This window comes from Primulina eburnea, chromosome 16 (assembly GCF_022965805.1).
Source record: "Primulina eburnea isolate SZY01 chromosome 16, ASM2296580v1, whole genome shotgun sequence".
NCBI classification, from domain to species: domain Eukaryota; kingdom Viridiplantae; phylum Streptophyta; class Magnoliopsida; order Lamiales; family Gesneriaceae; genus Primulina; species Primulina eburnea.
The window spans coordinates 12,582,345-12,654,433 of record NC_133116.1 but is presented as its reverse complement, the minus strand read 5'-3'; the positions used below and the strand labels follow the sequence as shown (position 1 = coordinate 12,654,433).

Genomic DNA, 72,089 nt, shown 5'->3' with positions numbered 1-72,089 from the left:
TCGGTATCGCCGGTTCGATAATTTTAATATAAAAAGGTACGTATATTCTATTATTTCTGCATCGATCTCGTCATATTATGTATTGTGTAATTTTTTATGCGTAAAAATGTATGTATGACATTCGTCGTTTGAGCAGGAAATGGTTTGATTCAGTTTTGAAATAATTTTTAGATCTAAAATCACGTTTATACTGTCTTTTCAAATATTGCGATTTTTTGGTCGTGATTCTGAGAAACCTTTCAACGCAAAAATTGTATAACTTTTTGATACCTTCAATTTGACAGTAAGTTCGAAGTATTTGGATAAAAACTGAGTGAGTTATGGTGTTTTTCGTGGGACTTGCTCAAACTGTGTTTTCAGAAAATTACGATATTGATGCCTTCTTGAAGTTTTAATGTTGCAGGCTTCGTTGGAGATCAACGAGTGATCGTTGTTGCGTATAGGTATATTGGTAAGGATGTTGGGAGTATTATTGAGGTTTCGTTTCATGTCGATAGGCACTTGAATTAATTAGAAGTCGTAGGAAACGATTTGTTTTCAATTGCCGTATTTTTGTGTCGTATGTGTCGTAGGGTGAACTTCGTTGCTTCGGGGCGTTTGTACGAGTTCGGTTCAATGTTATGGAATGCTAGGATGGGTCTCGGGGTGTCGGCTCATGGTCCGTACAATCGAGTCTTGGATGATAAGTTTGGCATGTACAGATTTTTCATGAGTTCGCGTCCAACGAGGGTACACGGACCCGGACATGGACCCTGGCACGGGATCCGTGTCTTCATTTCTTCTTGAGTGTCCTTTTTGCGAGCTGACACGGACCCCTAACACGGACCAGAGTACGGGGTCCGTGCCTTTGTTTTCTTCTCGGTGTCAAGTTTGCGTACACACACGGACCCCCACACGGACCAGGGCACGGGGTCCAGTGCCTCCCTCTTTTCTTCACGACACATTTCACCGCACTGGACACGAACCCAGAGCCGGACATGGGCACGGGGTCCGTGTGTTTGTTATTTTGGGAAAAATTTTATAGTATGCTTTGAGGCTTTGATTTCATGATTTAGTACAATGATTTACAAGGTCGAGTCATGGGAATTTTAGAACGTATGAAGGAATTGAATGAGCTCAGTAAGTAAGCATGATATTTACGTCTAAGTTATGCAAGTTAAGTATTTGAATTCATGTTAGTATGTGCAACAACGGCTCCAATCGAAGTCCAACGAATCCCTCAATGTCAAGTAAGTATGTTTGACGAGCAAGAAAATATTTTAAGTTTTAGAGGTATACTAAATGTCTTGTGACCAAATTATGTTTAGGATTGGAAAGCGTTAAATTATGAACGAGGACCAATCCGCCCGTTATATTATGAACGGGTTTAGATCGAAATTGGAAAGCATTAAATTATGAACGGAGACCAATCGGCCCGTTAAATTATGAACGGGTATCTTATTATGTGGCAGTGTATTTTTTCCTGTCAGCCCAGTACTGTGGTTTAGTCTGATCAGGCGATTTATGCTATGGGTCACTTGCTTTGAAACATGCCTCTACGCAAAATGATGAAGTTATGTATGATTCAAGTATGTTCAAGTATGCAAGCATGTTTAAGAAAAGTTTATGTTGATGGCACGTCTAAGTATGTATGTACGTATGTTTAGGTTTTGTTATGCAAGTTCAGGTTTTAAATATGTATGTTCTATTTTAAAGTTGTATGTGATTTTATTATGTAGTACTTGTTACTTCCAATTTATACGTGTTGATTCTTTAGACTCACTAGATTTGATCGATGCAGGTGAGGACGTTTATGAGGAGGTTGGATGTGGGGACCAAGGAACAGGCTTGGACTGAGCGGGAGGCTAAACCCGAGGACCGTCCATGTTTTGAAGTTTTTACGAAATGTTTAAAAGTACTCTAATTTATGTTACTGGTTTCGAGATTTTTAGCAAATACTTTTGGCAAACGTTACGATGAGATCTTTCGCTACAATGTTTGTTGAGATGAACAATTTATTTAATTTTTTCAAAATTTTGAAAGTTCACTTCTTATTCAAGAAAATTTTAATTTTTCCTCAAATTTTAAGTAGCAAAAGTACGGTTCGTTACAGTTGGTATCAGAGCGGTGTTCTTGTAAAGGGTTATGCCTACTGCCAGTCGCAAGAAGCTCACGAAGTCACACCTCAAGTCTGTAAGTTTTAAGGTTTCAAATTTATGATATGTAGCAAGCATGAAGTTCTGATTTCAGTATGTGGATATTTTTAAGTTCAATTACGTGCATCTTATGTTGTCTATATCATGTTCATGCATGTGGGGTTTACATGTTGGGTAAATTATTGGAACAGTATGCCTCATACATATGTGATCGGCCATGAAGCAAGGGATGAGGATAGAGAGGCTCGAGAGGAGAGGAGAGACGCTCCTCCTCCTCCACCGCCGGACATACAAGCTCAGATGCTTACTGGGATGACTCAGTTCTTCGCACAGTTTGCGTGAAACCAAGCCTCAGTAGTTGCAGGGGTGAGGCTTTGAGCTGAGGTGGTGTATGAAAGATTCAGGAGGATGAATCCTAAGGAGTTTTCGGGTACCACTGACCCGATGATAGCTGAGGGATGGATTAAGTCCATCGATGTAATCTTCGACTTTATGGAACTGACCGGTGCAAATAGGGTCAGGTGTGCCACGTTCCTTCTGTCAGGGGACGCCAGACTATGGTGAGAGAGTGCGTCAGTGGCAGTCAACTTGCAAGTGTTGCCTTGGAATGGTTTCAAGGAAGTTTTTTACTCTAAGTACTTCACTAAAGAAGAACGTTCCCGTCTAACCAGGGAGTTCATGTCGCTGCGGCAGGGAGACATCAGCGTGGCAGACTTTGTCAGGAAATTTGAGAGGGGTGGTCACTTTGTACCCCTGATAGCTATTGATGCCCAGAGTAAGCTGAGGCATTTCATGGATAGATTGCGGCCGATCTTGCGCCGTGATGTCCGAGTCGCTGGTCCTACTACTTATGTAGTCGCCGTATCTAGAGCATTGACGGCAGAGCAGGATCAGAGGGATATCGAGTTGGACAGGCAGGGCAAGAGGCCCTATCAGGCACCACCACAACACCAGCAGTAGCAGCCTCAGAGACCCCAGTTTAAGTAACCGTATCAGGGGCCGCCCGGGAAGAAGCCTTATCAGGGGCCGCCAAGAGGCAAGGGTCCGATTCAGTAGCAGGGGGCGCCTTAGAAGCCAGTTGTTTTCCCAGTGTGCCCAAAGTGCAACCACCAGCATCCAGAGAAGTGCTTATATGGGTCAGGCAAGAGTTTTAAATGCGGAGATACTGACCACATGCTGAAAGAGTGCCCACAGTGGAAACAGCCAACTCAGGGCAGAGTGTTGGCCATGCATGCACAAGAGGCGAACCCAGAAACGACTTTACTGACAAGTAAACTTTTCTACCTAAGCTCAATATTATTTTGCCTTGTATGTTGGAATTTTATTTGAGATTTTTGGTGTGCTAGTAATATTTTTGAGTGATTTAGGATATTAATTTCTACTATGCTTGAGGTTAATGTTAATAATTTGGTATATAAGTTTTTGTTGTGCTCACGTCTCTCAGGAAATATTTTCATTAAGAGAATAGCCACCCAGGCCTTGATAGATTCAGGAGTCACCCATTCATTTATCTTGGAAACGTTTGCTAGTCACTTGGGTATCAAGACCATTGGACTCGACGTGAATTATTCAGTGACAGTCCCATCAGGGGAAGAATTATCAGCGACTAGTGTGGTCAGAGACATTGATCTGGAATTGCACGACCACCTAGTGTATGCTGATTTGATCGTCTTGCCGATGCCAGAGTTTGACATTATTTTAGGAATAGACTGGCTGACGAAGAATAGGGTCTTGATTGACTTCCAGAAGAGATCAGTTCTAGTAAGACCTTTGGGTATGGAGCAGTTTCTTTTCGAGCCAACTAGATGGAGGAGTTTTCCTCGCATGATTTCTTGCATGCAGGTGCGGAGACTCATTTCCAAGGGGTGTCAGGCTTTCTTGGCCAGCATCATTTCAACACCTGACATACCCACTCCGTCACTATCAGAGGTGCCAGAAGTCAAAGACTTCCCAGACGTCTTTCCTGACGACGTCACAAGTCTTCCACCAGAGAGAGAGGTGGAGTTTGTAATCGATCTTATGCCAGGCACTGTGCCAATTTCTAAGGCACCGTACCGAGTAGCTCCAGCTGTGATGTTAGAACTCAAGCAACAGGTTCAGGAGCTTCTCGACAAAGAATTCATCCGCCCCAGTTTCTCACCGTGGGGCGCACCAGTGCTCTTTGTGAAAAAGAAGGATGGAAGCATGAGACTGTGTATCGATTACCGAGAATTGAACAAGGTAACGATCAAGAATAAATACCCACCTCCTAGAATCGAAGACTTGTTTGATTATTCGCAGGGAGCCACAGTGTTCTCTAAGATAGATCTTCGATCAGGGTATCACGAGCTGAAAGTGAAAGACGCAGACGTTCACAAAACAGCCTTTAGGACCAGGTATGGGCATTACGAGTTTTTGGTGATGCCATTCGGACTGATGAATGCTCCAGCAATTTTCATGGACTTGATGAACCGAGTATTTCACTCCTACTTAGACCAATTCGTCATAGTGTTCATCGAAGATATTCTTATTTACTCGAAAATTCATGAGGAGCACAGTCAGCCCTTGAAGATAGTTTTGCAGACCTTGCAGAGTCGCAAGTTATCTGCGAAGTTCAGTAAGTGCGAGTTTTGGTTGGAGAAGGTGGCGTTTTGGGTCACATAATATCTAGCAGTGGAATCGAGGTGGATCCAGCCAAGGTAGAAGCCGTTAAGGAATGGGTTGAGCCAAAGAATGCATCAGAAATCCGCAGTTTTCTGGGTTTAGCCGGTTACTACCGTAAGTTTATTCAGGGGTTTTCATCCACAGCAGTGCCAATCACTTCACTGACCAAGAAGAATGCTAAGTTTGTGTGGAGTGGCGAGTGCCAGAAGAGCTTCGATACTTTGAAGCAAGCTCTTGTTTCAGCACCAGTGTTAGCCAACAGGGCAAGGTGATTTTGTGCTGTACACCGATGCATCTAAGCTCGGATTAGGCGCAGTGTTGATGCAGCAGGGTCGGGTTATAGCTTATGCTTCCTGGCAGTTGAAGGTCCATGAGAAGAACTACCCAACTCATGATCTTGATCTAACCGCTGTTGTCTTTGCGTTGAAGCTTTGGAGATACTACTTGTATGGCGAGAAATGCCAGATATTTACCTATCACAAGAGTCTCAAGTATTTCTTCACGCAAAAGGAACTGAACATGAGACAGAGACATTGGTTAGAGTTGGTGAAGGACTACGACTACGAGATTAGCTACCGTCCGAGAAAGGCTAATGTTGTCGCATACGCCTTGAGTAGGAAAGTGGCAGTTGTAGCACAGTTATCAGTACAGAGACCTCTTCAGTTTGAGATTCAGAGGTTTGATTTAGAAGTTTATCGCAAGGGCAGAGCTCCAAGGCTTTCTAATCTGACAGTCCAATCTTCCTTGCTAGACCGTATTCGTGCGGGCCAGCATTCAGACGAGCAGTTGCAGAAATGGAGGCTGAAGGATGAAGCCAATGGCAGTGTACGCTACATAGTGTCAGATGGTTTGGTGAGATACAGAGGTAGGATGTGGGTGCCTAGTGTGGATTCGATCAGAGTGGATATTCGGACAGAGGCACATGCATCTCCGTATTCCATTCACCCTAGAGGGACCAAAATGTACAAAGACTTGCAGATTTTGTATTGGTGGCCAGGCATGAAGCGAGACATCCGAAGATTTGTGTCTGAATGCCTCACTTGTCAGCAGGTGAAAGCAGAGAATTAGAGGCTAGTAGGAATACTTAAGCCACTCCCCATCCCAGAGTGGAAATGGGAGAATATTGTCATGGACTTTGTAGTTGGGTTACCGAGGTCAATCAGAGGATTTAATTCTCTTTTGGTTATAGTGGATCGACTAACTAAGTCGGCACACTTCTTGCCAGTGAAGATGACTTTCTCCGTGATGCAGTATGCGGAGCTCTATATCAAGGAGATAGTTCGGTTGCATGGAATCCCAGTTTCTATTGTGTCCGACAGGGACCCAAGGTTTACATCGTCCTTTTGGAAGAGCTTACATGCAGCCATGAGGACGAAGTTGCTCTTCAGTACCGCTTTTCACCCGCAAAAATATGGCTAGTCGGAGCAAGTGATTCAAAATTTGGAGGATCTACTGCGAGCCTGTATGATCGATTTTCAAGGGACTTGGGAATCGAAGCTACCTCTAGTGGAGTTTACCTACAACAAAAGTTTCCAATCATCTATAGGTATGGCTCCCTATGAGGCGTTGTATGGAAGGAAGTTCATATCGCCGATTAATTGGGATGAAGTCGGTGAAAGAGCAAAACTTGGTCCAGAGATAGTTCAGTAGACCTCAGATGTGGTGGTCAAGATTCGAGACAGAATGAAGACCGCCCAGAGTCGTCAAAAGAGCTATGCCGATAAGAGGAGAAGAGATCTAGAGTTTGTCGTAAGTGATCACGTTTTTATAAAGATAGCGCCCATGAAGGGCGTTATGAGATTTGGGAAGAGATGCAAACTTAGTCCGAGGTTTATTGGACCGTTTGAGATCCTTTGACAGAGTTGGGACACTAACTTATCGTGTTGCCTTTCCGCCGAATCTAGTCGGTGTGCACAATGTGTTCCCCGTCTCGATGTTAAGGAAGTATCTAGCTAATCCTTAGCATGTTCTGAGATATGAGCCGTTGCAACTTGCTCCAGATCTGTCATATGAGGAAAGACCCGTCCAAATCCTAGAAATAAAGGAGCGGAGACTTCAGAACAAAGTGACCAAGTTGGTCAAAGTGCGATGGCTAAAACAATCCGTGGAAGAAGCCACTTGGGAGTCAGAAGCGGACATGAGGATTCGCTACCCGGAGTTGTTTGGTAAAATTTAATTTCGAAGACGAAATTTATATAAGTAGGGGAGGAACTGTAGAACCCAAAATCAGTACATGTATAACCAATAAAATTATTTAATTGTTAATTCATTTATTTAATTTAAAATGAGTATTATTTATGCATGACTCATTTAAATGCATTATTTTGAATTATTCATGTTTATGTGATGCACGCTAAAATGTCTGTCGAGTTTCATGTTTCAGGTGATTATTCGAGGCGAGATCGGGGGATAGAGACCGGTGACGGGTTTGGCAATTTTTAACTGCGGTATTTTATTTTAAGTTGAGCTTGAATAGTTTTAAATAATTTATTTAGTTTTAGTATTTTAAAGCCTAAATTACTTAATTAGAGAATTTTAGAATTTTAAAACTTTTAAAGTCTAGCATTTGTGCACTTTATTTTATTGAGGGATTTTAGTAAAGTTAGTGCTTGATTTAACATTATTGGTGGTTAAATTTTAATTAAGCAATTTTAACAAATTACTACCTAACTCACAAACTCACACACTTTTACACGCACTAATTATCGACACAACACACACACATATTTTCAATTCAGATTTTTTATTTTTGAGAGAGCAAAACCTAGGGCTCTTCCACTTGCAGCAGCCTCCCCTACCCCTCTGAAGTTCTAGCAAAATGTTTAGTTTATTGCAAGAAAAACGTGCGACGTTCGTCCCCGATCAAACTCGCATCTTTCTCCGCTTCGGTATCGCCGGTTCGGTAATTTTAATATAAAAGGCACGTATATTCTGTTATTTCTGCATCGATCTCGTCATATTATGTGTTTTGTAATTTTTTATGCGTAAAAATGTATGTATGACGTTCTTCGTTTGAGCAGGAAATGGTTTGGTTCAGTTTTGAAATAATTTTTAGATCAAAAATCACGTTTTAATGTATTTTCAAATACTGCGATTTTTCGGTCGTGATTCTGAGAAACCTTTCAACGCAAAAATTGTAGAACTTTTTGTTACCTTCGATTTGACAGTAAATTAGAGTATTTGGATAAATATTGAGTGAGTTATGATGTTTTTCGTGGGACTGCTCAAACTGCGTTTTCAGAAAATTACGATATTGTTGAGTTCTTGAAGTTTTAATGTTGCAGGCTCGTTGGGGATCGATGGGTGATCGTTGATGCGAATATGTATATTGGTAAGGATGTTAGGAGTATTATTGAGGTTTTGTTTCATGTCGATAGGCACTTGAATTAATTAGAAGCCGTAGGAAACGATTTGTTGTCAATTGCCGTATTTTGTGTCGTATGTGTCGTAGGGTGAACGTCGTTGCTTCGGGGTGTTTGTACGAGTTGGGTTCAATGTTATGGAATTCCAGGATGGGTCTCGGGGTGTCGGTTCATGGCCCGTACAATTGAGTCTAGGATGATAAGTTTGGCAGGTACAGATTTTTCGTGAGTTCGCGTCCAACGAGGGTACACGGACCCTGGCACGGGATCCGTGTCTTCATTTCTTCTTGAGTGTCCTTTTTGCGAGCTGACACGGACCCCCACACGGACCAGAGCACGGGGTCCATGCCTTTGTTTTTTTCTCGGTGTCAAGTTTACGTACACACACGGACCCCAACACGGACCAGGGCACGAGGTCCGTGCCTCCCCTTTTCTTCACGACACATTTCACTGCACGGACACGGACACGGACTCGGAGCCGGACTTGGGCACGGGTCCGTGTGTTTGTTATTTTGGGAAAAATTTTATAGTATGCTTTGAGGTCTAATGTCATGATTTAGTACAACGATTTACAAGGTCGAGTCATGGGAATTTTAGAACGTCCTAAGGAATTGAATGAGCTCGTAAGTAAGCATGATATTTACGTCTAAGTTATGCAAGTTAAGCATTTGAATTCATGTTAGTATGTGCAGCAACGGCCCCAATCGAAGTCCAACGAATCCCTCAACTCCAAGTAAGTGTGTTTGACGTGCAAGAAATCATTTTAAGTTTTTGAGGTATGCTAAATGTCTTGTGACCAAATTATGTTTAGGGTTGGAAGCGTTAAATTATGAACGGTAACCAATCCGCTAGTTAAATTATGAACGGGTTTAGATCGAGATTGGAAAGCGTTAAATTATGAACGGGGACCAATCAGCCCGTTAAATTATGAACGTGGATCTTATGTATGTGGCAGTGGATTTTTTCCTGTCAGCCCAGTACTGTGGTTTAGTCTGATCAGGCGATTTATGCTATGGGTCACTTGCTTTGAAACATGCCTCTAAGCAAAATGATGAAGTTATGTATGATTCAAGTATGTTCAAGTATGCAAGCATGTTTAAGAAAAGTTTATGTTGATGGCACGTCTAAGTATGTATGTACGTATGTTTAGGTTTTGTTATGCAAGTTCAGGTTTTAAATATGTATGTTCTATTTTAAAGTTGTATGTGATTTTATTATGTAGTACTTGTTACTTCCAATTTATACGTGTTGATTCTCTAGACTTGATCGCTGCAGGTGAGGACGTTTATGAGGAGGCTGGAGGTGGGGACCAAGGAGCAGGCTTGGACTGAGCGGGAGGCTAAACCCGAGGACCGTCCATGTTTTGAAGTTTTTACGAAATGTTTAAAAGTACTCTAATTTATGTTACTGGTTTCGAGATTTTTAGCAAATACTTTTGGCAAACGTTACGATGAGGTCTTTCGCTACAATGTTTGTTGAGATGAACAATTTATTTAATTTTTTCAAAATTTTGAAAGTTCACTTCTTATTCAAGAAAATTTTAATTTTTCCTCAAATTTTATGTAGCAAAAGTACGGTTCGTTACAGTTGGTATCAGAGCGGTGTTCTTGTAAAGGGTTATGCCTACTGCCAGTCGCAAGAAGCTCACGAAGTCCCACCTCAAGTCTGTAAGTTTTAAGGTTTCAAATTTATGATATGTAGCAAGCATGAAGTTCTGATTTCAGCATGTGGATATTTTTAAGTTCAAGTACGTGCATCTTATGTTTTCTATATCATGTTCATGCATGTGGGGTTTATGTAAGGCCCGAGAATTGGTTATCATAATCAGATATGTTTTGTTGATAATTAAGGTGATTATAGACGCATTGTATCGGACCGGAAGAGACGAGGAAGTAGATATAAATTGTGTGCGAGATGAGCTCTCGCACATATGCGCCACCAGCCCGGCGCATATGCGCGCAATTTCCAGAACCATTGGCGCACATGCGCGAGTAGATACGCGCACATGCGCGAGGGGTCCAGAAGACCTCGCGCATATGCGCGAGATGAGGCGCGCAAATGCGCAAGGTGTTGAAATAGACATTGCCGAGACAGTATGTCTCGCGCATATGCGCGAGTTGAGTACGCGCATATGCGCGAGAAGTCCAGCATGCACACTAAGTTGACACATGTCTTGGATGATATATAATGTGTAAATTCTTTATTTCCATCAGCAACAACCGATAGAGAAGTTCAGAAAAGCTTCAACTTTTCCCCATAGCTTAGAATTGTGATTGTCTAAGATTTAGCCATCCGATTTTTGATCCGGGGTGATATTCGTACTCCTCTTGCGATTAGCTATCAAAAGGAAGTAAGTATTATTAACTTTCAACATGTTTTGAAGTTGAGATGTTTGGGAAATCAAATATTGGTTGTTATTATGTGTTCTTATGAAGATTCCGAACGTATATTTGAAAACGTATCGAAGAAATGCTATCGTATGCAATTGTTATGAATTTCCAGCATATATATGTATGAGCTTATGCAGAATTTCAGAGTTTGAAATGTATATGATAGTGGTTATGAGTTATTGATATGTAGGATTGATATTTGAGTTGATTTGGTATTACAAGATCACGTCGTTATGCCGTCGAAATGTACCGAGAATGAATATTGCTACGTACATGTATTGGTTGAGTTGAATATTGATCTTGTATCTATTGAACATTGCGATTTAAGATTCATCTTGCCACGTTTCGACATCGAGACCTCGACATCGATAAAGGTTTAACAAAGAAAGGTATAATTCATGTTTGATTTGGGAAGACACAACTCAAATGAGATTCAATTTGAGTTTCCCAACAAAATCACATACTAGATTGTTGTTTATACTTTGAATGCTTATGCTTTGTTTATAGATTCATATTCAAGCCTTTAAGATAGGTGAGTCATTTGGTAGATTCTCCAAATAACTAGACGTTCGGTGGTGTCGACGCTTCGGATCAGAATCACTCCGATTGTAGATATTCGATACAGTCAGGACCAAAGTCTAGGAATAAGATGTAACGCCACCCCGAATGGGAGAGTAGGTGGGAGACCTGTTACATCTTATTCACACCGGGATCCCTAGATTTAGATACGAGTCGAGTTAAAGAGTAAGAGTCGAATTGTTTTATCTGTATTTACTAATGTGTCATAATTACTGAAACATGTGTTATGATTTATTATGAAATTATATGACATGCATGTACACATGTTTTATACTGGGATTTGTTCTCACCGGAGTTTCCTACTGTTGTTGTGTCTGTATGTGTGCATAAAAACAGGTGGGGCAGGATCGGGGTCAAGACAGAGATGAGGATCGAGTTAGCGTGGAGATTACGGGCCAAGAAGAAGGAATAGTGGTTTAATACTAGACATGTATTAGTTTTCTAAACACTAGTAGAATACTTGTAGTTGGACATGTAAATGTTATTGGGAGTTTTAATAATATGTCAAACTTTTGTGTTTATGTATAATTCATATATATTAGTTTATAATGTTTAAAAGAATTTTTTTTTTATGACCCACATTTTCTAGCAAAGATCCAATTAATCCCAGAAAGAATTGAGTTAGAGCTCGGGTCCCCACAACAGGTGGTATCAGAGCGATAGATCCTTTAGACTGGGATAGAATAGAATGAGCGGGGTAGATCGAGTTGTCTTCCTTGCTTTATGATGTGCTAGCATGATTTATTGCTTTCCCTATTACATGTTGTATTGTTATTTGAATTGATTTACAGCATATATTCGCAAAGACTGAATCAGAACCGATTCTGGATCATAGGTATATGATCAGAGGAGGGCTGAGACAGATTGTATAGATTGTGTATTAATATGTTCGATATTCAGATATGCCGCCTCGACGAGTACCACAACCAGCAGCAGGCCGGGCACCAGAACAAGGCAGTACATCCAATGATCCGATGGACGTGACTGCTACACCGATGGAGACTTTGCTTAAACGGTTTCAGTCTTTCCGACCACCGACACTGAAAGGCACAGAAAATGCAGTCGAGTGTGAAAGTTGGCTAGAGGATATCGAGATGCTATTTGAATCCCTTGAGTACACTGATGACCGACGGGTGAAATTAGTTGGGCACCAATTGCAAGATGTAGCAAAGAATTGGTGGATTACTATGAAGAGAGCATTGGAGAACCGTGGCACACAGATTACTTGGAAGGTGTTCAAGACTGAGTTCTATCAGCGATTCTTTCCAGTGTCATACCAAAAAGAAAAGGGTGCCGAGTTCGCCAATCTGAGGCAGGGACAACTGAACATCGAAGAGTATGTTGCCAAGTTTTCGTCATTGCTCATATTTGCTCCTCATGTTGCCGAGAATGAAGAGGCCGTTGCGGATCAGTTTATAAATGGCTTGAATCCAGAAATCTTTACTTTAGTGAATATCGGTAGGCCCAACAACTTTACTGATGCGTTGAACCGTGCCAAGGGAGCGGAAGCTAGATTACTGAGACAACGAAGCATTCCCTATGTCGCATCGACTCCTAGAATGCCACTACCTTCAGTTCAACCCCCTCACCGATTTGAGAGCGGTGGTAGCAGCAGTGGGAGGAAAGATCAGCTGAAAGCAAAGGGAAAACAGATTAAGAGATCAGGGAGCAGTTCGTCGAGCTCCAGTGGGTCACGATAGAGAGGTCCTGGCCAGAGTACAGAGTATACAAGTGTGTACTGCAGTTCTTGTGGAGGTAGACATGCCACCGAGCAGGGTCAGTGTGGGGACCCGGGCTCTAAATCGACTCAATCTGGGATTAAGTGGATCTGTGAGAAAATGTGGGTCAAATTTTCGCTTTTCAACATTAATTCTAATGTATATAAATAAGCATAAGATCTTTACTTATTTTACAAACATACAAACATGTCTTTTCTAATACATCAATCCAACTAGTGTTTAATACAAAATACCAAAATACAAGTAGTCCAAGTCTAATAAAATCCACTAGTCATCTTCTGCACCCGTAGTCACCACGCTATCTCGAACTCATCTCTGTCGTGACCCAGATCCTGCCCCACCTGTTATTATGCACACATACAGACATAACAACAGCCGGAAACTCCGGTGAGAACAAATCCCAGTATAAAACATGTATACATGCATATGCATAATAAAATCATAAAGCACAATCTCATGCATGTAACATAAATCATAGGTTCCATAGTCTATGAAACCAATCTATAAAAACATGCAATGCAAATCAACTCATGTCTTGACTCAACTCGACTCTACTCTAGGGATCCCGGGGTGAATAAGACGTCACTGTCTGTTACCTACCCTCACAATCGGGGTAACTGTACGTCTTACTCCTAGACTTCGGTCGTGTCTGTATCGAATATCTACGATCGGATTAAGTCTGCTCCTATGCGTCGATACACCGAACGTCTAGTTTGACAAATCTGTCAATGACTCTCCTATCTCAATGCTTGAATATAAATCTATAGACAAAGCATGATCATATCAAGAGATTTGAATATAAATCTATAAACAAATCCAAATCATATCAAAAGATACAATAACAAATCTAGTATGTGATTTTGTTGGGAAACTCCAATCAAATCTGATTCGAGTCGTATCTTCCCCTCAATTACATGAATTATACCTTTCTTGTCGAATAATCTGTCGTAGTCGAAGTCTCGATATCAAAATCGTCAATACAAATCTGAAATGGCAATCACCAATGTACATTATATCAATCTCTCAATCAATTCAATACATATAGGACTCAATATTCAATCTGAATAACATTCGACGGCATATCGGCGTGATTTCTCGATACTGGTCAATTCAAATCTCAACAAGAATTCATATCAACTCTCAATAAATAATAATCAATCCCATATACACATGATAGTACTCAAAATCTGCATATTCTTAAATCAAGATATGTTAAAATTCATAACAATTGCATACAGTACTATTTCTTCGATCCGATTTCGAATCTACAATCACTACAATCATATGAATCCATAATCTCTATCATATCAAGCTTTCCCCAACATCTACATATGTATAATTCGAACCATGCTGGAATTAAACAATAATTACACCCTTTTGTAACTAATAACAAGAGGATCAATAATCTAAGCTCGGATGGAAAATCGGTTGGCCAGATCGTGCAAAACCCACAATCTAAGCTAGAATGCAATTAGAAGGAACTCTAAAGCTTTTCTCGTTTTTCACTTCTGAAATGGAAGGGGAAAGATCCACCTCTATATATCTTGAATGGAAAGGGACACATGGTTTATTTTTCAAGTTACACGCATGACCGCGGGTGCGGTGATCTCTTCAGCGCGGGTGCGCTCATGCTTCGGCAGCACTTTCATTTTCTGAAATTCAACGACCACGGGTGCGGTCCCTCTTTGACCGCGGGTGCGGTCTTGCTTCGGATAAAATTTCCTACCCTACTGGACATCGACCGCGGGTGCGGTGGCTCTTGGACCGCGGGTGCGGTGTGGCTTCGGCCTCACCTTCAAAATTCAGAATTATGTTACCGCGGGTGCGGTCTCTTCCTAAGCGCGGGTGCGGTCTATCTTGTACTCAAAACTCTAATTTCTCGTGCATTTTCTACCCTCATTGTATGTCATGCGTTCTCATATCTCTGAGTATCATATTAATGAAGACTAATGAATCTCGAGCCTTACATTTCTCCCCCTCTAAGAAATGATTTCGTCCTCGAAATTCCAGGCAATCTATCAAATCATACATGAAAAGTAATATAATCAAGACTGAAGAATTACTTACATCATGTAAATAACTCGGGATGTCTCTGTCTCATATCTGCTTCTGTCTCCCAAGTCGCTTTTTCGATGCCATGTCGACTCCATTGGATTTTCACTAGAGGAATAGTCTTCGTCCTGAGCTTCTTTTCTTTCCAATCAAGAAGTTGTATCGGTTGCTCGACATAGCTCAAAGTCTGATCAAGGTCAGCTTCGTCAGGTTGAATGACATGAGAAGCATCGGGCATATATCTACGCAACATCGATACATGAAAAACATCATGTATCCCGGATAGAGAAGGAGGAAGAGCAAGTCGATATGCTCGATCGCCAATCTTCTCAAGAATCTCGTAAGGACCGATGTATCTGGGAGACAACTTTCCACGCTTGCCAAATCTGACAACGCCTCTGAAAGGAGAAATCTTTAGAAACACTCTGTCTCCTTGCTCGAATACCAACGGCCTACGTCTGATATTGGCATATTTGGCTTGCCTATCCTGTGCCGTCTTCATTCTTTTCTGAATGATTTTTACCTTCTCAATCATATCACGTATCATATCAGGCCCAAGTTCTGGTACCTCGGATACATCATCCCAGTACAACGGAGATCTGCACTTCTTACCATATAACGCTTCAAACGGTGCCATCTCGATACTCGTCTGATAGCTATTATTGTAAGAGAATTCGCAAAGAGGTAGGGAATCTTGCCAACTAGTGCCAAAATCTAGCACTACGGCTCTCAACATGTCCTCTAATGTCTGGATATTCCGCTCTGACTGTCCATCTGTCTGAGGATGATATGCAGTGCTCAGGTGTAATCTCGTACCCAAAGCCTGCTGCAAACTGTGCCAAAAGTGAGAAGTGAATCGTGGATCACGATTTGATACGATAGACTTCGGCACACCATGAAATCTGACTACCTCTCGTACATAGATCTCAGCCATCTGATCGTGTCGATATGTCATTCTGTATGTAATAAAACATACTGATAGGGTTAGTCTGTCAATAATGATCCAAATCGCGTCACAACCTCGAGATGATCGAGGTAACTTCGTCACGAAATCCATGGAAATGTGATCCCATTTCCATTCTGGAATAGACAAACTCTGAAGTAAACCTCCGGGCTTCTTTCTCTCAGCCTTCACCTGTTGGCAGCTTAAGCACTTAGACACAAATTCTGCAATATCTGTCTTCATCTGTTTCCACCAGAATTGTGTCTTCAGATCGTTGTACATCTTCCTGCCACCAGGATGGATACTGAACCGACTATAGTGCGCTTCTGACATAATCTGTTGTTTCAAATCTGAAACATCTGGCACTACAAGACGGTTATTCATGTATAGTACCTGATCACGTACCTGATATTCTGACACATGCCCTGATCTGACCATCCAAATTGATCTCTGAACATTCTGATTCGTTCTTTGTGCTTCTTTAATTCGTATAATCAGATCTGGCTCAACTTGAATCGAAGCAAGTAGCAATAGTCTACTACCTGTATCAAATGCCAATCCAGACAAACAGCAATCTTCAACTAAATTCGAAACCCCTATCGTCGACAAGGATAAAGCACAAACCTTTCGACTCAAGGCGTCTGCTGCTGCATTTGACTTCCCTGGATAGTATTTGATTTCGCAATCAAAGTCTTTCAACAAATCGAGCCATCTACGCTGTCTCATGTTCAACCCAGATTGAGAGAACAAGTATTTCAGGCTCTTGTGATCGGAGTAAATCTCAAACTTCTCGCCATAGAGATAGCGACGCCAAATCTTCAATGCAAATATGATAGCCGCCCATTCAAGATCATGAATTGGGTATCGAGTCTCATGTGAATTTAATTGTCTCGAGGCATATGCGATCACATGACCTCGCTGCATAAGAACACACCCTAGCCCTCTGTGAGATGCATCACAATATACAACGAAATCGCCAGTACCTGAAGGAATCATCAAGACAGGTGCACTGATCAGCCTCTTCTTCAATTCTAAGGAGCTAGACTCACAATCTTCAGACCACATGAATGGCGCATTCTTCTGTGTCAACTGGGTAATCGATTTCGCAATGCTGGAGAAATCTTTGATGAATTTTCTGTAGTACCCTGCTAGACCATTAAACTGCCTATCTCTGGCACAGAAGTCGGTCTCGGCCAACTGATAACAGCTTCAACTTTACTCGGATCCACAGAAATACCGTCTCCAGATATGATATGACCCAAGAAGACAACATGTCTCATCCAAAACTCACATTTTGACAGCTTAGCATATAATCTTTCATTTCTCAGTGTTTGCAACACAACTCTCAAATGATTGGCATGCTCATTCAGATTCTTAGAGTATACCAAAATATCATCAATAAAAACAATCACAAACTCATAGAACCGTCTTTCTTTCGCACAAATAGCACTGGAGCGCCCCAAGGTGATACACTAGGTCTGATATATCCCTTGGCTAGAAGATCTTCTAACTGTGCTTTCAGTTCTTTCAGCTCTATCGGCGCCATCCTATACGGAGCTCTCGAAATAGGAACGGTACCTGGAATAAGATCTATGCTGAAATCAACCTCTCGAGCTGGAGGTAACCCTGGAATCTCGTCAGGAAATACATCTGCAAACTCCCGTACTACTGGCAAATCTGCCAATGCCGGGCTCGATTTCTGTAGATCTACAGAATAATCTAGGAACCCTTCTGCTCCTTTCTGCAACAATCTACTCATAGTCAGAGCAGATACTAAGGGCATCCGAGATCTGGAACCCTTACCATAAAATTTCCACTCCTCTGTCATTTCAGGTCTGAATCTGACAATCTTGTGAAAACAGTCTACGGTAGCTCTGTACTTAGTCAACATGTCAATCCCGACAATGCAATCAAAATCAGATAACCCAAGTACAACACAGTCCAAATCAATTTCATGCCCCTCAAACTGTAGTATACAATGTCTAACTGAAGTCACAGATATAAGTCCACTTCCCAACGGAGAAGAAATAGATACTACAGTAGACATTGACTCGAAAGGCAAGGAATGCAACAATGCAAAACATTCTGATATAAATGTATGTGATGCACCTGTATCTATCAACACATATGCAGGATAACCGCAAAGAAAACAGTTACCTGCAATCACGTCGTCTGGCGCATCCTGTGCCTGCTCCTATGTCAATGCAAACACCTGAGCCTGTTGTCTAGGAGGTTGGCTCCTTGTCTGGCCACCTCTGGCTCTAGGCTGGGACTATGTGGGCGTGGGCTGGAAGGAATGGACAGACGAAGCTTGCCTCTCGGGCTGAGCTACCGAGGCTGATGACCCTGCACTCTGAAATCTCTGGGCACCTTTTTGGGAACAAACTCTGGCGAAGTGTCCCGGCTGTCTGCAATAGTTACATCTGCCCATCACTCCCTGACACTGCTCAGTGGCATGCCTACCACCACAAGAACTGCAATAGACACCTGTATAATCGGTACTCTGGCCAGGACCTCTCTGTCTTGACCCACTGGAGCTCGACGAACTGCTCCCTGCTCTCTTAAACTGCTTATCCTTAGCTTTCAAAAACTCTTTCTTGCCACTACTGCTTCCACTATCAAATCGAGGAGGAGGTAGTGGAAACTGTACGGCGGGCGGTGGCGTCGGTCTCTGACCCTGAACACTATATGAAGCTCCTCGCTGCCTAATCAAGCCAGCCTCTGATCCCTTTGCTCGGTCCAGCGCCTCAGAAAAAGTGTTGGGTCGCCCCGTGTTCACTAAGGTGAAGATGTCTGGATTCAAACTATTTATGAACTGATCGGCAACCACCTCGTCATTCCCTGCTACATGTGGTGCAAATCGAAGCAAGGAAGAAAATTTGGCAACATACTCCTCTATGTTCCATTGCCCCTGTCTCAAATTGGCGAATTCTGCCCCTTTGTCTTTTCGGTATGATACTGGAAAGAAACGTTGATAAAATTCATCTTTAAAAACTTTCCAAGTAATATCAATACTTCGATGTTCTAGGACTCGTTTCGCCGTTAGCCACCAACTCTTCGCCACTTCTTGCAATTGATGTCCGATCAGTTTCACTCTACGTTCACCTGAATAGGCAAGTGATTCAAATAACATTTCTATATCATCCAGCCAGCTTTCGCAATCCGCTGCATTCTCAGTGCCTTTCAAGGTTGGGGGTCGGAACGACTGAAACCGCTTTAACAGAGTCTCCATCGGGATAGCGGTTACGTCCATCTGAGCACCAGACGTACTCCCCTGTTCTGGCACTTGTCCTGCAGCTGTTTGCGGTATCCTTCTAGGCGGCATATCTGGTTATCAAGCAGGGTAGTACACAGGCTATACAAGCTGTCTCAGCCCTCCTCTGATCATATACCTCTAATCCAGAATCAGTTCTGATTCAGTCTTGGCAATTATATGCTGTAAATCAACTCAAATATAATACAACACATAATAAGGAAAGCAATAAATCATGCTAGCACATCAAAAGCAAGGAAGATGACTCGATCTACCCCGCTCATTCTATTCTATCTCAATCTACAGAACCTACTGCTCTGATACCACCTGTTGTGGGGACCCGGGCTCTAAATCGACTCAATCTGGGATTAAGTGGATCTGTGAGAAAATGTGGGTCAAATTTTCGCTTTTCAACATTAATTCTAATGTATATAAATAAGCATAAGATCTTTACTTATTTTACAAACATACAAATATGTCTTGTTCTAATACATCAATCCAACTAGTGTTTAATACAAAATACCAAAATACAAGTAGTCCAAGTCTAATAAAAGCCACTAGTCATCTTCTGCGCCCGTAGTCACCACGCTATCTCGAACTCATCTCTGTCGTGACCCAGATCCTGCCCCACCTGTTATTATGCACACATACAGACATAACAACAGCCGAAAACTCCGGTGAGAACAAATCCCAGTATAAAACATGTATACATGCATATGCATAATAAAATCATAAAGCACAATCTCATGCATGTAACATAAATCATAGGTTCCATAGTCTATGAAACCAATCTATAAAAACATGCAATGCAAATCAACTCATGTCTTGACTCAACTCGACTCTACTCTAGGGATCCCGGGGTGAATAAGACGTCACTGTCTGTTACCTACCCTCACAATCGGGGTAACTGTACGTCTTACTCCTAGACTTCGGTCGTGTCTGTATCGAATGTCTACGATCGGAGTAAGTCTGCTCCTATGCGTCGATACACCGAACGTCTAGTTTGACAAATCTGTCAATGACTCTCCTATCTCAATGCTTGAATATAAATCTATAGACAAAGCATGATCATATCAAGAGATTTGAATATAAATCTATAAACAAATCCAAATCATATCAAAAGATACAATAACAAATCTAGTATGTGATTTTGTTGGGAAACTCCAATCAAATCTGATTCGAGTCGTATCTTCCCCACAATCACATGAATTATACCTTTCTTGTCGAATAATCTGTCGTAGTCGAAGTCTCGATATCAAAAGCGTCAATACAAATCTGAAATGGCAATCACCAATGTACATTCTATCAATCTCTCAATCAATTCAATACATATAGGACTCAAAATTCAATCTGAATAACATTCGACGGCATATCGGCGTGATTTCTCGATACCGGTCAATTCAAATCTCAACAAGAATTCATATCAACTCTCAATAATGAATAATCAATCCCATATACACATATTAGTACTCAAAATCTGCATATTCTCAAATCAAGATATGTTAAAATTCATAAAAATTGCATACAGTACTATTTCTTCGATCCGATTTCGAATCTACAATCACTACAATCATATGAATCCATAATCTCTATCATATCAAGCTTTTCCCAACATCTACATATGTATAATTCGAACCATGCTGGATAACAATACTTACACCCTTTTGTAGCTAATAACAAGAGGATCAATAATCTAAGCTCAGATGGAAAATCGGTTGGCCGGATCGTGCAAAACCCACAATCTAAGCTATAATGCAATTAGAAGGAACTCTGAAGCTTTTCTCGTTTTTCACTTCTGAAATGGAAGGGGAAAGAGCCACCTCTATATATATCTTGCATGGAAAGGGACACATGGTTTATTTTTCAAGTTACACGTATGACCGCGGGTGCGGTGATCTCTTCCGCGCGGGTGCGCTCATGCTTCGGCAGCACTTTCATTTTCTGAAATTCAACGACCCCGGGTGCGGTCCCTCCTTGACCGCGGGTGCGGTCTTGCTTCGAATAAAATTTCCTAACCTACTGGACATCGACCGCGGGTGCGGTGGCTCTTGGACTGCGGGTGCGGTGTGGCTTCGGCCTCACCTTCAAATTCAGAATTATGTTACCGCGGGTGCGGTCTCTTTCTAAGCGCAGGTGCGGTCTATCTTGTACTCAAAACTCTAATTTCTCGTGCATTTTCTACCCTCATTGCATGTCATGCGTTCTCATATCTCTGAGTATCATATTAATGAAGACGAATGAATCTCGAGCCTTACAGTCAGGGTGTGATGGGCAGATGTAACATATGTAGGCAGCAGGGACATGTCGCCAAGGTCTGTCCACAGAGGGGTTCACAGAGATTTCAGGGTGCTGGGTCTTCTGCATCAGTAGCTCAGCCTGAGAGGCAAGCTTCGTCTGTCCATTCCTTCCAGCCAACCCCTACACCGATTCAGCCCCGAGCCAGAGGTATCCAGACAGTGAGCCAGCCTCCCAGACAACAGGCTCAGGTGTTTGCATTGACAGAGGAGCAAGCCCAAGAGGCACCGGACGATGTGATAGCAGTTAACTGTTTTCTTTGCGGTTATCCTGCTTATGTGTTAATAGACATAGGTGCATCCCATACATTCATTTCTGAGCATTTTGCATTGACACATGCATTGCCTGTCGAGTCATTGTATACTGTAGTGTCTATTTCTTCTCCGTTGGGAAGTGGTTTGATATCTGTGACTTCTATTAGACATTGTATACTACAGTTTGAAGGTCATGAGATTGATTTAGATTGTATTGTACTTGGTATAGCTGATTTTGATTGTATTGTTGGGATTGATATGTTAACCAAGTACAGAGCCACTGTAGAATGTTCCCAGAAAATTGTCAGGTTCAGACCAGAGATGATTGACAAGTGGAAATTCTACGGTAGGGGTTCCAGATCTCGGATTCCCTTAGTATCTGTTTTGACTATGAGTAAATTGTTGCAGAAAAGAGCAGAGGGGTTCCTTTTATATTCAGTAGATCTACTGAAATTGAGCCCAGCATTGGCAGATCTGCCAGTAGTACGTGAGTTTGCCGATGTATTCCCAGACGAGATTTCAGGGTTACCTCCAGTCCGAGAGGTAGATTTTAGCATCGATCTTATACCAGGTACAGCTCCCATATCTCGAGCTCCGTATAGAATGGCGCCGATTGAGTTGAAAGAATTAAAAGCACAGCTTGAAGATCTGTTGGCCAAGGGTTACATCAGACCGAGCGTATCTCCTTGGGGTGCACCAGTTCTATTTGTATGGAAGAAAGACGGTTAGATGAGATTGTGCATTGATTACCGGCAACTGAACAAGGCGACGGTGATGAATAAGTATCCCTTGACTCGCATCGACGATTTATTTGATCAGTTGCAGGGATCCTCCGTCTATTCAAAGATTGATTTGAGATCCGGATATCACCATCTACGAGTACCAGATGTTGATATACCGAAGACAACATTCTGAACCAGGTATGGACATTATGAATTCATTGTCATGCCTTTTGGTTTAACGAATGCACCAGCGGTGTTTATGGGATTGATGAACCTTGTCTTTCAGAGGTATCTAGATGAGTTTGTTATTGTTTTCATTGATGATATTCTGGTTTACTCGAGAAATGAGACTGATCATGCCGAGCACTTAAGAATTGTATTACAGACATTGAGAAATGAGAGATTATATGCTAAATTGTCAAAGTGCGAGTTTTGGCTGAGACATGTTATGTTTTTGGGACATATCATATCTGGAGACGGTATTTATGTGGATCCGAGTAAAGTTGAAGCTGTGATCAGTTGGCCGAGACCGACTTCTGTGCCAGAGATACACAGTTTTATGGGTTTGGAAGGGTACTATCGACGATTTATCCGAGATTTCTCCAATATTGCGAAGCCGATTACCCAGTTGACACAGAAGAATGCTCCGTTTGTATGGTCTAAAGCTTGTGAGTCTAGCTTCTTGGAGTTGAAGAAACGACTGACCAGTGCTCCAGTATTGATGATACCTTCAGGTACGAGTGATTTCGTTGTGTATTGTGACGCATCTCACAGAGGGCTAGGATGTGTTCTTATGCAGCGAGGACATGTGATCGCACACGCCTCGAGACAGTTGAAGACTCACTAGACCTGGTACCCAATTCATGATCTTGAATTGGCGGCTATCGTATTTGCATTGAAGATCTGGCGTCACTATCTCTATGGCGAGAAATTTGAAATCTGATCTGATCACAAAAGCCTGAAGTATTTATTTTCTCAGTCAGAGTTGAACATGAGACAACGTAGATGGCTCGATTTGTTGAAAGATTTTGATTGCGAGATCAAATACTATCTAGGGAAGTTTAATGCCGCAGCGGATGCCTTGAGTCGAAAGGTATGTTCTTTATCCTTATCGACGATAGGTGTTTCGAATTTAGTTGAAGATTGCTGTTTGTCTGGTTTAACATTTGATACAGATAGTAGACCATTGAGACTTACTACGATTCAAGTTGAGCTAGATTTGATTATGAGAATCAAAGAAGCACAAAGAACTGATCAGAATATTCAGAAGTCAATTCAGATGGTCAGATCAGGGCATTTGTCAGAATATTAGGTACTTGATCATGATCTGTATGTGAATAACCATCTTGTAGTGCCAGATATTCTAGATTTGAAACAACAGATATTGTCAGAAGCGCACTGTAGTCGGTTCAGTATTCATCCTGGTGGCAGAAATATGTATAATGACTTGAAGACACAGTTCTGGTGGAAACAGATGAAGTCAGATATTCCAGAGTTTGTGTCTAAGTGTTTGAATTGCCAACAGGTGAAGGCCGAGAGAAAGAAGCCTGGAGGTCTACTTCAGTGTTTGTCTATTCCTGAATGGAAATGGGATCACATTTCCATGGATTTTGGTGACGAAGTTACCTCGATCATCCCGGAGCTGTGATGCGATTTGGGTCATTATTGACAGATTGACCAAATCAGCTTGTTTTATTCCGTACAGGATGACGTACCGACATGATCAGATGGCCGAGATATATATCAGAGAGTTGGCTAGATTGCATGGTGTGCCAAAAGCGATCGTATCAGATCGTGGTCCACGATTCACTTCTCATTTTTGGCACAGTTTGCAGCAGGCTTTAGGTACAACATTGCATCTGAGCACCGCTTATCATCCACAGACAGACGGAAGTCAGAGCGGACTATCCAGACCTTAGAGGATATGCTGAGAGCTGTAGTACTAGATTTTGGTACTAGTTGGCAAGATTCACTAGCTCTTTGTGAATTCGCGTACAACAACAGCTATCAAACGAGCATCGAGATGGCACCGTTTGAAGCTTTATATGGCAAGAAGTGCAGGTCGCCGCTGTATTGGGATGACATCTCAAAAGTACAAGAATTGGGGCCTGATATGATTCGTGAAATGACTGAAAAGGTGAAGATAATTCAGAAAAGAATGAAGACGGCACATGATAGGCAAGCCAAATATGCAAATGTCAGACGAAGACCGTTAGTATTCGAACAGGGAGACAGAGTATTTTTGAAGATCTCTCCTTTCAGAGGAGTTGTCAGATTTGGTAAGCGTGGAAAGTTGTCTCCTAGATATATCGGTCCGTACGAGATTCTTGAAAAGATTGGCAATCGAGCATATCGACTTGCTCTTCCTCCTTCTCTATCTGGGATACATGATGTCTTCCATGTATCGATGTTATGGAAGTATATGCCAGATATTTCTCATGTCATTCAGCCTGACGAACCCGAACTAGATCAGACTTTAAGTTATTTTGAGCAACCATTGAAAATTCTGGATCGAAAAGAAAAGCAGCTCAGAACGAAGACTATTCCGCTAGTAAAAGTCCAGTGGAGTCGTCATGGCACTGAAGAAGCGACTTGGGAGACAGAGTCAGAGATGAGACGGAGATATCACGAGCTATTTCGATGATGTGAGTATTTATTCAGTTTTGATTGTATTGTATCCTCTACTAGCTCTACTTTATTGTCCGCGAGTTCGAGGACGAATTCATATCTAAGAGGGGGAGAAATGTAAGGCCCGAGAATTGGTTATCATAATCAGATATGTTTTGTTGATAATTAAGGTGATTATAGACGCATTGTATCGGACCGGAAGAGACGAGGAAGTAGATATAAATTGTGTGCGAGATGAGCTCTCGCACATATGCGCCACCAGCCCGGCGCATATGCGCGCAATTTCCAGAACCATTGGCGCACATGCGCGAGTACACGCACATGCGCGAGGGGTCCAGAAGACCTCGCGCATATGCTGATAGGCACATAATAGTTAGTATTTTTATTTTTATATTTCCCATTATTCCAACCTCCGATATGTTTAATTGATACATTTTTGTGTAATTTTATTGTAGGAGGAACTTTCGCGATCTTGGAGCAAATTTGAGTTAAAAAGATGATGTTTATCACATTTGAAGTTTCCAAGATAAAGTTTGAAAGAGAATGGCCAAATCAGAAGAAGTCCTGGAATAAGGCGTGGCCACGCCTTATGACGATACCTCAGCTGCCAAAAAAAATTGCAAGAAGGGAAAATCTAGATAAAATATTATCTATTATTTTATATTTAAAATTTAGGGTTAATAAAAGATTAGTGGGCTTTTAGCAAAAAAATTAGACCCAAACAATTCTACTACTCAAGGAGAAATAGCCGCCGCATAGGAGATTCACCAATCAATTTGGTAGAACTCTCTCCAATTTCATTCCATCACACGTGAAGGGAAGTGAAGAGAAGGCAAAGAATTCCAGATTTTTCTCCCAAAAAAAATAGTTTGCATTTTCTTTATATTTTATTATTTATTTTTTATGGATATTTTATATCAAACAATGCTAGGCTAATTTTCTTAGTCTGATTCAAGGGAAAGTCTACTTTTAATTTTATCACTGTGCGGTTTTTGCAATTTAATTTATTATTCTTGTTTTCCCAAATATTCGTTGATTTATGATTTAATTATATGAATGTTATACGTCAATTAATCTGACAATTTAATTTGATGTATGATTTTCTAATGCTAACCATGAATTCAGTGATCCGTAATTGTCATGAACGATTGGTACGTGAGTAGCAATAGATTAGATGTGTTGTGCTATCATAACGTGTGTAATTTAAATAAATCAACGAAACTAGATCTTCCAATTGTAGCTATTTCGGTTGTTAGATTTTTTGATTAACTTTTTTCACGAAACTAAAATGCTATCTCTAATTAATATGGAACGCTATCGTGCCCAGTTGATTATTGGTAAGTTTTGACTGGATGCTGGGTTTGGTCAATTAATTTAGGAAAACACAAGAATTTTAGCGGCTATCCCTATTATTCTAAGGTTAATTGTTTGGAATAACATGAATAAATGATTGGTTAACCGATGAACAATGAGATAATTAAATAGTAGAATCCCCTTGAATCAATATTTTTCTCGTATTAAATTCTTCAATTCATTCTCGTAATTTTCAATTCTGGATTCAGTATTCTTTCTTGCTTGGTAATTTTAGCCTTGGTTATTTTATTTAGTAATTATCAAAACAAATCCCCCCTTTTTTATTTTTATTATCAAAAGAAATAAATCTACCGTTCCCTGTGGATTCGACCCTACTCACCATTACACTAATTTTATTTAAAAGAGTAGGAATTAATTTGGTGGCCAACGACAACACACCAAATTTTGGCGCCGTTGCCGGGGAACAGTGCAAGGTTAATTTCTTTTGATATATTTTTTATTTTTTTTATGCTTCGTTCTTCTCGTACAGGTAAACTCGAATACAATCCGGAAATCGAGAAGACAGCTAAGAGATTGAGAAAAGAAGCAAGATTAAGGCATGAAAAGCAATTATCATCATCATCTCCTGATTTGAACGCATCATTGGAGTCAACAGACACTGAAAGAGAATCCGAACTTGATCTTAAGACAGAAAGAAGCGAAAGTGACCAAGAAGAAATGGCAGGACAAGCTCAAAGAACACTCAGGGAGTTAGCTAATCCTAATGTTATTCAACAACCATTATGCATTCAATTCCCTACTACTGATGCTACTTTTGAATTAAAATCTGGATTGATTCATTTATTGCCTACTTTTCGTGGTCTTGCAGGTGAAGATCCCCATAAACATTTAAAAGAGTTTCATATTGTTTGCACAGCCATGAAACCGCAAGGGATCACAGAGGAACAAATTTCACTGCGAGCTTTTCCATTCTCTTTAGCCGACAAGGCTAAAGATTGGCTCTATTACTTGCCCTCTGGGACGATAACGACTTGGGATAATATGAAACAACAATTTTTGGAGAAGTTCTTCCCAGCTTCGCGAGCAGCCAACATCAGGAAGGACATTTGTGGGATTAGACAGTTACAAGGAGAGACATTATATGAATATTGGGAGAGATTTAAGCAGTTATGTGCCAGTTGCCCTCAACATCAGATTCCAGAACAGCTCCTAGTCCAATATTTCTACGAGGGTCTCTCACTTTTTGATAGGAGCATGATTGATGCTGCAAGTGGAGGTGCATTGGTAAACAAAACGCCTCAAGAGGCACGAGCTCTAATCTCCAACATGGCCGCAAATGCACAACAGTTTGGAACTAGACAAGATAACCCTCCACGACAAGTCAATGAGGTAAGTGTTACTCCTATCGATCAAAAGTTAGATTCTTTTACATCCTTTTTGGAAAAGTTGGTTGTAGGGCAGGTACAACAGGCCAAAGCTTGTGGCACATGTTCGATGGTTGGACATTCGACGGACACGTGTCCTACATTACAGGAAGATCCAACGCAGCAGGTTAATGCAATCGGTGGATTTCCTGGACAGCCTCAACACCGGTATGATCTGTATTCTAATAGCTACAATCCAGGATGGAAAGATCACCCAAATTTCAGCTACAGGAATCAAGGAGGTCAACAAGGATATCCACAACAAATTTTTCACAAATATCCATCACCTGCGCAAGCCTCTAACTCAGGTATGTCCCTAGATGAAATTGTGAAGGCCTTAGCTGAGAACACTCAAAAATTTCAACAGGAAACGAGGGCTAGCATTCAGAATGTGAGCACTCAAGTGGAACAGTTGGCGACCTCAATTCACAAGTTGGAAGCAAAAAATTTAGGTAATATACCTTCTCAGACAGTGGTGAATCCAAGAGAGAACGTGAGTGCAATTACTTTGAGAAATTGTAAAGAATTGGATGCTCAAGAAATTGGGGTACAAGCATCAATCAAGCAAAAGGAAGAGAATGAGATAAAGGTTGAGGATAAAATAATCAATCAAGATGATGCTCCGAAAGGTAAGTTTTCTCCTCTATTTGAGTATAAACCTATTCCCCCATTCCCTCTTGCATTGAACAGGAAATGTGAAAGTATTAAGGAGTTAAATGACACTCTTTGTAGAGGCGAGGTAAATATTCCTTCATTAGATGTTATTAAACCAGTACCTCGTTGTGCTAAAATTTTAAAAGAATTGTGTACTACAAAAAAGAGACATAAGTTGAAGGGGTGTAAAAAGGAAAAGATAGGAGAACATGTTTCTGCTGTTATTCAAAAAACTATTCCTATCAAATGCAGTGATCCAGGTATGTTTTCTATCCCTTGTACTATTGGCGATATTAGACTTGAAAAGGCTATGTTGGATTTAGGTGCTTCTATCAATGTCGTGCCTTATTTTGTTTATAATTATTTGGAACTTGGACCTCTGACTGAAACCGGCATTGTGATTCAATTAGCTGATAGGTCCATTGTTTATCCTAGAGGTGTTATTGAAGATGTTCTTGTGAAAGTTGAAAATTTGGTTTTTCCTGCTGACTTTTATGTGCTTGACATGGAAAATGATGATTTAAACAGTCAAATTTTACTAGGAAGACCATTTTTGAAAACTTCAAAGTCTGTCATAGATGTTAATAGTGGTACCCTTACTATGGAATTTGATGGTGAGATTGTTAAGTTTAATATTTATGATACCATGAAATATCATGTTACTGAAAGCACTATTAATACTCTTGATATCGCTAATCACTTGTCACAAGAAAATTCAAAAATTGTTGATAAGAATGATTTAGAGGAGATTATTGAAAGACCTGTTGAAAATTCTAATACTATATTTTCTCTCTCTGATTCGCAGATATCTAAAATTGAGCGAAGATTCCCTCCAGATCGACCCAAGCATGTACTCATAAAAAAGGGAGGAAATATCCAAGGGATAGAGATTTCCAAGAAATTCAAAGAAAACAAGCATTTGCTGAAATTTGCTATGAAAATATTCAAGCGGAATAAAGTGGACAAAATGACCATTTATGAACCACCATGAGCTACAAGAAAGAATGAATGTCGAGTATAACGACTTAAAAAAATTGCGCTTTTGGGAGCCAACCCAAATTTTAGTTCTTGTTATTTTTTATTTTGTTCCAGTAGAGGTCTTTGCACAAGGCGTGGGCACGCCTTGTTGAAACACATCTACTGATTTTTTTTTAAAAAAAAAATTACAGCAGAGGTCTTCGCACAAGGCGTGGCCACGCCTTGTTGAAACACCTTTACTGTTAAAAAAATAAAAAAAAATAAAAAAAAAAATTTACAGCAGAGGTCTTCGCACAAGGCGTGGCCACGCCTTGTTGAAACACCTCTACTAATTTTTTTTTAAAAAAAACAAAAATTCCAATAAAGGTTTTCACATAAGGCGTGGCCACGCCTTATTTAAATACCTCTGCTGGGAGATTCTTTTTTTTTCCCTTTTCCAGAAAAAAAATATATATTAATAAATAAAAAAAAATTTAACCTACTTTTTTTTTCCTCTCTCTCACAGCAGCGTCCACCACAGCAATAGGACACCTTGCTCTATGATGCCCAACAATTTTCAGGGGAGTTCTTTAACTTCCCTTGCTTGCTTTTACTGTCTATGTTGTACATCTAATTTTGTGTCATTGAGGACATTGCCACATTTAGGTGTGGGAGGGTATATTGCCTTATTTCTCGTTTTAATTTCTTTTTTCTTCTCATTTTTTGCATAAAAGTAAAAAAAAATAGTGAGGTTGTTAGTTCCTAGCATCTAGTTCATTTGTTATCTCTTTTTTCTGAATCCTGATTGCTTCTGATGCGAAAAAAAATGAAGTTTTCTTTGCGTGCAAATGTTTTTGCATTCTAACGTTTGCATTATGAATAAGTTGCTCTTGATGATAGTTAGAGAGGACAAGTGTGTGGGATTTAACACAATTGCTATATTTTTTTCTTTGGTGAGTTTTGAGCCTATGAGCAATCATGATATCATGCTCCATTTTCTTTGATTGTGTGTTGTCATTGCATTGTTAATTTTTCTAGAACTTGCATTGTTATACATGTCTTTGTCAACACTTTGTGGTGGATTAGGTGCATAGACAAAATGATAAAGGCATTAGGTTTAAACCATTTTCTTTCGCATCATCTGAACCGTTTTTTGAGCCTCCCCTGATTCATAAACCCCTAGTGAACCAAGTTTGAGCCTCAGCCTTTTTCTTTGAATAAAAATAACCACATTACAAGCCATGATAAACCCTTTTTATTGGTTATCCTCCGTTTTGAACCTTGAATTGGAGAATCATATAAACTTTTCACAAATAGCATCACTCAATCCAAAATAGTGTGAATTGTTGGGATTTAGTCAATCTCGAAACCTCATAGTCACCGTCTAAAAAAAAACATAAAAAATCAGAAAAAAAAAAAGAAAGAGAAAGAAGAGAAGTAGACGAAGTGAGAAAGAAAAAAAAAAGAGCCGAAAAAAAAACTGCTCTTGATTGTTATCATGAGATATAAGAGTTTTTGGATACATTTTTATTTTTGTGAGAAAAGTTTGATATGGTTTCTCTAATTCTATAGCTCATTATTTCCTTTTATCCTACTTTACCCCTAGCCACATTACAACCCATTTATAGCCCTTTTTGTTTGTGTATTTTAATTCATTAATTTAGTGGACTGATGTGATATATTTGCAAGCCTATGGTAAAAAATTTCAATGCATTTGACATGAGAGTTTGTTGATATATATCCTAGACACTAATGAGCGGAATGAGCGAACCTTGTGAGGAGTTGTTAAATCCCATGCATTTTACTTTCTACACATTCTGATTGCAGTGATTGTTCATGATGTTATTTTGTGAGATGCTCTGAAATTAAAATGTTTTGTTGCATGAAATATGTTTTGTATAAGTAGAGGAAGCGGAAGGAGGACGAAAATTGAGATAATGAGTTGATCTATTTTATGCTTGAGGACAAGCATCGTTTAGGTGTGGGAGATTTTGATAGGAACATAATAGTTAGTATTTTTATTTTTATATTTCCCATTATTCCAACCTCCGATATGTTTAATTGATACATTTTTGTGTAATTTTATTGTAGGAGGAACTTTCGCGATCTTGGAGCAAATTTGAGTTAAAAAGATGATGTTTATCACATTTGAAGTTTCCAAGATAAAAGTTTGAAAGAGAATGGTCAAATCAGAAGAAGTCCTGGAATAAGGCGTGGCCACGCCTTATGACGATACCTCAGCTGCCAAAAAAATTGCAAGAAGGGAAAATCTAGATAAAATATTATCTATTATTTTATATTTAAAATTTAGGGTTAATAAAAGATTAGTGGGCTTTTAGCAAAAAATTTAGACCCAAACAAATCTACTACTCAAGGAGAAATAGCCGCCGCATAGGAGATTCACCAATCAATTTGGTAGAACTCTCTCCAATTTCATTCCATCACACGTGAAGGGAAGTGATCAAGAGAAGGCAAAGAATTCCAGATTTTTCTCCCAACAAAAATAGTTTGCATTTTCTTTATATTTTATTATTTATTTTTTATGGATATTTTATATCAAACAATGCTAGGCTAATTTTCTTAGTCTGATTCAAGGGATAGTCTACTGTTTAATTTTATCACTGTGAGGTTTTTGCACTTTAATTTATTATTCTTGTTTTCCCAAATATTCGTTGATTTATGATTTAATTATATGAATGTTATACGTCAATTAATCTGACAATTTAATTTGATGTATGATTTTCTAATGCTAATCATGAATTCAGTGATCCGTAATTGTTATGAACGATTGGTACGTGAGTAGCAATAAATTAGATGTGTTGTGCTATCATAACGTGTGTAATTTAAATAAATCGACGGAACTAGATCTTCCAATTGTAGCTATCTCGGTTGTTAGATTTTAGGATTAACTGTTTTCACGAAACTAAAATGCTATCTTTAATTAATATGGAACGCTATCGTGCCCAGTTGATTATTGGTAAGTTTTGACTGGATGCTGGGTTTGGTCAATTAATTTAAGAAAACACAAGAATTTTAGCGGCTATCCCTATTATTCTAAGGTTAATTGTTTGGAATAACATGAATAAATGATTGGTTAACCGATGAACAATGAGATAATTAAATAGTAGAATCCCCTTGAATCAGTATTTTTCTCGTATTAAATTCTTCAATTCATTCTCGTAATTTTCAATTCTAGATTCAGTATTCTTTCTTGCTTGGTAATTTTAGCCTTGGTTATTTTATTTTGTAATTATCAAAACAAATCCCCCTTTTTTTATTTTTATTATCAAAAGAAATAAATCCACCGTTCCCTGTGGATTCGACCCTACTCACCATTACACTAATTTTATTTAAAAGAGTAGGAATTAATTTGGTGGTCAACGACAGCACACCATATGCGCGAGATGAGGCGCGCATATGCGCGAGGTGTTGAAATAGACATTGCTGAGACAGTATGTCTCGCGCATATGCGCGAGTTGAGGGCGCGCATATGCGCGAGAAGTCCAGCATGCACACTAAGTTGACACATGTCTTGGATGATATATAATGTGTAAATTCTTCATTTCCATCAGCAACAACCGATAGAGAAGTTTAGAAAAGCTTCAAGTTTTCCCCATAGCTTAGAATTGTGATTGTCTAAGATTTAGCCATCCGATTTTTGATCCGGGGTGATATTCGTACTCCTCTTGCGATTAGCTATCAAAAGAAGTAAGTATTATTAACTTTCAACATGTTTTGAAGTTGAGATGTTGGGGAAATCAAATATTGGTTGTTATTATGTGTTCTTATGAAGATTCCGAACGTATATTTGAAAACGGATCGAAGAAATGCTATCGTATGCAATTGTTATGAATTTCCAGCATATATATATATGAGCTTATGAAGAATTTCAGAGTTTGAAATGTATATGATAGTGGTTATGAGTTATTGATATGGAGGATTGATATTTGAGTTGATTTGGTATTACAAGATCACGTCGTTATGCCGTCGAAATGTACCGAGAATGAATATTGCTACGTACATGTATTGGTTGAGTTGAATATTGATCTTGTATCTATTGAACATTGCCATTAAGATTCATCTTGCCACGTTTCGACATCGAGACCTCGACATCGATAAAGGTTTAACAAAGAAAGGTATAATTCATGTTTGATTTGGGAAGACACAACTCAAATGAGATTCAATTTGAGTTTCCCAACAAAATCACATACTAGATTGTTGTTTATATTTTGAATGCTTATTCTTTGTTTATAGATTCATATTCAAGCCTTTAAGATAGGTGAGTCATTTGGTAGATTCTCCAAATAACTAGACGTTCGGTGGTGTCGACGCTTCGGATCAGAATCACTCCGATTGTAGATATTCGATACAGTCAGGACCGAAGTCTAGGAATAAGATGTAATGCCAGCTCGAATGGGAGAGTAGGTGGGAGACCTGTTACATCTTATTCACACCGGGATCCCTAAATTTAGATACGAGTCGAGTTAAAGAGTAAGAGTCGAATTGTTTTATCTGTATTTACTAATGTGTCATAATTATTGAAACATGTGTTATGATTTATTATGAAATTATATGACATGCATGTACACATGTTTTGTAGTAGCCCGAATTCCAAATTGGGTAATTAACGGATTAATGGTGATTAAGAAGGTTTAATGTGTAATTTTGACCGTGGTCATGATCGGACGGACCGAAGATAGTTCGGTAGCACCGAAGAGTTCGGACGATCCGAAGTGAGTTCGGTGGATCCGATCATGAGGTGTCAAGAGCCTATGGACACGTGGGAGTTCGGACGTTCCGAAGTGAGTTCGGTGGATCCGATCATGAGGTGTCAAGAGCCTATGGACACGTGGGAGTTCGGACGTTCCGAAGTGTAGGTTCGGTGGATCCGATCGTGAGGTGTCAAGAGCTGATGGACACGTAGGAGTTCGGACGTTCCGAAGTGGGTTCGGTGGATCCGAACATAGCCTATAAATAGTGCTCGGATTTCCTCATTTTGTATTGACAATCCTTGAGTTGTGTCTCATATTTGAGAGGTTTGGAAGGTTTCTAGAGTTAGTTGTCGGTCAAGCGATAGCCAAGAGCTGCCAGGATTGGTAGTGTAGCGACGCCTGAGTTACGAGGCAATCGACATCAAAGGGCTGTCGACGGACGAAGGTAAACCCTAAACCTTTGGTAGTACTGGTTTTGCTAGTATAGCATGGTAGTATTGTTCATTGGGTGCTTTTGATGCATAGGCTTGTTCTAGACCTGATTAGCGGTGTTGCGTAAGGCTAGGCTTGCTGTGATAGGGGTACGAAAGTACTGTCCGAGATATCCTGGTTGAGTATACATTCATATATGTGTTGCATGATTATGTGGTGCATTGATATATGTCATTTGATGCATGCTATTATGTCACGTTTATTACTGCACGTTGCATTTCACGTTGAGCCGTATCTCCTTCGAGATAGCCTTTACTGTTGAGCTGTATCTCTTTCGAGATAAGCTATATCTTGGGGCCGCTCAGCCCTGTCTTGTGGACGCATGGACACCGAGAGTACACAGTGGCTGACGGGTCGGGAGGGCTTCGGTGGTCCGGGACATTTTAGGTCCACGTCTGTCTTGTAGTGGATGCAGTGACCCAGAGGTGTACCGCGCGGCACTATCCACTTGGCGCCTCTAGACTGAGCATTGTTGAGATCCTTTTGTGACTCCTGTTTCTTGACTACCCCGGTATCATGATCATAGCATGTGCATTTCATATAGGTCTGTATACTCATGCTTTTGTACTGGGCGTTCTTATCGCTCACGTCCTCGGTTTTTGTTTATCTTGGACACCCCATTTCCACGGGGCAGGCCTCAGGTTGGACAGCTCGGGAAGAGCAGGAGGAGGACAGTGAGTATCTGGTTGGTTTAGTTTTCAGTACTATTCTATTTCGATTGGGTTGTATAACTATCATTTGTTGGTATTTTCCGCTGTTATCTCTGATTGTTATCAATTAAGTTAGTTGCATGCTTAGTTCTTGACTAGTAGGTGATTCTGGAACGGGTCACTACATGTTTTATACTGGGATTTGTTCTCACCGGAGTTTCCGACTGTTGTTGTGTCTGTATGTGTGTATAACAACAGGTGGGGCAGGATCGGGGTCAAGACAGAGATGAGGATCGAGTTAGCGTGGAGATTACGGGCCAAGAAGACGGACTAGTGGTTTAATACTAGACATGTATTAGTTTTCTAAACACTAGTAGAATACTTGTAGTTAGACATGTAAATGTTATTGGGAGTTTTAATAATATGTCAAACTTTTGTGTTTATGTATAATTCATATATATTAGTTTATAATGTTTAAAAGAAATTTTTTTTCATGACCCACATTTTCTAGCAAAGATCCAATTAATCCCAGAAAGAATTGAGTTAGAGCTCGGGTCCCCACAGTTTACGTGTTGGGTAAATTATTGAAACAGTATGCCTCCTAGACGTGTGATCGACCGTGAAGCAAGGGATGAGGATAGAGAGGCTCGAGAGGTTTACGTATTTTAAACCGACATTTGATTTTTGATGAAAAAATGTACTTTTTGAGAACTCGGCTAATATTTTCATAATCTTCCCTAAATAAAATATTTTAAATATTATCTAATTGGTTTGATTGGCCTAATATACTAGGTTAATGGGCCTAAACTTGCACAATGTATTTTCTATCAAATAATCAAGCTTCCAAGCACTTTTAGTTCCTTCAAACTACATGCTCATCACCTAGGATTGCTATGACTCTTCATCAACACACACCACACGAAAATTGGAAGAAAAGTCACGCAAGTTTGAAAAAAAATTCAGCAAGCTTCTTCCCTTGTCTCTTTGTCAATGTTCCTCGTATCGCAAGTTGTTTTTCGTGCGTGAAATATGTGAAGTCACGCCTTAATTTTTCTTCATTCATATTTTACACCATATTATATGTTTTGATACATGATGCATGAAAAACACGATACACTTATTTTATTTTCGTTTTTATGGCATAAACATGATAAAACTAGAGTTTTCATCTTTTAAAGCTTTTGCTTATGATGCACGAAAGGGTTGTCATGGTAGGGTTACTAGGTGGGACATTTTTCCACGTGTTTAAGGGTCATGAGATGCATGTTTAAGGGCTGAAAAGGTTAGGGCTAGAGGATGAGCGAAAATATTGGATTCTAGAGTCCTAGGGTTTTTGACTTGAGGTTCCTTGAAGGGGGCGGCCGAACCGTGGTTAAGGGCTGTGTCCAGGGGTCTTAAGGGGTCACATGGTGGTCCTAGTTGGCTAGAAGGGAAGCTGGTGCGAGGAAGAGGGGCCGTAGGGTTCAGAGGAGGTCGCGCGCATGGTAGGGGACAACTTAGTGGCTATGGCATGCTAGCTGCTGTAGGCTCGTTCCAGTAGGGTCCTTAGGGTGTGGTCAAGGTCTTAGAATGGTCAACTAGGGTCTGGACCAATAGGTTAAGGGCTAGAGTCGAAGGTTGCATGGGATGGTCAAGTTATGGTTCGAAAGGAAAATTTTTTTAGTAGTGGTTTAGGCTTGTTCAAGGGTTTGAATTGGTATGATTTGGGTTGGATATGGTATGATTATATGGGAATAAGTTATGGTTCAAGTTCGATAAGATTTGGTTAAGTTTTGAGTCCATTCGAGTTAAAACCGGGATGTACGTCTAAGTTTAAATACAAATTGGGAAATTAGTCGAGGAGCTAAAGTTTACGTCTAAGAAATATTTATGAGTGTATTTTAAGGTGTCGCGATAAGTTTGAAATGATTTGGATCGTCGTTTTGATGTCTAAGAATAAATTGGGAAAGTTAGGGTTTCAGGGGCAAAACGGTCGTTTAGCATCTGAAAATTATTAGACGTCCTGCCAGTGCCCTGAATGCTGAAATAAATGTTAAAATGTTTATGGAATTCTATGATGAAACGTTAGTGCTAAAAGAAATGTTGCATGATTGGTTTAAAAGAAAAATGATTTATATGAGCATGAATTTTATAAGTTGTGAAAATATGAAAAATTGAATAATGTGAATTGATTATGACTAATACGATGATACGATGATATGTAAGATCAATGCTCAGTTGACTGGTGAGAGTGTCGTTGATGTCCCCATTGTCCGATATCGTGATAATACGTAGATGGATCCATCGGCCTAAAACTAATACGAAAGTCACAATTGAGTATCTGAATTCAATAAAAAAGGAAATGTATACATATATGATGAAAAAAAGTATATGATGAAAGGAAAATGATTAAAGTTTACGTTCATGAAAAACCATTTTATTAAAAGTATTTTCACTGTTGCATGTTGATGTATATGTATTACTTGCTATCATGGTTAAGGTTTTTTCAGTCAATAGACTCATTAGGTGTTATCGATGCAAGTGAGCATGATGTAGACATTGATGGAGGACTTGAAGGATGTACTAGCTGGACTGAAGGTGCACATAACCCAGGACTGTCTCTAGTTTTCCGCAATAATTATGTTTAAGATTTAAGTTACTTTAAAGATTTTATGACTTATGATGTTTTTGAGAAGATATAAGAGTTAAGTTTATATTTGAAATAATGTTAGCTTAGGGTTGGTTGACGTTTACGATTTTACGTTTTATAAATGCGTTTTTTGGATTTTCAAATAATAGTTGGTTGGTTTATTTTAACTGGTGCAATTGTACTTTAAAATATATTTATGCACACTTTCGGTCGAATTCTTAAGTGGAAAAAAAATAAAATAAAATATTCTATTATATTTTAAAGAAAAACAAGTAATGGACGTTTCACAAGGAGTACATAAACATTTTTTTCTGACAATGACTGACCCTTAGGGTATCTAACTTATCTTTGACATTTGCGTTATGATAAGAGTAAGTCTCTTGTAGGACAGTCCCACAGATTTATTTGCGCGAAACATGTTGACCCGATTTATATTTGGAGTGAAAAGTAATATTTTGATCACAAAAGCTATATTTTTGCATGGATGAGATCAATTAAAGATCCGACTCACAAAATTAATCTGTTAGATAGTTTAATATGAGTTTTTGTGTTATAATAAATAATTAATGTTATAAGATGATTTATTATAAAATAAAATTAGATGTACAAATGTAAAATGGTTGTATATACGTTATAAATAATTTTATAACAAAAACCTATTGCTTTTATATATATATATATATATATATATATATATATATATATATATAAACGAATGTACTGTGTGTGTTTTGTTTGTACCTAAATGTGTTTCCATTTTAGACTAGACACGGTGAAACCAGCTTAAAATACAAGTTAAGTTGCTCTTAGTTAATTTTATGTAATTATTAAACAATAAATTATTATGATTATTCGATAATATAATATACTATATATAATATTTTAGCCATAATAGAAACAATATAGTGTCATGATATAATTTTAAGAGTTCTCAAAATACTCATTGTTGGGTTGAAAAATATAAACAATTTTGATTTTGATGATAAGAAAATTCTTTTATTGTGTTTCTAACATATTTATTCAATTATGAAGTTATTATCTCTAGTTGAAACTGAAACTTGAAATCATACAAATTGAAAATATGACGAGCTGTAATATTTCGATGATATTCCACAACTCGCTGATGCAAATGACAAACATCCAAAACGAATGAATAAAAAACTCAATATTACACAAGTTATTTTTCAACAACTCAGTTGGTTCTAATTTTACTATGTGAAATAATAGCCGCACGTTGAGCAGATGTAAATAGAAATCTGCTTGAATGAGCAGTTCTGATATTTTGGACATATCTCTCATTTTAGTTATTCAAATAAAACGATTCAATATGCAATACAAAGCTACGAGAACGGTCTACAAATCAAATTCATAAGTCAAAATCCGAACAAAATGAGATTTTGGTTAACATTTTGGCTATAATTTTATTTTTCACTTTTAGGGAACAAGCATGTATGCATATTTTAACTTTTTAAACCCGAGACTTCTGTTATCTTATAATGTACATAATTAATACTTGAGTCTAATATAAATAAACAACTTGATACAACATCTTGATTTTACATTTACAGCCATCATACTATATGTTTCTTAATATTAAAATTTTTTATGGTGTTTAAAATTTTATTATATTCAACATTTACTTTTTCACACTTGTCAAAAATTTTAATGAATTTTAATTATTTTAAAATTCAATTTTTAATGTTTTACACATTTAATGCATTTAAAATTTTAAAATTCAAATTTTATTTTTTAAAATTACTTATATAAATCTAAATTTGATTTTTAATTTTCCACAACAAGTAAACTTATAAAAAACAGAGCTAGTTGTGTATAAAAATTTACAACTGAGTGGGTCTCATGTGAGACCGTCTCACGGATCTTAATCTATGAGACGGTTCAACCCTACCCATATTCATAATAAAAAGTAATACTCTTATCATAAAAAGTAATACTTTTTATGAATGACCCAAATAAGATATCCGTCTCACAAATGCGACCCGTGAGACCGTCTCACACAAGTTTTTGCCTTTACAAAACTAGTTTAAAAATTCTGAAAAACTAAATTAGATATTATCATATATGGTCATTTATATGCTCGATTATAAACTCCTTTTGCTAACTAATTTTGGTACGATGATAAATCTTATTTATAATTTTTAAAATACTATCTAATCATCCAATTATATATATATATATATATATATATATATATATATATATATATGTGTGTGTGTGTGTGTGTGTATGTATGTGTGAATGGCGGTGCGTGAGAGTGTGTAAACTTGGAAGGCTATAAACCACCCAAAGCAGGACCAAATCTGTTAACCAACCAATCGGAGTAAACCTGTGGGATATCCGCCCACACTCCCTTCTGTCCCTAGCTCCGTAGTTTATGATGATAATATAATATATCCATTCTAATCATGCACAAGTATTTACATCCGAGTTTGAGTTGATTCTGTTGTTTTTCTCGCAATTCAACACCGGCCCAGATAGAAATTTAACGATTTCTTTGGTTTCCGTGCCTCTGATTCACAGGTAAGATGAAAAGACTCTTTCTTTTCTTGATATCACGTGTAATATCATGTGATCTTGTTCATGGTTCTTGCTTTGGTTTGTACCATTTTACTTGTTAATGTCTTTGATAAATCTGACGTTTATGTTGATTTGTGTAAAGAGTGGAAATATCGGGATCAAATTATTATTATCTGCATCCATAAAGAATTTGAGAATCTATGTACTACATGTGTAAAGATAATGCATGAATGTAGTAATTTATTACATTTCTGCTATTGTATAATTGATGGGAGATTCTCGGGTTAGATATAACTGTGTGGAAAACTTGATCAATAATTAAATTTTGGAATCCAGGGTGGGTTTTGTAGCAGCGCCTGCTTGATTATGGCCACTGCTGCTGTTGTTGGACTCAGCACTGGTAAAAGGCTCCTCAGTACTTACAGTTACCACCACTCCGATCTTCCTGATAAGTTAACTTTTATCGGTTCAGATCAGATTGGTTCGAATAAGAATCCCATCAACACCAAAAAGTCGCCCATTTTCATTTCCAGTGGACGACCACCCTCTCAGCCTTCTATCCGAGCACTCAAGGAGCATTTGGAGACAGCCTCAGATCCGTCTACTCTAGAACCAAGCCTATTTTACGAGGAAACCTCTGATGATCCTCCTGAGTATTTAGTGGACGCCATTCTCTTATTGCAAAAGTCTATGCTTGAAAAGCAGTGGAATCTTACAGCTGGGGCGACAACCACGAAAACTGATCTACCGAAAGAAATCAAACAACCCCACCGCAAGAAAATGCAGTTCTTTTGTTCTGGGACATCTGCCAGACGCCGCAGAATAGACTCTAGGAGCAAAGCTTTAGGCCAGAAATGTCATACTAATAGAAAAACGTTTAGTTCCGCTATCAGTCCAGATCTGCTTAAGAATCGCTTGAAAGGATATGGAAAGGGTAGTGTTTTGAATGATGAATTGCTCACCCATCAAGAAGTCGTTCTACTTTCAAAAAAAATCAAAGTGGGTCTTTTTATAGAAGAGCACAAGTGCAGGTACTCACTCTCGCTTACTTAGCTATCTCATCTCGTTTCATCGTCCCAGTACTTCAGTTTTCACTCATGAATGTTCAGACAGCAACAATTGTTCTTGCCATCACTTCTGACTTCCTATGTGGAATAACGATCAATATGTGGGGGCACGAGCTGTTGTACGGCTTTAACACATTCACCTTGCATGACTGTCACTGGCTCTATCTTTTAAAATAACGGCAGAATCTTGATATCATAGTTAATGTTAAAAGCAATGTGACATGTCCGATCACTTTCCATTTATGGTCGTACCAATATGTTTACGATCTTAATATTTCCAGATTGACAGCAAGATTGGGATGTGAGCCTTCAGCCGAGCAGCTAGCAAGTTCATTGAAGATTAGTCGTGCTCATTTACAGTCAAAATTGATTGAGAGTTCATTGGCAAGAGAGAAGCTAGCAATGAGCAATATCCGCCTTGTCATGTCTATTGCTCAAAGATATGATAATATGGGAGCTGAAATGGCTGACCTTATTCAGGTGATTTTTTTTTTTTTAAAAAATTCATTTGGCGACAAGTTTGTGCCCCAGTGTTTGTGTTTATCGAGTGATGCAGATTAAGGTTTGTTTGATTTTTTGCAGGGGGGTCTGATTGGACTTCTCCGGGGTATTGAAAAATTTGATTCTTCTAAGGGATTTAAGATCTCAACTTATGTTTATTGGTGGATTCGACAGGTTATATCTATACTTGGAAATTCCTTTTTTTTCCCTCAGTTCTCAACTACTCAAATTAATATTTAGAATTATGTAATTGAGTCTCAAATGTATGTATTTTTTTTTATCCGAAAATGTTTTTTTTTAATATTCAGCTCTTATCTTCAAGGTTACCGAAGATTCTGGTGTTTTTTCTACTCTGCATTAGCAATTTTTGCTAACGGCCGTACAAAGGATATCAAATTTATGTTCTTTTCACTCCATTTTGTAATACTTCGTAAATGATTTGATATTGGTCGAATAATTTGACTTCTTTTGTTTTCTCAAAAGCATAACTTATGCTCTATTGTGTTAACTATGATTGTTGAGCGTCTTTCTGAAAAACACAGTATTATATTGAGATCTTTTAAAACTTAATGGGGTAGGACATACTTTTTTATCCTTCATTTCCAGGGTGTTTCAAGAACTTTAGTTGAGAACTCAAGAACCCTGAGATTGCCCACACATTTACACGAAAGACTGAGTTTAATTCGAAATGCAAAAGCCAAACTTGAAGAGAAAGGAATTGCTCCATCAGTAGATGTAAGTTTATTTCATCTTTTATTTTTTTAAGGAAAAAAACTTGATCAAACGAATTCTCAGTATCCTGTTGATGGTTCAGAGAATTGCTGAAACTCTTCAAATGTCTCAGAAAAAAGTCAGAAATGCCACTGAGGTAATAAGCAGGCCATATATGCATTATGAATATGATGTGTGTGCATATTTCTCTCTAATGCCGATCTAAGATTTGTTTTTCCAGGCGAACAGCAAGGTTTTCTCTCTTGACAGGGAAGCGTTCCCATCGTTAAGTGGTCTTCCTGGTGACACTCTTCATAGTGTAAGTTATAAGAATTTTATACACATTCGACTTCAAGAAACATAGGCAATCCATAAGCATTTTGTGCCAGTGACTCAATATCTCCCTTGGCAGTTCATTGCAGATAATAATGTTGAGAATAACCCATGGTTCGGAGTCGAGGAATGGGCCCTTAAGGTATTAACATAAATTATCTGGAATATGATTACAATTCAACATGTTTTACATTTTTAACCTTTTCGGCTCTATAAAATACATAATGTTTTCTTTCTCAGTTTCAAATGATTAATCTTCTTGGACGAGATAAAAATAATATATCTTCTAAATGTATATATAACTCAAGAACTGTGTCTGTTGACCTGAAATTAGGTGTCTGTGTATGATTTCTTTGAAAAGATTGAGATGGGATCTTCCTGAGAACCCAAAAACACAATGTAGCAGAACAAAAGGAATAAAGAAATGTGTCTCTTTGGTTGTGCATTGTGCAGGATGAAGTATATAAGCTCATATCTTCGACGTTGATGGAGCGTGAGAGAGATATCATTAGGCTCTACTATGGCCTAGATGGCGAGTGTCTCACTTGGGAAGACATTAGCAAACGGTACGTGCATGCTCGTATAATGGGTGGATTCAACTGGGTTGTGATATCTCTACTAGTTTAGCAAGTTTTGCCCTTCAAAATCTAACCAGTCACTCCTCTTTGTCCCGAACTTATCTTGTGCAGGATAGGGTTGTCCAGGGAGAGAGTGAGGCAAGTGGGGCTTGTTGCACTTGAGAAACTAAAACACGCTGCAAGAAAGAGGAGATTAGATGCCATGTTAGTCAAACATTGATACAATAGTTAATATGGTATTTGTGTATTATGTTGACCTAACACAAATTTAATGTGTGTATGTGGTCAATAAAAATGAGTTTTTCCTGTAAAATAATTATGTTACTTGTATATAAACTCAGGGAGATCAAATCGCATTTTCTTCGAATTTGTGGTTGCAGCTGATATTTTGACAGTTTTTCGCACTCTATTTATTCAGAATCTTAGAAAACTCTTAAATGAAACTACAATTATATCCATCATCTATCTGACCTACTCGCATCACCATGCTCGAATCCACAGGAATGCCTTCATTTCAAATCATTTAACCCAAGAAAACTGCTCTGTCAAACGAGAACTTGCACTTCAGTTTTTTGGTGTATGTCTTCGTTTTAAATCATGTAACCCAAGAAAACTACTGTCATACAAGAACTCGTACTTTAGTTGTTTGGTGTACGTACAACTGCTTCACACGAAGACCTCGAGAGTAGTCCTTGAATGCTTGGCATGATCAGCCTCGTTCTTCCAAGGGATGTAAAAAATAAAGATTACGACGAACTGATTAATATATATATATTGAAAAAACTTTATTCAAATTCAAAGTGGATGTATCTCATATGGAAAAGTCATTTTAAGTATTTTTCCCTCCCAGATGCAGCATTCACTTATGTATTTTCTCATTTAACATCTTGAATTTTTTTTTTTAAAAAAAAATGCATGCTCAATAAATCTAAAATGCTTTTTTTATTTTCTTCACGCAAAATTATAATTTTTGCTCTGCAGGTTCTCTTCGCAATTTCACTTTTTTACGTTGTCAAAATTAAGTCACAACTCTTCACCTTTTCAGTTTTTAGCAATATTAATCATTTGCTGAGATGCTGATTGATATGACAACGTTGTCAAGCCATCGCCACATTATCAACTCTATTCTCTCTCATGTGACTCATCTGCATTCTTTAATCAGTCGCATACTTAGGCTGAAGCAGTACCTTAAAATCTACTTTGAAACCTTATAAAACCTTATTATTTCAAATAGCTTCTCAAATTTTATCCCATCTATCCAAACATAATCTTAAAAAAATAAGGATAAATTTAGATCTAATTATAGAAAATTGGGCTTTATTTCCTCGGACAACATAAAGCAGATGCTAAAATTTTGATACAGTTTCACGTGACATGCATTAGTACTATAGATAGCAGTCTTGCGTGTTAATTTTCTTATGAATAAATTTAAGTTTCATGCATTTCATCACAAACCACACATCTTTCGTGATGTGTGGATTGAATTTCACGTCAACTAGAGATGGACCAAGAACATAACCAACCAAAAGAAAATTTTATCTTTTCCCAAAATATACAAATAATTTTTTTAAAAAATATTCATTTGAATAGAAATGAGAGCTCTCCATGACTGGGAGGCATCATTCAATAACATTTTTCAGCAATGAGCAACCCAACAACCAAATAAGATTCTCTTCAAAACAACATTTAAAATTTAAAAGAAGACCTACACTGAATATTGTCCTGAAAAAACATGAAAAAAAGGACAAAGCTAGGGAGGACAATATAACTGCAACGCAAGCATATAAGAAATATAAGCACCTGGGCAAATAATTTTTGTTTTTTTTAGCAAATTAAATGAATGGCTGGATTGGGTTTATCAAGCCACATTGGAGCAAGACTGCAAGAGTATCACCGAGAGACTCTCTAATGGCCCTTTATGTCCTACAAAGTAGCAAAGTTTTGATCAGAAATCAATGGAGATTGCAACACTATTTCTTTATGCCCCAGTGGGAGATGTTAAAAAGAAAAGGAATTGAGACCCGATCTAGTCTATACTACGCAAAAGAAAAACTCTCTCACCATACATTGTTGGATGACTAGATGTTACATATTTTATATGTATATGTCTTGATGTATAAAACAACGTATGCTACATGGGGAGGGTTTATCATGTAGCACAGAACAAACCTTGAGCCGCACGCCCTTGGAGAGGGGTTTAATGTTCAATGCACTCAATTACCCCATTCTATGTCCTTTCTTTTTCCAGGAGAATATGGACCCCCGGAATGATAGCTGGATTGAGGAGTCTGAACGTTCAAATGACCCCACTCATTGCCACGAAAAGGCACAGGTCTTCCTTGGTTATGCTGCTGAATTGGCAGCGGCCTAAAACGACTAAGAGCATTTTGTGACAAATGAGGCATGAAATGTGACTGCTTTGTAACATGACCCTGACGGGTCATTGAGGTATTGCTGCCTGATTCTCCAGTTGGAAAAGGCTGAAAGGGCCCATCACTCCTGAATCATGTTAGAACTGAAAGGGTTAAGTCAAACCAAGCTTCAATAATCAAGAAGAGAGGGATCAAAAGAACATGAAGGAAATCTGATGTCGAATGCTGACAGTTAAATAATATTGAGAAATAAGATATCGAAAAGTAAATATATACTAATGATTGTGTATTACACGATGCGATGTATCAATAATGAAGCAAATTAATCATCAATTAAAAATGGAACCTTGTAAATATGTGAAGAATCTGAAATGATGTAGGACTATGAGGTTTCTAAAATGGATGAAATATGGATCTGATCGTTGAGAGTAGTTTTTATACAGTTGACTAAGAACAAACTCCATTGAAATTAAATTTAGATAACGTAATGTTTAAATTTAGATAAGATTGAGGGAGTTTTATGTCTTAGTCATTTTACCATAATAAAGTTTTAACAGCAAGTATTACGTTGACAATTTGCTTATGAAGACTAATTCTGTCCATATTGTTTGCTTGCTCAATAATATAGCAAAACACATACACACACACGATATATATATATATATATATATATATATATATATATATATATATATATATATATATATATATATATATATATATATATATATATAGCAATCGACCATTTTAAATGAAAATTATGCAAAAGTATTCCAAACTTCATTTAGAGATTTAGGGATTGAGCCATCGTCTGTATCAAACAACAATATCTCTAAAACTTAAATACCAGACTTCATTCAAAGATTAGACACTATACTGAATCGGATTGACAATAATCAATGATGATTCGACCAAAATTACTGTCAAGGCTCATTGCACAACTACAATAACAACAGCAATAAATAAATAATAATCGAAACACCAGTTTCTGTAAATTATTTCTGTTGACTACACAGTTGAGCTTGTTCTCAAGTCCCATAATACAGTGAATAACAAATGAATAACCAAATACTTGAAAACGAACTATGCTCTAAACCCAAATCCAAAAAGGGCTAACATAAAAAATAGTCCATTTACTCCAATAACAATTCCAAGTCCACCTTACCAACAGATGCCTTGGTAGACATAACCCCAAGAAGTAATGATTGGACTAATATACATGCAAGGATGGACAAGGAAGGCTGTTTTGAAATGCCAAAATAAATTTCAAGAAAGTAATCTGACCTTTGTATAGACACACTTGCATCTGATGTGAGTTTGAATCTTTCAACCCCACTCGATGGATCAGCAGATACAAATGGTTGATTTAAATGCATCCCCATCATAAATTCAGTTGTCATGCTGCTCATTTCTGAATTATCCTCTTGCAAAAGTAGTTCTTCACTGAAAAAAAAGCGATAATAATCAGTATATGGGAACTATTACATGATTATAGTTTAGAAGATGTCGACAAATAAAAAATGCACGTTGACCATCCATCAAATATTTGGCAGTATGTTTAAAAAATTATTGATGGGTAAAAATGATAAATATATAATATATAGACAGATGCAAGGAAAGTAGGCAACAACCAAGTAGAGCCGATACTTATGCGCTATAAATCTTGTTTAGGTTGGTTATCCCATAGAATGGAAGCATTACTGCAATTTTATGCTCACCTGTAATTGGGATCCCAATCTCCAGGATCAGGCAGCACATTAAGAGTCTCCGACTCATCGATTCCACTCACTTGGGAAGGCGGTAAATGAGTACTAGGAGTTGATGAATACGGCTTGCTATGAGAAGAATAACCAGAGGACACACTCCGCGCTCCTTGTGGGAGTCTCAATGCTGATGCACTTAAGTTAGGCTGTCGATGTGATGGCGAGCCAACAAATGAAGAGTTCCCTTCAGATGGACTATCAGCGTTAAGATCATTCACTTGCCCTTGGCAGAGAGAAGAGGGATATACTTTCTTGGTGTTGCACATTTCCAGGATATGCCCAGTATTTTCTTCTGCTATAATGGCTGCCAGGTGCCACTTTCCCAAGAGGATATCCATGACTATTGCTTCTCACGGGGGAGGGAGGACCATAATGTCCAGGTGAGCCAGCTGAAATATGACTATATGAACTGGGAGGTGTAAATTGTGAAGGACTAGAGCCAAGAGACATTGGTAAAAAGTTTGCCGGGCTAAAACCAATCCCATTTCCCTGTGATAGTTGCATCATGCGCCTTGTATCAGGACTATTCCCCAGGATTGACATACCACTTTGTGCATAGATATTCAATCCAGAGGGACCTGCCGGGGAATTAAATGCATGCAAGTTGCCACCATCTCCATAACTTCCATAGCTGCTCCCCAGCCCCAAGCCATCCGTGTAGCTACCATGGCTTCCCAAACTACCATAACTACCAGGATGCATGAATGGCATTATTTGGTGATACGGGCTGTTTGGCATTGCCGCTTGCTTCCTACCGGAAATCTGCATGAGAAAGGTCTACCGAGATGTTTCTCCATTTCCATGGCATTCTAATAAATAAAACTACATATTAAGATTGAATGCTCACATTGGGGGAGAGGCCAGCAGCAAACCAATGGCCCCCGGCTGGATGATGGTAAACCTTGACGTTTTGAGAAACAGGCTGGAAAAAAAAAGAAAAAAATGCAATTACAGACAACCATAAAGGAAAGGACCAGTACAGCAGAAAAATGTACGCCATGAACCAAAATTACAAAAAAAAAATGAACGTCATTCACCAAAATTACAAATTAAGTATAATCCCAACTCTAGGAAATGCTATTCTCACAAACAACATAGTAAAAGGACAAGTTCTACTACAATTAGAAGAAACTAGATTTTTTTCTGGTGAACAGATATCTGATCAGAAGCCAACAAGAGAAATTGGGAAGGCAATTCAATAAAAATTCACTAACCATGTGTGGAGTCTCTGGAGCAGGTTTATAAGGGCCTGTGAAAGGTTCTCCAGTCACAAAAGGATGCTTTATGGCCTACAAAAACTTTATTGATCAAATTCTATGAAGCAATGAAATTCAAGCTCCAATATAAAGAGTAAAAGTTAAAAGATTTTCAGGTAAAATACAAGTTCTTTAGCAAATGCTTGGCACCACACAGTCTTTATAGACTCTAATTCAGATTTGTATCAATCATGGTTTTATTCCCGTTTTGAATTTCTGGAGGAGCGAAAATCCAAGGCTGTGTTTGCCAGTGCCTCTTCACTATTCACTTCTTCTTTCGAAGGTTTTTCTTTAAAAATCTTTTGAACAATATTTTCAACCATTACTTACTAAATAGCTATTTTTGAAAAACGATCACTATATGGCACCAATAATTGCCTATGATATCAGCACTCAAAATATTTTATACAAATGCCACAGCAAAATTCTCCTCTTTCAATTGCCACAACTTCATCAAAAAGTTTGGGATGAGGGAAGTGAGAGACCATTATTTCGACTTAGATGAAGATTGAATAATCTTGTCCTTCTATATTTACGTCATAGATTAAGCAAAATATTGAATTAAAGAGTTTCTGGAATGAAATTTAGAGGGAGATTAGCTAAATTAATTTAAAACTGCTTATCAACCCTTAAATCTTATAAGTTGATTTAGAAGCTCATAAGCAGTAAAGTCTTATTTTTAAAATAAACCTTTTATTTTTTTTATAGAAACAATAATATATTATATAATTAAAAGTTATTAATTACAAAAAGGGAACAAGTGGCCCACACACTAAAAAACAAAAGCCCGAATCATATTAACAACATATATAACTCAAATCCTTCAATAAATATGAAAAAGAAAATGTCTTAAAAACATATATAATGGAGCTTAAAACATTGATATATTTGGCATTGTAAAATATCATGTAGGTAATAAAGATTAAAATATTCTAAACACGCACACACATATTTACAAATGGATATTGTCATAAAAATATATGTATATCATGTTCCATGTGGGTGGGCATGACTCAGTTGTGGGGGGGAATAAAGTAAAAGTATGAGGTTGGACAATATAAGTTTTGGAGTGGGTACAACATTTAATTTTAATCACATTCCCAATCCAATCCCATAGACAAAGATCTTGTACGGAGTTTTTCATTCCAAGGTACTTTACTTCATAGGAAAAATTTTGAGATACCTCCAGAATGGCAGGGGAAGTACTTACGAGGTTCACAATTTCTCAAAATTTTATAAACGAGGACGATTTCCAAATTCTGATAAGAGATTTTAGAACTTAAAAATTCTTTGGTGACTTCAACTTCCTGATGCAACTCGATCTAAGGTCAGATACCAAGTTTGTATCCTAAATCGGCCTCCTTCCTATTAGGTTCTGAGATATATTTATGAAGCTTAGAGTTTGTTCGTATGCTGCTTCACAGAACATCACTAGGTTCTGCCAAAGTAAACTTAACCACATTTTCTTTCTCTTATTCCACTGTCCTAATAATCATCACTGCTATGAAAACATGTTTTCTTAGATTATTTTGAAAGACAATTCAACAGAAAAATGAGAGTTGATTTTGTACATACTTTATAACTCATTCAATGTACTAAAAGAAATTCAAGGAAAAATGGAAAGAAATATGAAAGATCTTAGGAATTTACAGCCCTTTCCCTATGTCTTGCTCTTCTGTCCTTTTCTCATAAGAACATTGTCTACATCAATGCAAGAGTTAGGCAAGAACAAGATCATTTCATTTTATTCTAGTTGTGACTTGTCACACACAAATACCATGAAAAAAATACCTATATTATAATGAAATATACCAAGGAAAGAAGGAATCATCGACATATTGCTATCTATGTTATATTCAATATTTTATGTTTCCAGTCAATTCCAGCAAGAACGAAAAATGGCTATAACTATAATACACAAAACCACCAAGGTCGTGAAATAAGAACCAACAGGTAGACCACAATGGGAGGTGCTTGATAATTGACAGGAAGAAAAGTTTCAATCACCTGCAAGGGAGACCATCGTTTTTCGGGATCAAACTCAACAAGCCCCTTCAGAAAATCAATTAGTGCTAACCGCATTCCATTTTCTGCGAGAACAGAGCCACTTCACTAAAAAAAATACATTGAAACGTGCACAGTCCATTTCCCTGATAGAATATGAAAAATGACCTTTAATAATGTCTTCCTCTGCCAAATTCTTTCTGTAAGGATACTTTGTTACGATTGCTTCAAGACTCATGTGACTAAAGTACTCCTTCCCAATTGATGGCTTTTTTGACTCCCTCTAAATCAAAAGGAACATTAATAATTATGATAAAGCTAAAATATAAACCAACTAGTAGAGAAATTAAACAAGAGCAACGAGGAGCAAGTTTGTTTGGTTACCGTAGTCGACTATCTTCTCCGAACTCCTATTAGTATATGGCTATATGCAGAACATATCATACGAATTGCAATGATAAATGAACAAAGAACTTGCATAAGAGCAGATGGCGGAACAAATAACAAATAATTTACTATGTAATAATTAGCATATGAACCTCAGGCATCAGTGTGTGTGTGCACTAGAATTGGCTTGATACGACCAAAAACCCTTTCAGTCTGGGCATACATAAAAGGAACAAAATGGGAATCTAAAAGTTCTTCACAAATGGGTGATCGTGAATTTCTAGGTTTTGAAGAAAGAAGATATTGTAAACCTCTTAGGATGTTTGGTGTGCATGATAATGTGGGGTTGTGGGTTGCTTTTGGGTTTATCATTTGTTTGGTACATTTTTTAGTAAACTCAATAAATCATTCAATTTTGTGATTATGTAAAATTAAGTGTGGGAAAATAAACACCCTCCTCCACCCCTAGTATTAAGTGTTAACAATCTTTTTCCCAAATTTCCATTTTATCCAAAATTGCCTTTTGCCCTAGAAACAAAAAGCTCAAACAAATGATGGTTAGGTTGTAATTATAATATGTTAGAATGTATATTTGGTCAAAAGGTAGAAAAATTCTTAATTTATCTTAACCACAAAAATATGATATCAAACAAAATATTATTTTATGGCCATATATAACATCTCTCAATCAATCATTTTTTTAAAAATTTATTACCAGTCATTCAATAATCTCATCCTTTGAACCAAGTGTGACCTTAGTATAAGAATGCAGATTTGATTAATAATGAAGAAGAATGGTGAAGGTTCCAAAATTAATGGAGAAGATGCAATACAATCCTAAGTGGTTTGTAGGATAGCTATTACTTTGTTTCCTTGTGCATAGTCTTAATTAGTAGCGCAATTTGTTTTTGCCAACAATTACCATTAGGATTTTGTAGCTGTTTTCATTTCTTTCTAAAGCTTGTATAACAGTATCCTTAAACATTGTATTTTGTAATAGATAACCGAAATATAGATAAACAAATGAGAGCAACATTTCTCTCCAGACCATGTTCCATTTTCCACTTTTGAGCTTTTTCATGATAATATTTTTTTTGACAGCGAATCTGGGAGGGAAACAGGGAGATGGGGTTCTCATAAATATATGGGCAAAAGCTTCAAATAAAAAAAAAAGCATCAGAGTTCAAATACTGGTTTACATCATTATATCGCCACCGGAAGGTAAGTTGACAATCAAGTTAGAATGATTTCATATTGAAGAGGCACTTACAATTGCATATTCTTCTTCGGTCAAAACATGGTACATACTACAATGACTTCTAGGATTCTGGCTACTTTCCTCGTGGTTGATGCTCCCCATGAATTTAAAAAACTTATTGGTATTTTTGGCCTTCCGTAGGATATAATCTGGAGGTTTACCCCTACAAATTTCAAATTTACATGACCAAGCTATTCAGATGATCTCTAAGAAATAAGTAAAGAATTATCTGCAGACAGAAGGTTACCCACATATTATGGCTTCTAACAAAAAATAAAAAGAAGCATTTTGACAATATAACCTGCTCAAAGAGACTGGTGCACAAGGGGATGCAGCCAATTATAATATTTGTTTACTCACAGTTTATTTAGTAGCATTTGTTTAGATGAACATTAGTCCTTTCAATATCATATTGATAAATCAGTGGGCATTTCTAACTACCTTGAAAACATGTAACTAATGTCAAGGCTGCTTTATTTTAACTGAACTGCCACTCTGGAAAAACATTGGTATTATTCCCAAACAGCCCATCTACCCATCTATATAGCCTAAATATTTCGATTTCACTTATTTCACCACCAATGGAGATTCCTAATCTCATTAATTGAAAACATTATGATTCTGCATTATTGGTACATGTGAAATTTCACATTTCAAAGATGAAAATTTGATATTGCGACTTATTGTACGACTCAATAAGGCATCAGTACATGTCAATGATGAATAAACTAAACAAAATTATATCTCGCGCACATCTTCGAAATTCCAGCGAGATTGATCGTCGTCGTTTGGGTCACTCTCATTTGCATGTAAGATTAATTAGCACTGATAATAACTCACAATCACCTTAGTATAACTTGTTACATTGAGACTCATACTTCTCCTAAACCCTGTCCATTTTGAAACTTCACGACAAGTGATTCCAATCAAATGTCAGTAAATATAAGCAGGACTAAGCATCTTGTAGTTTCCGAAGGACCCGGTATCTTCTTATTGATTGCTAAAAGGTTAAAAACTAAAATGGTTCTTGAAGCAGGTAAATTTTTTACTCGACTCAATCACTATTGTAAATGGCGGGAGGTGGTAGCGGGGTGGTCAGTGACAGCCTACCACCTCGGCTGCCTAGGCGATTGAGTTTTTTTAAGCAATAATATTTTCATTCGAAGCCTATAGGGTTGTTTTGAAGCCCAACAATTCATTATAGAAGACTCATGGCCCGTTTATTATGGGCTAACGCATTGGCCCAAAAATACAAAACCCTATAATCGAATGGCTTCTTCTTGTCTTCTTTTTACACGCCTCGGCCGCTTCTTCTTATCTTCTCTTTAAAGTTGATATTGTATCTCGTTTTTCTTTAAAACTCAAAACCCTTGGTCAAATGGCTTCTTCTTGTCTTCTCTTTACACGTCTCGGCTGTTTCTTCTTTTCTTCTCTTTAAAGTTAATATTGTATCTCGTTTTTCTTTAAAACTCGAAATCTTAGCTCAAATGGCTTCTTGTCTTCTTTTTACATGTCTTGCCTGCCTGCTCGTCCAACTCCGCCGCCTCGACCTATCCGACCGCCTCTGCCGCTTGTCCGACCGCCTTGCCAGCCGGATAGCTTAGGACCGCCTAAAGAGGCTGCCTGATGCAAAAGCGGGCGGTCGAGGGCTTCCTACAGCCTCGACCGCTATTTAGAACACTTGACTCAATTTATTTGGTAGATACCATAAAAGATAACCAACACCCTCTCACATACGAATTCAATAACTGGACTTAACTAAGTAAAACCTGCTCAAATAAAAAGAAACTGGTAGCACCAGCAAACTAAAACTGCGATAAATTCACATTGTCCCAACGCTCTAAACCATACTATTTCCAAGCAGCACTTATCATACTATTCAAAGCATCAAATGAGAAAATAAGAAAAAGAGGCAGGATTGGAACAGATGAAAATCTTTGAGAGCAAAAATCCCAGCATTTTACCCACTTGTCACAAGGTGTTTATCTTAAACGTCAAAGTGTACAACAAGTAGCAGGATATGAAAATTATTTCAGGTAGTTATTCAATAAACGGTGTAAGATTTAATTAAACTTTGGAAAAAATAAAGTACCATACCCGAGTATTTTAATCATCCTCCTCAGAAGATCAAACTCTGAAGCTCCTGGAAACAATGGCAGCCCCAAAAATAATTCTGCAACTATGCACCCAAATGACCACATGTCGATTGCCGTAGTATACCTGGGCTATGTTAAGATCCCAAAGCATGATTTACAGCACAAAAAAATCTGTTCGGCAAGGAGAATCCTTAAACAAGAAGATGGAAAACAAGAAAAGCGAAGAAAAAGATGACCCGAGGATCCAATTCCTCAAAATGAGTGGAAGAATTGATTGGTGTCTTGCCCCTGATCTATCAAATTATTACACCTCTATAACAAAGGAGAAAAAAGGAAATGCAGCGATCAATATCATATATGACATGAATGGAGGGTGCATCTGAACCATTCTGCTCTGACATGAAAGGTATTGAGTCATAAGACTTAAATGCTTGAGAGAAATTGATGCACAAAACATAGGACTCGAACAATAAAATATTTGATCTTATATGTTTAGGATACTGATATCCAAGAAGAACTTCAGGAGATCTATAGTACCTACTCTGCGAATGAAACAAAAAAATGAAACTCATACACTTCATCATAATCAAGAACTTGACGGTTTTACACTGGAAAATGGTCACCTGAATATATGAATAAACAGTACGATCTTCCATACAGGCTGATCCAAAGTCTATGATTTTGATTTCTGCTGGCTTCACGCTGTCAATTTTATAACAAACCCTAGGAATGAAGACGCAGAAGATGATAAACACTTCATAGAGTCCAACATCACCAAGGAGCAGCTCACCTTGTGCATAATAAAATGTTTTCTGGCTTCAGATCACAATGAATCACACCAGCATCTTTCATCAACGCCAATCCACACAATATCTGGATGGGAGAGATCAAATTTAGAGCACAGATTAAAAAAATGCATGGTTGTGGCATGGGTTAACTTTTTGCAAAACAACAACAAACTGAAGAAAGGAATCCACTACCTGTTTTGAGAATAACTGCACAATGTTCAACGACAATCCCCGAAAATGGTTCAACTTTATAAGCTCGTACCTAAAGAAAATGTTTAATGTTGTGATCAAGTATTCAAATGCAATTAATATTGACGACACTTTAAATAATTTGGTAAAAAACTTACAGATTTGTGTCCAGCAGCTCAAAAGCAATGCACAAATGACGTTGAAACACAAAATAATCGTATATTCGAACAATGTGGTGGTTATCATCAGGATCAAACTTCTTATTTAACTGTGGAAAATTTAAACAAACATTGCAGGTGAGTTTTGCATTTAAATCAGATAAAACTAAAAAATCCAATTGAAGGGCATTACTGTTGTTAGAATAGAAACTTCAACCAATGCCTGCTGATAGTAAGCAGGTAAATTTTTAATTATCTTAACAGCAACAAAACTGTTCGTTTCAGCAACCCAGCACTTGGCAACCTGACCAAATGTTCCATGACCAAGAACATCTTTGGCAATGTACCTGCATATTAGAGAAGTAGATGACAACTTATTTTGCCAGCATCTTATATTTCCTCCTGAGATGAAGGAAGAAAATAGAATGTAAAATGGATAAAGTGGAAACAGGAGGACAAGTAGTATCTGTTTTAATTGATATAAAGATCAGTGAGAAAAAAAGAACCTAAAGTAAGCTATCTCTTACCCAATTCATATGAATGTAGGCCTAAGGAGAGAAAATATGTCAAGTCTCTTTATCAATTTAATCTCGTCATGTCCTCAGAGAACTAAGAAGACACACTTCCATTTTGTTCTTGTTCTCGCACATTTCTCTCAACATGTAACTGGGTAAATTACGGTGTACTCTAAAAGAAAAAAAAGTGAAGTTTTCTTTCTGAAATCACATCTACTTGTTGAAACAGTGACGAGCTGCTTATAGAACTGCTGTTTCAACAATGATCAAGAACCTAAAATATTTCGAATATTGTCAAAAGGAGCATCTCATGTAGTAAGGTCACCTGGACACTAAATAGTTTGTGGAATTTCTCTTCATTACGGAATTGTTAATAACAATGTTTCATCTTTATCTATCTTAACTAATAAATTTGTCATGAATGAGTATTGCAAAGGATGACTGGTATCAAAATAGAATTGTAGGTGAAAGAATGTAAAGAAAATTAGAAGATAAAAGAAAAAATAGATAAAAATACTTAAATTGAGGAAAAAACATGATTTGTTTACTTTGAAGGTTATAATGCCAATAACATTCAAATTTAAGTCACATCACAAATAATCTTGTCAAACAAACATTAGATTAATTTTCTTAAAATGAAAAATTATAAACCGACGTATCCCAAAATCACAATTTTTATTGTATATTTCACAACTCTTCTCCTGCCCCATCCTTCTAAAAAAATTTACCTATGAATGGCTTAGGATACTAGTAGGATCTTAGAAGACCAATTGAAATTATTCATGTAAAGTGCTGGACATGTAATGAGAATTGTCGGTTAAACAAAACACCACCAACTTAATTTTTATAATCTTGACATGAATGAAAACCATAGAGTTTACAAAATCTGATATTACCCAAAGCTGGATAACAAGGATGGATCATGGAAGGAAAGCGGCAAAGGACGCCATGGTATCGGCCTGGATGTGGATGAAGATGAAATCGAACTTTCATCCCCTTCCAATTCCGGAGGCTGCGATTTCCCTACAGTTGTCTCATTACAGACCTCATCCATAACACCCAACCCTCCCTTCTACTCTATTTGTGTGCTTATCTATTAAAATAAGAATACAAAGAATCTCCCAAGAGTTGGAATTTTAGAGCGCCTATAACACCTCAAATTTGTGATCTAATTTGGACCCATGCCAAAACAAGGATGACTGTTCAAGAATGACTAAGCAAGCAATTGGCTTTCCTAGTCACACTCAAAATATAAGGGGCTATAACCCCAGCATATCAATGAAGTTTAATTCCCTAAGATTTTCACTCTTGACACATCTTATCAAGACAAAACTAAATACCTTCATGGTACTCTTACTCAATCTTTCATGTTGAACAACAAATAGAAACTATTTCGTTAAGTAAATAGGGGTGAAACAAATAGTGAGAAAAGGAATTGTACTATTGATCTAAACTGATATTCTGAATGATTTCTTGAGACAATTTGATACGAGAGGTCAATGTCTTTAAGGTATAATAGTACAAGCAAGGTTACACTTGCAACCCTTTTGAAGGTATGGCTAGTGAAAGCATAAATAAAATATTTCATGGCATACTTGTGTTTGCATGCATGCACCACATAGTTCCTCGTTGGATTTTAATACATCAAAAGTGAATCAGGGTTTCACATTCATGTGATTAAAGTGCTGCCTACCACTCAATTCCTTAAACGAATCAAACACCTAGTAGATGATAATCAGCAGAAGGGCAAATCCTAGATAGAAACATACCTTCTCCCTGAGTCTAAATTGATCAGAACGAAGTTCACGGTAAGAATAAGGTCTGAGTTTGCATTATCAAAGCCACCATTGAAAAGACCTTCAGATGGTGATGTCAAGAACCTCTTTGGATTCAATCCCTCTGCATAACGAAACTGAGAGTTGCATGCTTGGTATATTTCAACAATATCTTTGGTCAACCTGACAACCAACTGCAAAATGGAACAAATGTCACTCACACGTCTCCAAGTCAAAGCCAAGATTCCAGACAACAATTAAATTAACCCTGAAAGTCCAACAAGCTAACGAACCAAATAAACAAAGCTTAAGATCTGAATTAACAATTCTGAAAAAGATATCAACCTACACATACTACCTTTCCAAAGTAACACTTAAGTCAATATAGCTAATTTCCCCCTTCAACAAAAAGGAACTAATAAACCAAACTTCAAAGATCTAACGGAATTGGTTATGACTTTGAGATAGTTTCCATTCTTAAATCTTCTGCATAATTTCCTGTTGCTATGACATCATGCATAACACATTAAAAGGACCATTCATCTAAGGTCAACAAAAGAAAAATAGAAGCCAAAACTTAAACATTACACATTTAAAGCATCGAAGAACAGCAGACAATATTTTGTAACTAATTCACGGATATACTGCACTGCTAATAAATCAACGCCAACTTGAACCACATCATGAAGTAATTTTTTGTTCGTCAAAACCATACTTCCACAAATATAGTTTAACTCGTTTCTCAGAAAAGGGGCCGGGAGGGCAAGGCCAAAAGATTAGATGCAACACAAATCATACTTCCCTTGGAAAATCAAAGATAAAATATATCAAGTTAACAAGAAATGCACCACATGATAATGATGAGACAACAACATAACAGTAATATAGATCCAAAGAGATAGATTAGCTTATAACAGTACTCTAAGTTCCCAAAGTCATCATGTATTGTGTCACATTAAGAACATAAGCAACAGAGACCAGAGACAAAACCATACAAGAAATAATATCTTCGGGGTTAATTTAGAATTAATTTAATCCAAATTTCATCCGATCAATCTAGCTCCCAGATGCAGTACATCAATTCCATATCATACTGAGTATCCAAAGTTCCAATGAGTTCCCTTATTTTCCTACCACTATTGTCTGAGCTGTCTCTTATTAGAAATGTCTTGACAATGAGTATAATCTCAATCCCGGTAGCAAATCTTAACCAGCTGGTTCAATTGGCACATCGTCCCCAATATATAGCCAAAAGATCCTGATCTCCAGGCCTTCGATTTGTTAATTTTTGACTTAAAACATATTTAAAATTCGTAAAAATTTCTTTTCCCCGAAAAATCATTGTCAAAGTCATTTCCTGAAAGTACTCATTGTCCTCAACTCATTCCAATATGAACTCCAGTATGTCCTCTCCCACTCTGTTTCTGATAAGAACCGATGATACGTCGTCCACAGAATATCAAAAGGTGGCATGTATTTAGCCTTTGGGCACTTTCGATCAACTAGGACAATATCTTATGATAATATGATATATAATAGTAATCCAATAAATAATGCATACCGAAACAAAATGGGATACAAGCAGTGAAGGATTCAAATAATATGTTTTGAACCTCAATGAGATTCATGCAATTAAGTGATTGTGTGTAATGATGCTATATAAAGAAGTAAAGAAAAATAATATCCAAGACTCTTAGCTGAAAAAATAATGTAGAAAAGATTTATTATTTTCAAAAGTTTAGGCCAAAAGAGGGTCTAGATAGAGAGGAGTTCAACTCAAAAGCCCCAATATACATATTATGATTTCTCTGCCATTTGATGAAAGCTGTGACAATTTCCGTTCTATCTAACGCGTAAATGTGTTAGCAGTTCTTTCTATACAAATAACACATAATTTTATCTATGTAAATAGAACTTTGTTTTAAAAAGAAAATTAAATTAATTAAGGATTATCTCTACAATTGTTCATGCAAAGAGACAAAAGAGCTTTTTTTTGAACCACCCGTACTTAACAGACAGATAAGATAGTAACCTTTTCTATTTCCCTGTCCTCGGTGTTTTATGTCATTATCGTCCCTCCACTAAAATCCCAGGGAAATAAGTCGCGATAGGATAAAAGATCACATGCTTAGATAGAATCAGTACTTCTTTATGCACGCCATGGTATCAATACATGCATATCAGCATATGTAATAGTTTCTGGTCTCTACATCCGGTGATATCAACATAAAATAAACTTGTAATCATGAATAAGTAATTAAACCCATGAGCGGATTGGATCGATCGAATATAAAACACAGTAGTTACACTAAGAATCAGCGATTCCCTACATGGATGTCCATTCACAAGACGGTACCCCCAAAACATGCAAAAATTCAAGAAAAAAGACAGGCAGGGACACTTACAGGTTTTCTAACAACGACCCGTAAAGGTTGGGGCTTTAACTTAACAGCCAAAGCTGGATAATAAGGACGGAAGGACAGCGGCAACGGACGCCATGGTATCATCCTGGATGTGGATGAAGATGAAGTCGAACTTTCATCCCCTTCCAATTCCGGAGGCTGCGATTCCCCTACAGTTGTCTCATCACAGACCTCGTCCATAACACCCACCCCTCCCCCCCTCCCTTTTAATCTATTAGCGCGTTTATCTATCTATTACAATAAAAATACAAAGAATTGACTTCAGATTAACACTAGAAAAAGCTCCGAAACTGTATTCCAACCAGTGAGAAGGTTTAATCAATTCATCGGCGAACATCCAGAAGACTGTAACCCCATTTCTCATTCCCCAATCATCGCACTCGCCTAAAATCAGGAAAAAAGATCCATCAAACAGGAAAAATATCAGGCGATGCAAAAGATAACCAGAGCGAATGAGTATAAAATCGATCGATCGAGCTCACTGCTGCGACTAAGGGGAAAAAATTCAGATAGCAAAATTCCTCAATTGATAATCGCGATTGAAATTGAAAACATGAGGATTGAATTCAATTTCTTCAGATATGCGAGTTAGTGACACGGAAGGGAAGGAAGAACAAAAGAATTATATTTTATTTTTCTAGAGAGAGAAAGAGAGAACAGGTAAGAGACGCTGTCAGCAGCAGTAGTGATAAAAACGAGTCGGGTTTTGTCAAAGCCTGCCACCTCGACCCGTTAAAAGTTTCGTCCTTCACCTTTTGACAAACCAGTTTTAGTTTTTTTTTATTTTATTTATTTTTCAGGGCGTGCTACAAATTACAATCGGAGTACAGTTCATCCCAAATAATTTAATGATTTTATCAATTACTTACAATCACCCCTAATAAAATAGATCGTGCTAATTATGTTTTATTTAGTTAGCATGATTTGTACGCTAATTATTAGTTGTGGAATTTACTTGTAGCGATTGCAAGTTTCATCATCGTAAAAAAATTGATGTAAATTCAAATAAGTGGAACTTAAAACACAAAACATCATCTCTTAAAAAAAAGCACAATATATCCACATGACGCAAATTATTTGCAAGTTGCGATTTACCTTGTTAGAATTAAAATTATTGTGGAGATGTTAAGAAAAACCAGTAGATGTTGGATTAGTACAAAATCAGTAGAACCAGTAGACGTTGCAAAACAGAATTAATTGTGTCGCGCAAAATTGTTAGAATGAAGATGCTAAGGAAAAACCAGTAGATGTTGGATTAGTACAAAACCACTAGAACCAGTAGACGTTGCAAAACAGAAGTACTGGTATCACGCTAAAAACTTGCTCGAATAATTTCTTAGCTAAAACCAGAACGAGAAGGATACAAAATTCGAAATATACACTCACAGAATCTTGCGTATCTAAAAATTACCGTTGATCTATTAACATGATAGCAAGCATTTATTGCTTCATTAAATGCCATTAAATGCTATACAAGAACTTTTAAGACGGTATACCATTTTTGGTATGAACTGCAACTGATTACTTGTGATGTATTCTGCAGTGTCCATTTTTAGCAATAAAGCTGTACCACCAAAAGAAAAGAGTCGTTCAGCTTTTTAAACGTTGAATAGAGCCTATATATGGAGATGAAGGATTCTGTGAAAGACCACCGAAGCATTGAACAACTATCAAAATTGAAAAACATTTTTGAGCATTGTTAGAACTTTCAGTTATCAATAGAGCTCAACACTGAAAAAGGACAGCACACGCTTCATTGCATACTGTTGATCATTGAGATCATATTGTGCTAGCTACTTCAGTTATATCTTCTTAAGCTATTCATTTCATCAATTTATTGATAGAAGAATTTGTAACTGGAAAAGAGTCTTTTCCAGAAGTTGAGATTATTCAAGAAGTTGAGTTGTAAAGCTAAGAGTTTCAATAGGCGAAGGCAAGTCCTATTGAAGTGGGTGTGTACAATTGTTGTGCTGTATTCACCAAAGTCTTTTAGTGATAACTTCTAGAAACAGAAGAAGGGGAGACGTAGAAGATTTATCTTCGAACTTCCAGAAACAATTCTTGTGATATCTACTGCTTTTCGGCTTTATCATTTTTCACCTACTAACCAACAGATTGTTTTTCGCACATTATTTTGTGATCTGCTGGTCTTTATACTTGAACAAGAATCGTTAAAATCTCTAACAGGATTTTAGCACATCATTCGAAAGAATTTTATAAGTCGGCCATTGAGTTTATTCAACCCCCCTTCTAAACTCAACCCGATCCTCAACAAGTGGTATCAGAGCAGTGTTATTCTTGTTCTGAAAAATACTTAACAGACATGGCTCATTTCAGCAAAGTTCCAATGTTCTCAAAAGAAGATTTCGATGATTAGAAAATCAAATGCACGCTCATCTTGCAGCTCAAGATGATGACATGTGGTATGTCATCACTGATGGTCCATTAAGATCCTAAAGCCAAATCCAGCTATTGCTATCACCGAAGGTTCACCTCAGATGCTTGAAAAACCAAGATATGAATGGACAAGTGAGGACAAAAAGAAAGCCAATCTTGACAACGTTGCGAAGGACATTTTATACAAGACACTCGACAAAAATACCTTCAGCAAAATCAAGATGTGTCATATTGCCAAGGAAATCTGGGAAAAATTAATTCAGATATGTGAAGGAAACGAAGAAACAAAAGAAAACAAACTGTCTGTAGCCATGCAGAAGTTTGAGAATATGAAGATGAGGGCTGGAGAAACTATGAATGAATTTGATGAACGATTCAGCAGCCTCGTCAATGAACTCACAGCTCTTGGGAAAGACTTTGGCAATAGAGAAATTGCATTAAAGGTTATGAGAGACCTACCCAGAGAATGGGACGTCAAAACAATGGCAATGAGAGCATCCAAGGATCTCAACAAGTTAGAACTACACGACTTGTTCTCGGATTTAAAGGCATATGAGTTTGAACTTGAAGTTCGAAGTAGAGAAGAGCCCTTAGCAAATCCACCAACCAAAGCTCTCGCAGCTACTGCCAACTCTACTGCTACACAGTTGCTCCAAGCTCATCTTCTGCTGCTGCTTTAGAGAACACTTCTGAGAGAAGTGCTGAACAAATAAGCAATGACGCAATGTCATTATTTGTTAAGAAGTTTTCCAGATTCATGAAAAAGAATCATAAAACATTTCAAAATCCCAACCGCAATTTCAAAAAAAAATCATCACCTAGTGATATGGCATGCTTTAACTGTGGAAAAGTTGGACACTTCATTGCTGATTGTCCAAAACCAAAGAAGGATGACCCAAGGAAGAAGGGTGTCAAACGCTATGATAAAAAGACCAGAAGAGACAGGAAGGTAATGATTGCAGAAGAAAGTAAGTCCAAATGGGCAGACTCAAGTTCTGAATCTTCTGGTTCTGAAAGTCATTCGAGTGAAAGTGATGAAGATGAGATCAAATGTCTGATGGCGAATACTGATTCAACCTCGACATATGTAGAGGTATTTGACTTTGATTCTGATGAATTTACACGCACTGAGTTAGTCAAAGCATTACACGACATGGTAGAAGAGTATTCTAGACTTTCTCAATCATTCGAGAAAGTTAAAATCGAAAATCAAGACTTAAAGGATCAGAGCAGTAAGTTAACTTGCTTGCAAGTAGACAGCTGTAATGATTTACAAGTTAAGATGAGTAAATTAAAAACGAAGAATGAAAGAGCAAAAGCAGATTACCAGAAAATGCTTTCTGAAAACCAGAAGTTGTCACTACTGGTAAATGCTTGGAACAAGTCCTCTATTTCACTAGAAAAGATGCAAGAGTTACAAAAACAATCTGGAGGCAGGAGTGGTCTTGGATTTTGTAATAATGAAGGCACCTCTGAAACGAATACTAAGCCAAAACTGGATATGTACAAAGGGAAGTATATTCACTTTGTGAAATCCAGTGTGGTATAGAAACCAGAAGTACCTACTGTTTCAGTAGAAAGGAATGTAAATCAGATGAACAAAAGGGTGCATTATGGTCTGGGTTATGTTGAACCCAAGGAAAAAGTTGACCAGAGTTCTAGAATCAGAAGAGGATTCAACTCAGGAAGACAACCTCCTATGAAGGTTAAAAACTACTAGTACTACAATTCTAGACCTGTTCAGAAGAGATACAGGCTGGACAACAGAAACAGAAGGGAAGAACAACATACTAAGATATACAATGTTAGAAACAACAGACCCTCTGTTGCACACACCTCCATGGATACCCGAAGTACAAGAATTGTACAAATGTGGGTTCCAAAGGGACTAATAAGGCTTGGACCCAAATAGATTGGGTACCAGATACTAAAATTTGTGTTTGCAGGAACATGTGAAGAAAACCAAGATCAGTAGCTCAACATGGTATTTAGATAGTGGATGTTCAAGACATATGACTGGACAGAAAATTCTACTATCAGAAGTAGTAAGTTGTGCTGGACCAGAGTTAACCTTTGGGGATAACTCAAAAGGTAAAACCGTGGGTAAGGGTAAGATTATCCATGATAACATCACTATTAAGGATGTGCTCTTAGTTGAAAATATTTGTTATAACTTGATCAGTATTAGTCAATTATGTGATAATGGATTTTCAGTAGCATTCCAGAAGCACACTTGCACAGTTAAAAATGCTGATGATTCTATTATTATAACCGGAGTAAGAAAAGGTAACACCTATAAAATCTCATGGAACATAGATCATATCATTGCTCCTACATGTTTAGTTGCATCTCTAAGTAATAAACACTGGTTGTGGCAAAATAGATTGAATCATCTAAATTTTAAGTCTATCAACAATCTCAAAAAGCAGAACTTAGTAGATGGATTGCCAGACATAAAGTTTATTAAGAATCATGTATGTTCTGCATGTCAACTTGGTAAGCAAGTAAGATCTAGCTTCAAAAATAAGGGCAGCAAATCATCCTCAAGATGTTTAGAATTATTACATATGGACTTATTTGGTCCAATCCCTATCATAAGCTTAGGGGGAATGAGATACACCCTTGTTGTTGTTGATGATTTCTCTAGATTTACTTGGGTAATTTTTCTTGCTGGAAAATATCAAACCAGTAGCCTCCTGATCAAACTTCTGAAAAAGATTCAAAATGAAAAATCAATTTCTGTCATTAGAATCAGAAGCGATCGAGGTACTGAATTTACTAACAAGACTCTTGAGATATATCTAGATGAACAGGGCATTCATCATGAATATTCAGCTGCCAGGACGCCTCAACAAAATGGAGTAGCTGAGAGGAGAAACATAACACTTAAAGAAGCTGCTAGAACAATGCTAGCAGATGCAGATATCTCTCAGCGCTTCTGGGCAGAAGCTATTAATACAGCTTGCTACACACAAAACAGAACGATGATCAACAAGAGAAACAACAAGACTCCTTATGAAATATGGAAAGGAATTAAACCGAATGTATCTTACTTTCATGTTTTCGGTTGCAGATGCTTTGTGCACAATAATGGGAAAAATCATTTAGCTGCTTTTGATTCAAAATCTGACACTGGTTTATTTCTTGGATATTCAGCAGTTAGTAAGGCTTTTAGAATTTTCGATAATAAAACTCTTAATGTTGAAGAATCTATTCATGTTGTCTTTGATGAAGACAGCAGTGTTCCCGAGATTACTTACATATCTAATTTAAGTAAAGATTAGACAGGGTTCATCTGGAATTAGACAGTGAAGATGATGCAGAAGCAAGTTTCAAGGATATTCAAAATCCAGAACAAGACATTCACATTCCAGAACCAGCAGCTGACATTCCAGAACCAGCAGTCGATACTCCAAAACAATCTACTGCCTTATATGAAGACAATCTAAATCTTTTTATTTGGAGAAAATCTCATCCTCCATCTTTGATAATTGGAAATCCAGCAGCTCCACTAAGGACTAGAAAACAGATGATAAATGAATACATGCATGCTGCTTTTATTTCTCATGATGAACCAAAGAAGATTGAAGAAGCTTTTCTGGATCCCAGTTGGATAGAAGCTATGCAAGAAGAGCTGAATCAATTCGAAAGGAATAAAGTTTGGTTTCTAGTACCTAGACCTTCTCACCAAGCTGTCATTGGAACACGGTGGATATTCAGAAACAAACTAAATGAGGAAGGAACATTTGTAAGAAACAAAGCAAGACTGGTTGCACAAGGTTTTAGACAAGAAGAAGAGATAGACTATGATGAAACCTTTGCACCAGTAGCTAGGCTCGAAGCTATCAGAATATTCTTAGACTTTGCTGCTTTCAAAAACTTCAAAGTATAACAAATGGATGTAAAGAGTGTGTTTCTTAATGGTCTACTACAAGAGGAAGTCTATATTGAGCAGCCTCCAGGTTTTCTAAATCATTTGTTACCAAATCATGTTTTTAAATTATATAAAGCATTGTATGGTCTGAAACAAGCACCTAGGGCTTGGTACAACACACTTTCACAATTTCTCATTAATCATGGTTTCATCGTTGGTACTGTAGATAAAACTTTTTTTACCTTAGCCAAAAACAAACACATATTATTAGTTCAGATTTATGTTGATGATATCATATTTGGGTCAACTAACCTCAAATTATGTGCAAAGTTTGCTAAGTTAATGCAGGACCAGTTCGAGATGAGCATGATGGGAGAATTAACATTTTTCTTAGGACTTCAAATCAATCAACTTGATACTGGAATCTTCATAAACCAAACTAAGTATACAAAGGAACTACTAAAAAAGTTTGGTATGGAAACATGCTCTGCTGCTTCCACTCCTATGAGCTCATCTACTAAACTTGATAAAGATGAAGGGGGAATTTCAGTAGAGGTAACTCAGTATCGTGGTTTGATTGGTTCATTGTTATACCTTACTGGCAGTAGACCAGATATCATGTTTGTTGTTTGCATTTGTGCTAGATTTCAATCAAACCCTAAGCAATCACACTACATTGCTGGTAAAAGAATTTTAAAATATCTTAAGGGTACTCAAAATGTAGGCCTCTGGTATCCCAAGGACTCGTCGTTTAATCTTATTGGATACTCAGATGCTGATTATGCAGGATGTAAACTGGATAGGAAAAGCACAAGTGGTTTTTGTCAATTTCTTGGTGATAGATTGATCTCCTGGTTTAGCAAAAAGCAGACTTCCATAGCCACGTCTACTGCAGACGCTGAATATCTTGCTGCTGGAAGCTATTGTTCTCAAATACTTTGGATACAGCAACAACTCAAAGACTATGAAGTTCAAGCCTCTGAATCACCCATATTTTGTGACAATACTAGTGCAATTGCTATATCACATAATCCAGTACTCCATTCCAGAACTAAACACATTGATATCAGTACATCATTTTATCAGATATCATGTGCAAAAGAAGAACATTCGTCTGGAATACATTCCTACTGATCAGCAAGCAACAGACATTTTTACAAAACCTCTGCCTGAGAATAAGTTTTCCTACTTTCGAAATACACTTGGATTGATAGATTTAACTTGATTATTTATCATCATCTGATATTTTGACTTAACTTTTCCTCTGTGATTATTCAGTTTTTTAATTTTGCAGAAGGTAAAAGCTGAACGATAGAGACAATCAGTAGACATAATATTTCATTAAAAATAATAGAAGCGGGGGCGTACATTTCTCACTTCTGCTTTAACGAAAACTCTCCAGGATGCCAACCAAGTGGTCAGCTCTCCAGTAGAGGTACGAAGAAACTCATCTGAAAAAGCAATCTTTTCCAGAGTTTTTAGCTCTTTTAAGAGCATGAGAAGGTAGACGCCATCATCAGAGACAACGTCTTCACTATCAGCACTATGGAGACGTCGATAATATTTCGACATCATTATCAACTCCTTGGTGGAAGATGTTCGCCCACTCTCGAAGGAGGACTTAAGCTCCTGGATTTTAGTCCAAGTAGCAAGTGTCTTCTTCAGCACCTTGTCTTCTATTGCCTTCTTTCTTGCAGCAGTCACCTCCCTCATGAACTCATCAGCCAAATCAAGACTATTATCTCTTGCCATCTCTCTTAAGAATGATTATCTGGTTTACCCCATGTTCATATTTATAGATGAAAACCAGGGACCAAGGCTCAAGAAAGTCTTGACTATAGTAGATATATGAAACATCCCATATCAAGCTATCATCGGTTTAGTTACCAAATATTGCACTAATTTAGGTAGAACTTTATTCTGATCTTCTGTGATTCTGTGTCAGATGCAAAAGGTATTTTGTCTCATTAACAAAACTAGGTTTCCAGTAGAAGCTATCTTAAGACGACTTACTTCCTTCTGAATTTATTCATTTATTCATTTTATTATTCTAACATTGAGTTGTTTGCCAGAAAGGAATAAAGGAACATCAAATACTTCAACTGAAATTTTATTAGAAATTTTCCAGTACATTAAACAAAGCAAAAGTTACAGAAATTTCAAGACAATTGAAACGTCTTCTGGAATTCTAGACTAATCAAGCTTATGTCTTCAGTAATATCAGCAGCTTGTAGTATTCTTGCAAAAATACTTCAGCAGAAGAAGGAGAGTCTTTTTCGAAAAGAAGTCTAGCAATCTTGGGTCTTTTTAGCACTAATGTAAGATCAGATACTTTGCAGGGCATCAGCATTATCGATCCACCAGCACTCTCTTATTGCATTAGCATGCTTCTGGAAGGGATCGATGCTACATATCAATCTCAATGATAGCCAACAATCTTTTTGATTGTTAATATTACAACTCCAGGAGTATGATCCATGGATCATTATGTGCAGAACGACTTTTTCCAATATCTTCTTAGAAATCGCAGCAAGCTGTCTTCTAAACATTGTTGCTTCTGCTTTCTGGATCAGTTGTTACCTATTCCCTCATTTGATTTTTATGTTTGTTTAACCTTGTTTAACCCTTGCAGGTATTTATAGTGATATTCAAAGGAGATAAGGATCTATACGACTGTTCAAATTCAACGGTTTAGATTGCAAGATTGCCAAGAGTCGTTTAGCATTTGATATCCATTACTACTGCATTTATTGAGGGGGAATATCTTTATGGCATTTGTATTAGAAACTGATTTGTCTTTTCGATAAAACAGTATATCTACCAGAAGTTGTTGAAGTGCTGCATTTGTTTCAACACCTTATCCAGTTCCAGTAGATATTATCATAAAATGACAAATCAGCTTCTGTTTATTTAGCAACCGCCTCAGACAGCCCGCCAATTTTTTTAAATATTTTGAAATGAGTAGAGTAACTGACACTCTTTTCTCTCTCTCTCCTGACATATCGACACGTGTCCCTATGTTCACTGACGGCTGTATATTTTACTTTAACCGTTCATTTTTTTTCTTCACTACGCTTTACGAACTCAGATTATTTCCTTGTTTCTACTGCTTTCTCTCATCTACTGCTAACATACTTCTATTCTCTTTCAAATTCAATAAAATGGCCGCAGCATATACTTTGAATGCTTATCAGGTGAATTTTGATTTTGTTCTCACTATCAAGGATGAGAATCTTATTAAGATGTTTAAATCATTAGAAAAGTCTGGGCTTCACATGTTTTTGGAATCACCTGCTGTCATCTACAAGTCTGTTCTTCTGGACTTCTATGCCAAAGCAGAAGTTGTGGAAGGCAAGATTACCTATGCACAGGGAGATGCATCGATCTCTATTGATGCTGCACTTCTGGGTTCTACCTTCTTCCTACCGATTTCTGAACTTTCCGAGCTCTCGGACATTTCAAAGGAATACATGTCAATCGCCTTGACCAATTTTTCAGCCACTGGAGAAGAACTTTCACCCTCTTGCTTTAAAAAGCTACTGAAGATTGAGTACCAGGTACTTGCCGATATAGTAGCCAAAGCCTTGTTAGTTAAGGCTGGAACCTTTGATAAACTGACAAAAGAAACGGTTCAAGTGATGGTGGCCATCACATCAGAAAAGAAAGTCGATTGGGGACGTTTTCTGTTTTGCGTTATGAAGGATATGATTCTCAGGAAAAGTATTGGTTTTGCTGTACAAACCAGTACAATGTTGAAAGATGCTGGTTTTCCTGGAACAGCAGAAGAGGATGGTTCTTCCGTAACAATGACTGATGCTGATAGCATGCTTGCTTTAAGGCCAAAGCTAACCGTTGGTGAGTTTGTGGCCATTAAGAAGGAAATTGGAGAATCTAAAACTGAGGGGCAGAAGAAAATTAAACGAAAAAGAGTTGTGGTCTTGACTGATTCTGACAAAACAGAATCTGGAGAATCAGCAGCACCCACTCAGCAAGCTTCACTGCCTCCCACCCCAGCTAAGAAGAAGTCTCGCACAACTATTCGCATCAAGAAAACAGCGGTTCTTTCTGAACTGGAGAATGTTCCTCTCCGCCAAGTTTTTCCATCTGTTGTTCCATCCACCAAAGCCAAACCTATTGAATCAGGGCCTTCACCTGCTCAAAGCTTCAGACCAACTTCTAGTTTGGTCATTCGAGAACCAGCTGTTGGTTTTTTTGCTTTTAAATCAGTAGTCTCCGCCTTCTCTGAAAAATGGAAAGGTAAGGTTACTGAATTTTCTGAATCACCGGTGGCTCCCTCCTCAATCCAAACAGCAATAAATCTACATCTGGAAGAAATTTAGGTCTCAACCAGAGAAGATATGAAATTTTTTGACGATTGGCTTAAGGTACGAGTCTACCACCCAATCACATTTTTTAAAACTACTGGTGTTTATGCTCAAACAGTAGCCAATGAGAAAAGAGTTTTTGATGCTGCCGGGACACGGAATGTGATATAGGCTATAAATCGTCGCAATTACATTCTAGAAAAATTCAAAATGCAGAAGATGGACAATGTTCTGAAAACCTTAAAGTCAAACTTTGACTCTGCTAGTCCTACTGCTTTTCTCGACCAGAATGTTATTCAAATTTTGTCAGAACAGCTGACAATTCTTTCTAAACAAATTGCTAATAAGGAAAAAGGCATTGCTCGACCTCCAAAGTTCAGTCTCCCTTCTGTTTCCGCAATTTTGAAAAGTCAGACAATTGAGGAACCGACCAAAGATTCTCCTGAAGTCAAGGTCTCTAGTACTCCTGTACCAGTAGAAGTTCCTACTCAATCTTCATCTCTGATCTCTATACATGATCTGGCCTCTGTTGATGAGGTAATCGAGTCGATTATGCCGACTCAAAAAGCACAAGATGAATTGCTTCAAACTACTCCTACTACTGCTGATCCTTCTCCAAAATCTCCTACTGCTACTACAACTGCTGCTGCGAGTGCTACTGCTATGACTACTGTTTCATCGTCTCTTCCAGCACTTGAGCAATTTTCAGAAGCTCACCAAGCTGAGATGGCAACTTTGTTGCATACTTCACCCTCTATTGTGAGCCACAAGCTGCATTTGTTCCTACTGCTGCTTTGCAGCAACCAGACGAAGGGCCAACAGAACAGTCTACTGCTTCAGAAGGACCTTCTGCTGAACCAGAACCAGTTGTTACAACTCAAGCAGAAGCTGCACAATTCTCTATTCCTTCTTTGCAGTCTCCTGAGCGTATTGCCCGACTGGAGGAAATGAGACAAA

At 37.8% G+C, this 72,089-nt stretch overlaps 2 protein-coding genes and 1 non-coding gene across 3 annotated transcripts; 1 reads left to right on the top strand and 2 right to left on the bottom strand.

Annotated features, from left to right (window-relative positions):
• Positions 1-27,398: 27,398 nt before the first annotated feature.
• Positions 27,399-27,505, bottom strand: LOC140817625 (small nucleolar RNA R71). The gene has a single exon (XR_012114838.1). It is a non-coding gene; the product is annotated as a small nucleolar RNA R71 (small nucleolar RNA).
• Positions 27,506-40,124: 12,619 nt separating this feature from the next.
• LOC140816548 (RNA polymerase sigma factor sigA) lies at positions 40,125-43,931 on the top strand. Its single transcript, XM_073175885.1, has 10 exons — positions 40,125-40,365; positions 40,699-41,393; positions 41,711-41,909; positions 42,012-42,104; positions 42,537-42,665; positions 42,745-42,798; positions 42,883-42,960; positions 43,054-43,116; positions 43,428-43,540; positions 43,664-43,931. Exons 2-10 carry the CDS (start codon positions 40,729-40,731, stop codon positions 43,770-43,772), a joined length of 1,503 nt encoding a protein of 500 aa, XP_073031986.1. The 5' UTR covers positions 40,125-40,365; positions 40,699-40,728; the 3' UTR covers positions 43,773-43,931.
• Positions 43,932-45,130: 1,199 nt separating this feature from the next.
• Positions 45,131-61,218, bottom strand: LOC140817487 (dual specificity protein kinase YAK1 homolog). Its single transcript, XM_073177200.1, is given in 19 exon segments — positions 45,131-45,475; positions 45,722-46,051; positions 47,209-47,367; positions 47,643-47,935; positions 47,937-48,449; positions 48,535-48,609; positions 48,902-48,976; positions 50,951-51,033; positions 51,116-51,230; positions 52,605-52,755; positions 54,690-54,812; positions 55,190-55,230; positions 55,312-55,390; positions 55,479-55,561; positions 55,669-55,738; positions 55,824-55,933; positions 56,017-56,170; positions 58,108-58,307; positions 60,519-61,218. Coding segments are annotated over 18 exon segments (2,808 nt in total). The 5' UTR covers positions 60,717-61,218; the 3' UTR covers positions 45,131-45,475; positions 45,722-45,765.
• Positions 61,219-72,089: the final 10,871 nt, after the last annotated feature.

Bases quoted from the DNA above. Each gene is read 5' to 3' on its own strand.
- LOC140816548 (XM_073175885.1), top strand. From the start codon at position 40,729: ATGGCCACTGCTGCTGTTGTTGGACTCAGCACTGGTAAAAGGCTCCTC. The intron at 42,666-42,744 runs GTAAGTTTATTT...TTGATGGTTCAG, and splicing joins GAATTGCTCCATCAGTAGAT to AGAATTGCTGAAACTCTTCA. The intron at 42,961-43,053 runs GTAAGTTATAAG...CTCCCTTGGCAG, and splicing joins CTGGTGACACTCTTCATAGT to TTCATTGCAGATAATAATGT.